This window comes from Triticum urartu, chromosome 2 (assembly GCF_003073215.2).
Source record: "Triticum urartu cultivar G1812 chromosome 2, Tu2.1, whole genome shotgun sequence".
In the NCBI taxonomy this organism is placed as follows: Eukaryota; Viridiplantae; Streptophyta; class Magnoliopsida; order Poales; family Poaceae; genus Triticum; species Triticum urartu.
The window spans coordinates 116,501,321-116,573,409 of NC_053023.1; positions in this window are offsets into that span (position 1 = coordinate 116,501,321).

Genomic DNA, 72,089 nt, shown 5'->3' on the forward strand with positions numbered 1-72,089 from the left:
CTTGACGGCGGCTCCATATCGTAAAACGCGATCAATCCTTCTCTTTGATTTTTTTCTCCCCAAACGTGAATATATAGAGTTGGAGTTGACGCCGGTCGAACATCAGGGGGGCCCACGAGGTAGGGGGTGCGCCCTGCACCCTCGTGGATAGGTTGTGGACCCCCTAGTGTTGATTCTTTCGCATGTATTTTTTATTATTTCCAAAACATGTCTCCGTAAATTTGTAGGTCATTCTGAGAACTTTTATTTCTGCACAAAAATAACACCATGGCAATTCTACTGAAAACAGCGTCAATCTGGATTAGTTCCATTCAAATCACGCAAGTTAGAGTCCAGAACAAGGGCAAAAGTGTTTGGAAAAGTACATACATTGGAGACATATCAACTCCCCCAAGCTTAAACCTTTGCTTGTCCTCAAGCAATTTAGATGACAAACTGAAAGTGATAAAGAAAAACTTCTACAAACTCTGTTTTCCCTTGTTGTTGCAAATATGTAATGCCAGCATTCAAGTTTTCAGCAAAGATTATGAACTAATCATATTCACAATAATATTTAGGTCTCATGTTTACTCATATCAATGACATAATCAACTAGCGAGCAATAATAATAAATCTTGGATGACAACACTTTCTCAAAACAATCATAATATGATATAACAAGATGGTATCTCGCTAGCCCTTTCTGAGACCGCAAAACATAAATGCAGAGCACCCCTGAAGATCAAGGACTGACTAGACATTGTAATTCATGGTAAAAGAGATCCAGTCATACTCAATATAAATTAATAACAATGCATGCAAATGACAGTGGCGCTCTCCAACTGGTGCCTTTTAATAAGAGGATGATGACTCAACATAAAAGTAAATAGGCATGCCCTTCGCAGAGGGAAGCAGGGATTTGTAGAGGTGCCAGAGCTCGAGTTTTGAAACAGAGATAAATAATATTTTGAGTGGCATACTTTCATTGTCAACATAACAACCAAGAGATCTTGATATCTTCCATGCTATACACATTATAGGCGGTTCCAAAACAGAATGGTAAAGTTTATACTCCCCCACCATCAACAAACATCAATCCATGGCTTGTCCGAAACAACAGGTGCCTCCAACTAACAACAATCCTGGGGGAGTTCCGTTTGCAATTATTTTGATTTGAGCTTCGGACTGGGCATCCCGATTACCAACCATTTTCTCGTGAATGATGTGCGAAGTCCACTCATGTTGAGAATAACCCACCTAGCATGGAAGATATAGACAACCCTAGGTTATATATGAACTATTCGAGCATACAAAACAGAATTTCATTTGAAGGTTTAGAGTTTAGCACATACAAATTTACTTGGACTCATATGGAATAACTTTGGGGTTTATGGAAGTGGATGCACAAGCAGTATTCCCTCTTAGTACAAGTGAAGGCTAGAAAGATACTGGGAAGCGACCAACTAGAGAGCGACAACAGTCATGAAAATGAATTAAAATTAATCAACATTGAGTGCAAGCATGAGTAGGATATAATTCGCCATGAACATAAAAATCGTGGAGGCTATGTTGATTTTGTTTCAACTACATGCGTGAACATGTGCCAAGTCAAGCCACTCGAATCATTCAAAGGAGGATACCACCCTATCATACCACATCACAACCATTTTAATAGCATGTTGGCACGCAAGGAAAACCATTATAAACTCCTAGCTAATTAAGCATGGCATGGGCAACTATAATCTCTAATTGTCATTGCAAACATGTTTCATTCATAATAGGTTGAATCATGAATGATGAACTAATCATATTTACAAAAACAAGGTAGATCGAGTTCATACCAGCTTCTCTCATCTCAATCAGTCCATCATATATCGTCATTATTGCCTTTCACTCGCACGACCGAACAGTGTGGATAATAATAATAGTGCACGTGCATTGGACTAAGCTAGAATCTGCAAGCATTTAATACAAGGAAGAAGACAAGGTAACATGGGCTCTTAGTTAAATCAACAATAATGCATATGAGAGCCACTCAACATTTTCATCATGGTCTTCTCCTCTCGGCCCCCAAAGAACAAGAAAAGAAATAAAACTATTTACACAGGAAAGCTCCCAACAAGCAAAAGAAGAACGAGAAATATTTTTGTGTTTTATTTTAATTACTACTACTACATGCATGGAAAATAAACTAGGTACAACTAATTTTTTTGGTTGTTCTCAAGGTTTTTCAAACACACAAGAAGAATGCTAGAAAAGAAAATGAACTAGCATGGATAGTACAATGGAAAAGTATGAGCACCGACAACTAGAATGAGTGTGTGAACATGAATGTAATGTCGGTGAGAGATACGTACTCCCCCAAGCTTAGGCTTTTGGCCTAAGTTGGTCTATGGCCACTGCTCGAAGCTACTCCCTCCGGTGTATTGAGGAGGGTCCTTAGGGTGCCACTAGTTGGCGATCTCCTCCGGATCCCACTAATAAACAGACTGACGATAAGGGTCAAGTGGTGGCTCAGGCTCAGGCTTTGGGACTTGTGTCAGCCTCCGGTACGCATAAATGGCCTCTGGTAAGATGAGGTACGTGCCTGAAAGTATGTTAAACAAAGAGGGTGCAGGCAAGGTAATAATCTCACAGTGAGTTTTATGAAATATCAAATTATACTTAAGCCTCTTCTTCTTATCTTTCGAACTTCGGCTCGAAGAGCCTCTCAACAATCTCTTCAACATTTTCTCCCTCTGAAAATTTCTGAAATTTTTAGTGACTCGAAATAAAATTGAACCAAACTCAACAAGATTGATAGCAACTACTCCTACAACTGCCTAGAGGCTATATCATGCATTAAAACTACTTTTGACCACATAATTTGACATGCAAACTCAAGAACAGGGTCACCTAAGCAGCAAAAAAATTCAATAAATAAAGCACTAGAACAAAAACTAATTGGACCATTGGAGGAGTCACATACCGAAGAACAATCCCCCAAAGTAGTTTTGTGAATGGAGCTTTGAGCAAGGAGATCGAAAATGGCAGCAAGATGAGCTAGAACATGGGTTTGAGCTATGGGATGATTTTTTATGGAGGAAGATGAAGTGTGTGGGTGCTGGAATAAGTGGAGGGGGTCCACATGGGGTCCACAAGGCAGGGGGATGCGCCCCAGGGGGTGGGCGCGCCCTGGACCTCGTGGCCAGATGGTGGGTCCCCCTGGTGTGTTCTTAGTGCCAGATATTCTTGAATATTCTACAAAAATTCATATTTCATTTTTAGGACGTTTGGAGAACTTTTATTTTTGGGGTATTTTTTTATTGCAAGGATAATTCAGAAAATAGACAGAAAATACTATTTTGCTTTATTTAATCTAAATAACAGAAAGTAAAAGGAGGGTACAGAGAGTTGTGCTTTCTAACTTCATCCATCTCATGCTCATCAAAAGGAATCCACTAACAAGGTTGATCAAGGCTTGTTAACAAACTCTTTTCGAATAACATGAAACCGAAGAATTTTCGAATAACACTAAGTTACCTCAACAAGGATATGCATGTCCCCAACAATAAGAATATCATATTTCTTTTTGATAGTAGGAAGAGGGAATTCAAAACCTCCAATAGTAATTGTTGAAATTTTTCCAATAGAATTGATACTGTGGACTTGAGGTTGTTTCCTCGGAAAGTGTACCATATGCTCATTACCATTAACATGAAAAGTCACATTGCCGTTGTTGCACTCAATAACAGCCCCTGCAGTATTCAAAAAGGGTCTACCAAGGATAATAGACATACTATCGTCCTCGAGAATATCAAGAATAACAAAGTCCGTTAAAATAGTAACGTTCGCAACCATAACAGGCACATCCTCACAAATGTCGACAGGTATAGCAGTTGATTTATCGGCCATTAGCAAAGATATTTCAGTAGGTGTCAACTTATTCAAATCATGTCTACGATATAAAGAGAGAGGCATAACACTAACACCAGCTCCAAGATCACATAAAGCAGTTTTAACATAGTTTCTTTTCATGGAGCATGGTATAGTTGGTACTCCTGGATCTCCTAGTTTCTTTGGTATTCCACCTTTAAAAGTATAATTAGCAAGCATGGTGGAAATTTCAGCTTCCGGTATCTTTCTTTTATTTGTAACAATAGCTTTCATATACTTAGCATAAGGATTCATTTTAAGCATGTCAGTCAAACGCATACGCAAAAAGATAGGTCTAATCATTTCAGCAAAGCGCTCGAAATCCTCATCATCCTTTTTCTTGGATGGTTTATGAGGAAAAGGCATGGGTTTCTGAACCCATGGTTCTCTTTCTTTACCGTGCTTCCTAGCAACGAAGTCTCTCTTATCATAACATTGATTCTTTGATTGTGGGTTATCAAGATCAACAGCAGGTTCAATCTCTACATCATTGCTATTGCTAGGTTCAGCATCAACATGAACATCATAATTAACATTATCACTAGGTTCATGTTCATTTCCAGATTGTGTTTCAGCATTAGAAATAGAAATATCATTGGGATTCTTAGATGTGTCAACAACAGGTTCACTACGAGCATGCAAAGTCCTATCATTTTTAATTTTCTTCTTCTTAGAACGACTAGGTGCATCAACATTAGTTTTCTGGGAATCTTGCTCAACTCTCTTAGGGTGGCCCTCAGGATACAAAAGTTCCTGAGTCATTTTACCCCCTCTAGTCACAACTCTAACAGCATTATCATTTTTCTAATTATTTAATTCGTTGAGAAAATCATTTTGAGCTTTAAGCACTTGTTCTACTTGAGTGGTAACCATAGAAGCAAGTTTACTAATAAGTTTAAGGTCACCTTTAAATCTAGACATATAATCACTCAAGTGTTCAATCATATCAGCATTACGTTTCAATTGTCTACCAACATAAGCATTGAAGTTTTCTTGTTTAACAATAAAATTATCAAACTCATCCAAGCATTGGCTAGCAGACTTATAACGAGGAATATCACCTTCATCAAATCTATAGAGAGAATTTACCTTTACTACCTGTGTCGGGTTATCAAGACCATGTATTTCTTCAATAGGTGGTAAATTCTTAACACCTTCAGCTTTAATACCCTTTTCTTTCATAGATTTCTTTGCCTCTTGCATATCTTCAGGATTTCAATAGGCAGGGGGCACGGCCTGCACCCTCGTGGACAGGGTGTGGGCCCCCTGGTGCTGATTCTTTCGCTAGTATTTTTTATTATTTCCAAAACGTGTCTCCGTAAATTTTTAGGTAATTCCGAGAACTTTTATTTCTACACAAAAATAACACCATGGCAATTCTGCTGAAAACAGCGTCAATCCGGGTTAGTTCCATTCAATTCATGCAAGTTAGAGTCCAAAACAAGGGCAAAAGTGTTTGGAAAAGTAGATACGTTGGAGATGTGTCATACCACACCCAGACGCGATTCCCACGATGCCACTCCAACCCACGACACGACCTCCCCCGACGTGCGCCTCATCCGTCTCGGCCCCACCGCTCCACTGCCTTTGTGTGCATGACATGCGGGCCAGCTAAAATGCAGCGACCATCAACTTTCTACCACAGCCACACCCGATTGGACGCGGTTTGCCTGCTCCGCTCCTGTGCTCCGATCCGTACTCCTGCACCATAGAATTTTAAGGTTCGCATGTCATTGACTCATAGGCTGGTGCACTAAGCCACTGAAGCTAGGTCCCGTGGGCACCGAGAGGGAAATGTAACTCCTGCGGCAGGCCTTGTGGTGCTGCCGCAGTATGAGCTCGTGCCAAACCCGGAATTTGTTTCTTACTACTACCAACTAGTAAGGTACACGTGCATTGCACGCATGAGATTTGGTAACCAAATTATGAATAAATAACACACTATAGCATGTAAGCTTTGAGTCATATATGCATGATGTAGATGTTCGTTTAATTCTTATAGTTCATCTAGTTCAAAATCAATTAGTTTTATAAAAAAATATTTTAAGATTCATGGAATTATGCATTGTAAAGCATAAAGTAAAAACAAATAGTGACAATTCATTTTGAAAAAAGAAGTTTGGGCAATTAAGATATGGAAGATTCTACAACAAAGGTGAAGTGCTTGTGTTTTGAGGTTTGTGCATTATGCTTAAGTTCAACCATGGAGTCTTCTAGATTCTTCATGTGGCAGAATCTGGTGGAATGTAGATGATATCCAACGGCCAGTAGTTCTCGGATTTTCCATCTTTGTACCGTCGGATTGGCCTCATCCAACGACCAACTTTCAAAGTTATTCACACACTATCTCTACTCTTATAAAAAACGAGTTGGTGATGATGGTCGGCCTGCCATCTTGTAATATAGACCGTCCGTTCTACATCTGACGGATAGAAAGAAAACTATGACAATTTTACAACAAAAAACCTGCACCTCCCTCCACATTTACAGATAAGGCCTTGCCTCGTTCATCCTTATCTCCCACAACCTCATTGTTGAGCAATTAAAAAAGGAAGTCTCTAGAACAATCTGGCATGGTGGCCACTGCCGGCGCCGTCCATCCCCATGCCTCCGCCCAGTCCGACCACCAGTCACCACCACGCCCCACTCCTCCTCACCTTATCTCTCATCTTTCTCGAGATATCATTTTTTCGATGAAATTCTCGAGATACCATTTTTTCGATAAAATTCTTGAGATATCATTAGTTTTTACACATGGGATTACTCCTACGTGGGTCAATCACAATAGGTGTTTTGTAAAAAAAATGCATCTTGATGTTCCGTGCAATGCACGGGCATCTTGCTAGTATCTCTACTCTTATAAGAAACAGAGTTGGTGATGATGGTGTGCCTGTCATCTTGCAATATAGGTCATCCGATTTATATCTGACGGACAGGAAGGAAACTATGGCAATTTTGTTAAAAATACCCACACCCCTCTCCACATTTGCAAATAAGGACTTCCCTCGTTCATCCTTTTCTCTCACAAGATAAACTACTCATATAAATGCATCTTGATGTTCCGTGCAACGCATGGGCATCTTGCTAGTAGGGATATAGATATGTCGGCCCGTGTGTTGCAATGGATCCAAAGTATGTCTATTTAGTGGAGTGCACTCAAAACACGTTATCTATTTATTTTTCTCTAACCTTTCGTTGTCATGCAACCAAGCCACATAAGCTTCATGGGTGCCCCCAACATAATATTATTCATACTATGTTGACTGAAAAAAAGATAAATCACACAAAACAAGATCTTCCCATTTTTTGTTCCTATGACGTTGTGCCGTGCACGTACCTAGTTGTATAGTGGTAGTACTAATTGTAGTACAAACTTCGTACTAGTATGAGTAGTAGTACGGAATGCTCCTACTCTATCAATGAGCCCTATCAGACACCAAATTTCTTGGCTTCCGTGCTACAGCTAGATCTTCCCCTCGTTTCCATTTTCCAACCCAGTGGCAGGCGGGGTGTGGTTTGCCAATAGTCGGTTTGCTCAGTTCAAAAAAAAGTCGGTTTGCTCAACGGCGGTCCCACATGAAAGTGAAAATGCTAGGCAACACGCCTTCCCTAGCTATGTGGCATGCCGGACGGGGCGTGGAGTACTCCCGATTCCCGGGCGTGTGGGGGTGCGACGCGAACGTGGCATGCCTTTTCCTTTTACTAGCAATGTGCCCGTGCGTTGCGACGGATCCAAAGTAGTAGAATAGTAGTACTTGTTCACAAACTTGAAAGAAATCACTCTTGTTTTGATATACTCCTAATATATTAATTTTCACTCAAAATATATTTCTCAGGCTGTTTTGATGAGGTGGGGGAGGGACGTCGTTGCTTTCAACATAATAAGGGGTTTTATGCAAATTGGAGCAAAGAAGTGGACTATTGTTGCAAAAATGCCACAACTTACCTCACAGCCGTTAGATGTAGATCTAATGGTCAGAAACGACGGATGGCAGACCCACCACCATCACCAACTGAGTCTTTTATAGGAGTAGGAGTAGAGAAACATGTATAAATCGTAACATTTCATTCTGCTCCTTGGCACGATCGATAGATAGAAATAACGATTGGAAACACTAGGGCGGGGCTATTTCCGCCAGATAAGCAGGGTACATAGTAGCTAGGTTGGTGCATGATCAGTTTGGTCACATGCGGTCCGACATGTTCTAGTGTTTCTAGCAAGATGCCCGTGCGTTGCACGAAGTTGTTGGAAAAGGTAAGCACAATTTATAAATTGATGGATGGAGTACTAGTTACAGTGATGCATATAATTAAGCAAAGGGATCGCACATGTCGGTATTGACTGGAACGAGACTGCAATAGCACAATAAGAATTAAGGCCACGATGATGTGATCATAGTGGTGGTTACAGGAGGCAAGAAGAAAGATGTATCCATCAACGTACGACCTCCTCCTCCTCAACTTAGTGCGTGGGCCACCGACCGGCGGCTAAGGAGCGGCGGCTTTTGTGGCAAGTTCAAGGTGCTTCTCAGCAAAGGCATACAAGGCTTCCAGCCGGTTGAGGAAGGCTAACGTTGTAGCATCCCCGATGGCCTTGTGGATACCTATGTACACGATTTGCTCATACATGTGGATGTGTAGGTCGACGAATTCTTGCAGGGCGAGGCACCTCGCGGCGAGCGTGGCCTCCAGGTGGACATTCTTCGTGGCGTCAGCGGGCAGTCCCAGGGCCACCAGTGCTTGAAAGAGGTTCCGTCCATGGAGGCCGATTAGGGTGGCAGGCAATGAGGAGCCCAGGCGCACGGGCTAGAGGAGTACGGCGATGTCGTCCGTGAGCTTCTTGAGGACGGTGAACTTGTTGGTGGTGGCAACGATCATCTGGTCCAACTGAGAGTCCTAGTTGGCGTCACGGCGGCCATCCACCAGCCGATCGCGAACACCGTCTGGAGACGATCCTCAGTGCCATGCCACAGGCCGGCATCGTGGACCATCTGGCACAGCCGCCGGCCGCTCGCGCGCATCGCTGCCATGGGTCTGGGTGAGCACTTTTGCACTTAGTGTAGGTGCTTAGGTAAATGCTTAGGTGCGTATGATGTGGTAGATGCATTGGAATGGAGGGGCGCCTTTATATGAGTGCAAACTGCATTGCATTCACATTGTGCAGCCTCTTTTCCCGGTCTTCCTCCCATTACTTCCCTCATGCATTCACGGTGCTAATTGAAGGAGGATGCATCATTGGCCGTTCAACATTTCGGGAACCGCTACCCCTCCCTCGTCTGCATTAAAGTCATATCGGGAACTGCGCCGCCCATTGCATGCCTGGATGAACACACCTCCTCGCCTCCATCAAACCCCTCCATTAAACCCGCATGCAAACCGAGAAACCTACTCCGGTCACACGTCCGTTCATGAGCGGGCCAGAATTAAACGCAACACCGGCCGAGCTCCTCCCATCCGCCCTCATTTTAAAGGAGGCCAGACACCGGCCAAGCTCCTACCGTCCTCTATTTAAACGAGGCCAGACAGATAGCGGTCAACAATCGCATCCCTCCCCCACTCCACCATCTCCTCCTTCACCATTTTCTCCACTCTTCCGATGGCTTCCGAGGAGACGTTCTCCGGCATACTACCCGGGTGGGTTGCCCGCCGAGCCATCCGGATAGGGGCGAGGCCGCTCGGTGCTTCACCAACCTCGCGTGGCCCGACGGAGCCAGTTGCCGCCCCAAGCCGGCGCGTGGTTCAGCAACTCGCCGCTCTAGTTCAGCTCGATGAGGAGTGGTGAGTTGCTCCACGTCGGCATGGCGACGAGCACGCCGGTATGGGCGTCATCGCTGTCGCGTCGTACCGCGCCACCAGTGTCTACGGTGGCCGCGCCTCCCGTGTCTATGGGCGTGCCTCCCGTGCCTGCGGCAACGCCATGCAGGCAGAGACAGAAGCCGGGTGCGTGGAGAGGGATGAGTCGATAGCCAGCTTCTCTGTGTCTGCCGCCATCATCGAGGATAAGTAGAGCATGGGAGGCTGCCGCCACTTGGGTCCCATGAAGCCCACTGCCGAGGCGACAACGGCGCATTCAGGTGGTTTCTTTGCTGCTTCATCTCTTCCGAGGACCTTCATCGACCCCGCAAGTGTCTACCGGACATGAGGAAGACAAAGGGATCCACGGGCGGCCATTTAGATTAGGTACTCCCTCTCCGGCTGGCGGGAAATATTTGTTCTAAGAATGGATAAATTGGATGTATCTATAACTAAAATAAGTCTAGATACATCCATTTCTAGGACAAGTATTTCCGGACTGAGGGAGTATTAATAATACCAAGAGAGTCGGATTAGCACCGCTTAGTTCATCTAAATGTAATGAAATCCATCATGTTTATATGAATATCCGTCTTTTTTATACGAAATCCTTCATGCTTATATGAAAACAGTCCGTGTTTGCACGAATTTCATCTGGTTGGTTAGAGTTGTGAAAATGTATGCCGCTGGCGTTTGATGTCGTCCTCCATGGAAGGAAGCGGGAGGAAATTTACCAGCTGCCATTGGAGATGCTCTTATGCTGGAAATAATAGAGTCACATCCAATCCATTTGAGTTAATTGCGTGTATGATTTTCCCTCTATAAAAAGTTAGTTGCATGTACAGTGTACACGTGACTTGCAGGGTGGCTACAGCTTCCTACAGAAAGTTAAAAAGAAACAAGTCCATCCTTAATCTTGTATTCTAAGTACTCTGTGGGTTCCACTGTTAGTACAATAGCGAAAGAAGTATATATTAAATAAGTAATATATAATACAAAAATCTAAAGTTAAAGACAGAATTCGAACTCAGGTCACCGCGTTGTGAGCATCCGGCGATAACCAATCCAGCACATTTTTGTTGTAGACCATGCTGGAGATATATCTCCATGTCTACTCTTATACTCCATTCGTTCCTACATATTTGTCTTTTTCACATTTCAAATGGACTACCACATACGGATGTGTATGTAGACATATTTTAGAGTGTAGATTCACTCATTTTGCTCCGTATGTAGTCACTTGTTGAAATATCTAAAAAGACAAATATTTAGGAATGGAGGGAGTAGAAAACAGAGTTGGTAATGATGGTGTGCGTGCCATCCTACAAAATAGGCCGTCGGATTTATATCTAACGAATAGGAAGGAAACTATGGAAATTTTGCAAAAAAGATACCCACACCCCTCACCACGTTTGCAAATAAGGCCTACCCTCATTCATCCTTTTCTCTATCTCTACTCTTATATAAAACAGAGTTGGTGTTGATGGTGTGCCTGCCATCCTGCAATATAGCCCATCCGATTTATATCTGATGGATAGGAAGGAAACTATGGAAATTTTGCAAAAAGATACCCACACCCCTCTCCACATTTGCAAATAAGGCCTTCCCTCGTTCATCCTTTTCTCTCACAAGATAAACTACTCATATAAATGCATCTCGATGTTCCGTGCAATGCATGGGCATCTTGCTAGTCTCTCACAAGATAAACTACTCATACAAATGCATCTTGATGTTCCATGCAACGCACGGGCCTCTAGCTAGTTTCTTTTAAAATAGTTATTGTGATAATTGGGTTGAAGTTCTATATTTCATGTCTGCCCCGAATGATTTCAGATTCAATAGTAGTAACAAAGAAATGATTGGCTTGTTAATTAACAGAAAACAGGGTGAAAACTATCACATGAGGCCGATAAAAACAAGGCACACTAGGTTCAGCGTCATCGTCACTATAGCTGTGCGCGCGCGAGAAGTCTACATATCAAGGGGGCTACGGAGAAAAATACATATCGAGTGTGTCTGAGCGAGGAACAGAGACACAATGTTTGAGAGAGAAACCAATTGATAGATTAAGATCAGATCGAGTTGTCACCCTTCTGCTGTCATTGTTGGGGTTGGGGGTGGGGAGGGGAGGGAGAGAAAGACTTATCGAGAGTGTGTGCGGTAGGCCTAGAGGTACAACTAGCGAGTGTGTGTGTGTGTGTGTGTTTGAAAGAGGAGTAGATAGATTACTATCAAGATCGAGGTGCCACCCTACTCCTTCGATGTCGGGTAGTGTGTGTTTGATACAGAAGCCAGTCAATAGATTAGTATCAAGATCGAGGTGTCACCCTACTCCTTCGGTGTCGGGAAGTATGTGTGTGGATGTGGGGGGGTGACACTTACATATCTCTACTCTTATAAAAACATAGTTGGTGATGATGGTGTTCCTACCATCCTGCAATATAGGCCATCCGATTTATATCTGACGGATAGGAAGGAAACTATGGCAATTTTGCAATATACCCACACCCCTCTCCACATTTGCATATAAGGCATTCCCTCGTTCATCCTTTTCTCCCACAAGATAAACTACTCATACAAATGCATCTTGATGTTCCCTGCAGTGCATGGGCATCCTGCTAGTAGGGAGAAAGAATTTGTGTGACACATATCTATATTAAGGGATAGGTAGATAGCAAGTGTGCGAGGCATACTTAAAGCATCACGGAGATAAACAAACGGTGTGCATGTGATAACCCACAAGTATAGGGGATCGCAACAGTTTTTGAGGGTAGAGTATTCAACCCAAATTTATTGATTCGACACGACGGGAGCCAAAGAATATTCTCAAGTATTAGCAGCTGAGTTGTCAATTCAACCACACCTGGAAACTTAATATTGGCAGCAAAGTATTTAGTACCAAAGTAATATTATAGTAGTGGTAACGGTTGTCGGATTTCGGGTTCCGGCAGACCCTTGAGGTTCGAACACTGGGGTGCGCGCGGAGATTTCGCCTTCTACCTACCTGCACCCCACCGCCTCGCTAAGATCTAAGCTATGGAAAGAACAGCACAAGAGACACAGGGTTTATACTAGTTCAGGCCACCATTGTGGTGTAATACCCTACTCTAGTTTGTGGTGTGGTGGATTGCCTCTTGGGCTGATGACGATGAGCAATACAAGGAAGAACAGCCTTGCGAGGGTCTATTCTTGGCTGGGGCGATGAACTGCTAGGAGGAGTTCAGTCACCCTTCTCTCTCTCTCTCTGATCTGATCTGACCCGATCCCAGCTTGTTTCTGGATTGGCCGATCCTCTCTACCCTGGGGGTGGCTAGTCCTATTTATAGGCAAAGGCCCTGGGCCTCTTCCCAAATATTGAGCGGGAAGGGCGCCAACAATTGGCCATTTTGAAGGGGGACATCTGGTACACTTATCCTGACTAAAGTTGGTCCTCGCCTGCCAAAGGCTCGGGTGGTGACGCTGGCTTGGGCTCCACAATGACTTCTTCCCTGCCGTTGGGCTGGTCTTGGTCTCGTTGCACCGAAACGGGCGCCTTTGTTTGATGCTCTCGCCTGTGCTTGCTCCCTTTGCACCAAAGAGGAAAGGAGGACACTGCGCCGGCTGGCGCCCGCCTGGCGCCCTTGGTCGTCATGGCTTGCGTCACGGGCACCTCGTGAGGTACCCCGCCTTGATCTCTCCGCCTCCTTGCGAGCCAGCCTGATGAGGCCGTGCCTGAGGAAGCTCTGTGTCGTCCTCCCCGCAAGGCTTGGCCCCTCGCGAGGGTCTTGGGTCTGTGTTGATGAAGATGGGCCGCGCTGGGGGCCCCTTTGAGCCACGCCGCAGGCCGCAGGCAGGCAAGTCTGGGGACCCCCGTTCCCAGAATGCTGACAGTAGCCCCCGGGCCCAAGGCGCGCCCGGACTTGGCCGTGCAGGGAGGCAAAAGGGCAAGGGCGAAGTGCCGCGGGCCCTAACAGCCAGTGGCCTCGGGCGCCGCGTGGCGGTTGGTTGGGCGTGGGCTGCACTGTTCCCCCACGACCCCCTTATTTTGCGCCATGCTAGGCGGACTCGTGGTCGTACACAGCCGGTCCCCTTTCTGTTGCTCGAGCGCCCTCTGTCCTTCCTCCTCTCGAACTCCAGCTTCTGTTTTCAACGCAATCTCGAACCTTCCCCCCCCTTCCCATCGCCATGGCTCCGACGAAGAAGGGAAGAGGGAAGAAACCCATGCCTCCGCCTCGCTCGCCGCCGTTGGCGGCCCCCACCATCGACCGGTTGATCATAATCAATCGAGAGGGCTTGGTCAAGGTCAGCTCGGCTCTGGCCACTATCTTCAAAGAATGCGGGAGGACGATGGCCTGGCCCGTGTCTCACTTCTCCATCGACAGGATAGTCACCGAGGTCCAGTATTTTGCCGACACCCTGTGGGGCGGGTCTGGTTCCCCCCTTTTCTGATTTCTTCAATGTCGTGCTTTCCCACTATCAGATCCACATGATGCATTTGGGTCCTGAATCCATCACCCTTCTTTCGGTCTTCTCCTTTGTTTGCGAGGCAATGATGGGCATCCTTCCTTCGGTTGCCTTGCTGCGCCACTTCTTCTCTCTGCGCCTTGTCGACCCTACCCAATGCTCGGCGTGCGTGAGCTTCGCTGCCGCGTCTAAGACAGCGGCCTCAGGGATTGACTTCAGGCTCCCTCTGCCTGCGGCTGGGTTCCGTGAGCGGTGGCTGTATGTGGATGCAGGGGTGCCCAGCCCCCTGCTATCGGAGCCAACTTCGCCTGCTGTCCCCAATTTGGGCTGGGGCCAGGAGACGCTCGAGAGCCCCTGGCTCGTCTTCGTCTAGCACCGCTTCGCGTTCTTGAGGTCGCTTGGCATGACGGCGCCCAAGGTGGTGAAGGAGTTCCTGCTACGCCGCATTGCTCCTCTCCAACGCCACTCATGCCGGATGTGGGCCTTCTGCGGGCGTGATGATCGCATGAGGCTCCAGGAAGAGGACCCGACGCCTGAAGTGCTGAGGATAGTGCTCTTGATCCTGACTGGGGACCCCAACCCTGGCAGCATCCAGCAAGGAGGGGCCTTGATGTACCTCTGCCAGAACAGGGGCGATTTTGTGAATCAGATGCCTATCTTTGATGAGTGGGGGCCACGCCCCGCCGGCCTCCAGGGGCTTCGCGAGAACCCAGGTACGGTGACTGCCCTTCCAGTCGGCCAAGGCGACTCTTCCTCAAGTGGTGGAGCAGGGAGGCATGAGGCGCCAGAGGCCGAGTGGGCTCCCGGCGGGGTGACGGCGCCGGGCGATGCTCATGAGGGAGCAGCTCTTGGGGCCCGTGCCGCCGAGGCTGAGGGCGGCAAGCAGCTGCCCTCAACGCTTGCGGCTGAGGCCCCTGAGGCTCCAGCCGCTTCTCTTGGCGAGGCGACTGGCAGTGCGCATCAGGCAGGCGCCCCTGACACGGATCGCCTTGACGCTTCGTCCTCGTCACAGGTTGATCCCTGCGCTCAACTCTTGGGCCGCTTCCACGTGGACTTTGAGGCCCTCTGGAAGAGAAGGGAGGCCCTGGGCGATGATTACCCTTGTCGCCTGCTGATGCATAGGAAGTACTTCGCCACTGATGAGTAAGCCTTCTCCTTTTCCAGCTCCCGATCCTTCTGTTGCTTTTACTGATCCTTGCTCCGCAGGCCCCTTCCAGCCAAGCTCGCGGAGATGGCTGAGGTGCCTCCCCCCTTGGCTTCGCCCCCCTACCGTCCTCAAGCGCTCCGAGCAGCAGAGCCCTTGTGGTGAGGGCGATCGGAGAGGCAAACTGTCCCGAGGCGCATCGAGGCCCTCTGCACCTCGCGATCCTCCCTCGCGGGCCTTCTCGTGGCATAGCCAGCCTGCCGTGGGCTTCTCGCCTGGTCGTGGACTGCAATTGGCTGAGGCGCTCCCTGCGCTCTTCATCTGGGGACAGGCTGGCTCCAGGCCGGGCTTCTGGCGTGGCGTGCCCGGCCGTCGCGAGGGTGCCAGCCCCCAGCCCCCTGCCCGGAGGGAGTGTGCTGATTCGTGGCCCCTGGCGCTTGCTTGGGGCAGCTGATGGTGTGGAAGACGTGGTCGAGCGCGCCCGGGAGCGTCGCGCTCTTCGCCAAGGATTCCTTTGAAGGGCGGCTGACGCGGTGAACGTGCTCGGTGAGGAGCTTGCTGATGAAGACGCGCGCCTTGAGGCCGAGGGCCTGCGCCTAGCTGCAGAGAGGCGTGAGCTGGAGGGTGCCATCGCCCTTGCGTGCCATCAGCGTGATCTTGACGACGAAGAGGACAAGGCATCGCTGGTGGCCTCTAGGGAGGCCCGATCTCTAGCCGCTGAGGAGGCCCGGGAAGCTGACCGGCGGTGAGAGGCAGCGGAGAAGCGGGCTCGGGAGCTCTTGGACCGGTGCCACTCACTGGAGGAGCAAGTGGAGCTGCGCGAGGCAGCCCTCGTGTTGATGAAGGTGGCCTCTGGCGACCCAGCGGAGCTCCAGAAGCATGAGGAGGCGCTGACGCTGGAAGCCGCCGAACGTGCACGCGAGTACGAGCATCTAGAGACGAGGAAGCGCTTGGTGACGCGGGCGGAGGATGATGTCGCTGCACGGGAAGCCCGTATCCTGGAGGAGGTCGGACGTCGGGTGGCGATGGCGCGGTTGAACCTCGAGCGCGAGTTCGAGGAGAGGCTGGGGTTGATCCGGGCCGAGGCTGAAGGTAGGACTGCTGCCTTGAGGGCCAAGCTGGAGGAAGCGACGCGGCGGGCCGATGCTTTTCGGGCCGCCCTTGAGGTAGCGCAAGGGGAGTCAACCACCTCCCAGGCCGAGGTGCTCCTTCTTTGCCATCGGGTGGAGGAGGCTGAGGCCTTCGCGCGCCAGAATACGGACGAGATGCGTCAGCGGTGGATCCTGGAGCATGAGCACAGCCCCATGCTCACCACGCTCCAGGAGAGAGCCAGCACAGCCTTGGGCAACATCTGCGAGGCGGCTGTTGGCGAACCGCACGCAGTCAACTACGCCGGCAACCTTCAGTTCTTCACCGACGTGGTGATGCAGCTGGAGGCGCGGTCGGTCAGGGCCAACAGGTTGGTGGAGGAGAGGAGCCGCGCCCTGCTCGGGCGCGCCTTTTCTCGCGTCTTCAGCCATCTCCGGAACATGGATCCCCACTTCGATTTCGACGCCGCCATCGCCCCAGTCCCCCAGGCCGTCCCAGACAACCTGGCGCACTGGGTGGAAGACAATGTGGATGCTCTTGTCAAGGCTTTCGCTTCGGATAACGACGGCGTGATCGTGGCCGCCGACGAGGGCGGCGTGGTGAATGGCCCTGACGCCGCTGGCGGCAACGCAGACAGCGATGGCGAGTCCAGCAACGCCAGCAACGGTTCGGGAGGTGCTCCTGAGGACGCATTGGGGGATTTATCCGACTGATTATGCATCGTTCCTGTTTCCTTACCCTGCATGAATAGAACTCAGGTCTTGGCCTGATGGCTGTGAGAGCATTTTGGGAGGGGGAGCCCCTCATGTAAAACTTGTGTTCATCGTATTAGTAGATGTTACATTACCCATGCGCCCGCGCCAAGTGGTTGGCTGAGCGACGTGCTAGTTGGCTAGTTTTACCTTCGTTCCGTGCAGGCCCTGAGGTGCCTGTGGGAGGCTGTGGTGTCCCGAGTGTTCCCTGATCGAATCCGTAGGATCTGCAGTAAAAAAACCCTCCTAAGAGGACGCGGCAGCGGCAGTCTGGGCTGCGCGCAAGCTAGGCCTGACCCGGCTCGCGAGGGGCTCACGAGGGGAGGCAGCTGAGGCGGAGTGGTAATCAAAACGCGAGAAATTTCTCAAACGAGACTAAGCACCCCTTCCCCGAACACACGCAAATCTCAAATTCGAATCCAACTTAAATCCAGCGGGGGGAAAGTGACAACCAAAGGGAAAAGCAATGAAAGCAGACAAAAGGCCGCGACCGGCACCTATTCTAGTCTTGGACGTCTTCTCACCAGCGCGGAGCTAAGTGCTACCACTGGGCGTGGGAGGGAGCCCCAGGGCCTGAAGCCGGCACCCCTGAGACACCGGGGCGTGTACAGCCCCACTCATTATTACGTGAGAGTGTCACGGGGCGGCAAGCTTCACAGGCACTGGGCCTTCTTCACAGGTACCGGCCTTGCTTCATATCGCCAGACGAGGGCCCCGCCTTGCGCCACACTCTAGTGCCATCAATGACGACCAGAAACCAGGACGCCGCCGATGGGGTAGAGCGGTCGCCATCGGTTCCCCCGACGACCACGGGTCCTCTGCCAGGGGCAGGCCCTGAGGCACCTCCCCAGCAGAGGGCCTACCTCCTAAGAACACCTTGCTCCGAACGCCGCGGTGGTGATGTCGGATCTCGGCCCCTCTCCTGCAGCCCCCTGCGCCCTCCTCCCGAGGGGTAGGAGACTGTGGGAGCGGGGCAGCTGCTCGCTGTGGCGACTTGCACCTCCTGCGATCCATGATTAGCGTATGCCAGCTCCTGGGTAGCGGTACCCGATAATTGTTGCCTCCAGCGTGGCCAGTGGGACCGTCCCGGGGCCCCTGGAAGAGCTCAGCTTCTGGCGCCTTGTCCCCCCAGCTTGGGTTGAGGAGCGAGCCTTGTTCATCCTCATGAGGGTGCCCTTGGTCCATCATGTGGGGCACGTATTCTTCTGGCGCCGTCATCCCGAAGGCCACGCTGTAGTGCTCCATGTGTCATGCGGCTTTGCTTGACACGCCAACCCTGGGGCGGTAGCGCGGCTGTCCACTGGGGCCGTGGGTCGCGTCGAGTCCTTCTTCTTCGTGGACTAGGAGCGTGGGCAGCACCGCCGCCGGTCCGGTGCCGACAGCTTCGCTGGCGTTGGAGTAGCCTTGGAGCCCGCGGGCGCGCGCGGAGCCCCCGTGCAGGCCGCCCTGGGCTTGAGATGGGAGCTGGGTGCAGAAGGGGTGAGCCCCCGAGGCGGCAAAGCCCAGGAGCTCTGCCACCCGCTCCAGCAGCACGTCGCGGCCGCCCTCCAGCAGCCTGCACTACAGCAGCTCTTGGGCCACCGTGAGCGCGGCCCTCGAGTTCGCCTGCTCCCGGTGGGTGTACGGTGTCGTGGTCGCGGCGTGATTAGAGGCCCTTGCTGCCAACCGCGCCTACCGCGGTGTGAGAGCTGTTGAAGCCTGTCCGTGTCACCCGCGGCCCGCAGCGCCCTGCGGACTGCGAGCTGCCTGGGGCACGGGGTCGCCCGAGGCGAGCGGCTCTGCGTGGGCGGGCCACGCCGCCCAAGGATCTGGGTTGCCCGCCTGGTCGCCGAACATGGTGATGACGACGTGACGGGACACGAAGCGGTAGAAGGTGGATTCCGGCACCCCAACCTGGCGCACCAAATGTCGGATTTCGGGTTCCGGCAGACCCTTGAGGTTCGAACACTGAGGTGCGCGCGGAGATTTTGCCTTCTACCTACCTGCACCCCACCGCCTCGCTAAGATCTAAGCTATGGAAAGAACAGCACAAGAGACACAAGGTTTATACTAGTTCGGGCCACCATTGTGGTGTAATACCCTACTCTAGTTTTTGGTGTGGTGGATTGCCTCTTGGGCTGATGACGATGAGCAATACAAGGAAGAACAGCCTCACGAGGGTCTGTTCTTGGCTGGGGCGATGAACTGCTAGGAGGAGTTCAGTCACCCTTCTCTCTCTCTTTGATCTGATCTGACCCGATCCTAGCTTGTTTCTGGATTGGCCGATCCTCTCTACCCTGGGGGTGGCTAGTCCTATTTATAGGCAAAGGCCCTGGGCCTCTTCCCAAATATTGAGCGGGAAGGGCGCCAACAATTGGCCATTTTGAAGGGGAACATCTGGTACACTTATCCTGACTAAAGTTGGTCCTCGCCTGCCAAAGGCTCAGGTGGTGACACTGGCTTGGGCTCCACAATGACTTCCTCCCTGCCGTTGGGCTGGTCTTGGTCTCGTTGCACCGAAACGGGTGCCTTTGCTTGATGCTCTCGCCTGCGCTTGCTCCCTTTGCACCAAAGAGGAAAGGAGGACACTGCGCCGGCTGGCGCCCGCCTGGCGCCCTTGGTCGTCATGGATTGCGTCACGGGCACCTCGTGAGGTACCCCCGCCTTGATCTCTCCGCCTCCTCGCGAGCCAGCCTGATGAGGCCGTGCCTGAGGAAGCTCTGTGTCGTCCGCCACGCGAGGCTTGGCCCCTCGCGAGGGTCTTGGGTCTGTGTTGATGAAGATGGGCCGTGCTGGGCCCCCCTTTGAGCCATGCTGCAGGCCGCAGGCAGGCAAGTCTGGGGACCCCCGTTCCCAGAACGCCGACAACGGTAGCAAAAGTAATATTTTTGGTTTTATAGTGATTGTAACTGTAGCAACGGAAAAGTAAATAAGCGAAGAACAATATATGAAAAGCTCGTAGGCATTGGATCGGTGATGGAGAATTATGTCAGATGCGATCGATCATGCAACAGTTATAACACAGGCTGACACTGAACTAGCTCCAGTTCGTCAATGTAATGTAGGCATGTATTCTGAATATAGTCATACGTGCTTATGGAAAAGAACTTGCATGACATCTTTTATCCTACCATCCCATGGCAACGGGGTCCTATTGAAAATTAAGGGATATTAAGGCCTCCTTTTAATAGAGTACCGGACCAAAGCATTAACACATAGTGAATACATGAACTCCTCAAACTACGTTCATCACCGGTAATGCTCCCGGTTATTGTCACTTCGGGGTTAATGGATCATAACGCATAATAGGTGACTATATACTTGCAAGATAGGATCAAGAACTCACATATATTCATGAAAACATAATAGGTTCAGATCTGAAATCATGGCACTCGGGCCCTAGTGACAAGCATTAAGCATAGCATAGTCATAGCAACATCAATCTCAGGACATAGTGGATAGGGATCAAACCCTAACAAAACTAACTCGATTACATGATAAATGACATCCAACCCATCACCGTCCAGCAAGCCTATGATGGAATTACTCACGCACGGTGATGAGCATCATCAAATTGGTGATGGAGGAAGGTTGACGATGACGATGGCGACGGATTCCCCTCTAAGGAGCCCTGAACAGACTCCAGATCAGCCCTCCCGAGAGAGTTTAGGGCTTGGCGGCGGCTCCGTATCGTAAAAACGATGAATCCTTCTCTCTGATTTTTCCCCGAACACGAATATATGGAGTTGGAGTTGAGGTCGGTGGAGCGTCAGGGGGCCCACGAGGCAGGGGGCGCGCCCCCACCCTCGTGGACAGGTTGTGAGCCCCCTGACGTGGATTCTTCTTCTAGTATTTTTTATATATTCCAAAAATAATCTCCATTGATATTCAGGTCATTCTGAGAACTTTTATTTCTGCACAAAAATAACACCATGGCAATTCTGCTGAAAACAGCGTCAGTCCGGGTTTGTTCCATTCAAATCATGCAAGTTACAGTCTGAAACAAGGGCAAAAGTGTTCGGAAAAGTAGATAGGACGGAGACGTATCAACTCTCCGAAGCATAAACCTTTGCTTGTCCTCAAGCAATTCAGTTGATAAACTGAAAGTGATAAAGAAAAACTTTTACAAACTCTGTTTGCTCTTGTTGTTGCAAATATGTAAAGCCAGCATTCAAGTTTTCAGCAAAGATTATGAACTAACCATATTCACAATAACACTTAGGTCTCATGTTTACTCATATCAATGGCATAATCAACTAGCGAGCAATAATAATAAATCTCGGATGACAACACTTCCTCAAAACAATCATAATATGATATAACAAGATGGTATCTCGCTAGCGCTTTCTGAGACCGCAAAACATAAATGGAGAGCACCTTTAAAGATCAGGGACTGACCAGAAATTGTAATTCATGGTAAAAGAGATCCAGTAAAGTCATAATCAATGTAAACTAACAGTAATGGATGCAAATGACAGCGGTGCTCTCCATCTGGTGCTTTTTAATAAGAGGATGATGACTCAACATAAAAGTAAATGGCTAGGCCCTTCGTAGAGGGAAGCAGGGATTTGTAGAGGTGCCAGAGCTCGATTTTGAAATAGATATGAATAATATTTTGAGCGGTATACTTTCATTGTCAACATAACAACCAAGAGATCTCGATATCTTCCATGCTACACACATTATAGGCGGTTCCCAAGCAGAATGGTAAAGTTTATACTCCCCCACCACCAACAAGCATCAATCCATGGCTTGCCTGAAACGACGGGTGCCTCCAACTAACAACAATCCTGGGGGAGTTTTGTTTGCGATTATTTTGATTTGATTTGAGCATGGGACTGGGCATCCCGGTGACCAGCCATTTTCTCGTGAATGAGGAGCGGAGTCCACTCCTCTTGAGAATAACCCGCCTAGCATGGAAGATACAGAGAGCCCTAGTTGATACATGAGCTATTCGAGCATAAAAAACAGAATGTTTATTTGAAGGTTTAGAGTTTGGCACATACAAATTTACTTGGAACGGCAGGTAGATACCGTAAATAGGTAGGTATGGTGGACTCATATGGAATAACTTTGGGGTTTATGGAATTGGATGCACAAGCAGTATTCCCGCTTAGTACAGGTGAAGGCTAGCAAGAGACTGGGAAGCGACTAGCGAGAGAGCGACAACAGTCATGAACATGCATTAAAATTAATCAACACCGAATGCAAGCATGAGTAGGATATAATGCACCATGAACATAAATATCATAGAGGCTATGTTGATTTTGTTTCAACTACATGCATGAACGTGTGCCAAGTCAAGCCACTCGAATCGTTCAAAAGAGGATACCACCCTATCATACCACATTACAACCATTTTAATAGCATGTTGGCACGCAAGGTAAACCATTATAAGCTCCTAGCTAATTAAGCATGGCATAAGCAACTACAATCTCCAATTGTCATTGCAAACATGTTTCATTCATAATAGGCTGAATAAGGAATGATGGACTAATCATATTTACAAAAACAAGAGAGGTCGAGTTCATACCAGCTTTTCTCATCTCAATCAGTTCATCATATATCATCATTGTTGCCTTTCACTTGCACGACCGAACAGTGTGGAAAATAATAATAGTGCACGTGCATTGGACTAAGCTAGAATCTGCAAGCATTCAATTCAAGAGAGAAGACAAGGCAAAATGGGCTCTTTGTTAGATCAACAATAATGCATATGAGAGCCACTCAACATTTTCATTAAGGCCTTCTCCTCTCGACCCCCAAAGGAAAGAAAAGAAATAAAACTATTTACATGGGAAAGCTCCCAACAAGCAAAAAGAAGAACGAGAAATCTTTTTGGGTTTTGTTTTAATTACTACTACTACAAGCATGGAAAGTAAAATAGCTAAAAGCTACAACTAATTATTTTTGGTTTTTCTTAAGGTTTTTCAAACACACAATAAGAAAGCTTTAAAAATAAATTAAACTAGCATGGATGATACAATGAAAAATTATGAGCACCGACAACTGGCATGAGTGTGTGAACATGAATGTAATGTCGGTGAGAGATACGTACTCCGCCAAGCTTAGGCTTTTGGCCTAAGTTGGTCTATGCCCGTGGATCAAAACTGTAGTTCGAGTCGTACTGAGAAGGGTCCTCAAATTGCCACTAGGTGGCGTTCTCCTCCGGATTCCACTGGTAAACAAACTGATAGTGAGGGTCAGATGGTGGTTCCGGCTCTGTAGCTGTCATCTGGTTCCGATAGGCAAGAATGTCCTCCAGCGGAACAAGGTATATGCCTAAAAATGTGTTAAACAAAGAGGGCGCACGCAAGTTAATAAGCTCACAATATTTTTTGTTAAATATCAATTTATATTTGAGTGTCTTATTTCTATCCTTAACAATAAACTCATGTGCTACCATACTCATATAACCTAGAGTAATAGGAGGCAGCAACTTTTCCTCTTTCTCATAATGCCCGATAGGTATGTTCAAGTGTTCAGCAAGGCGCGAGGCGAAGATGCCTCCTAAGACGGGGCCCTTAGTACGGTTCAGATTAAACATTTAGCAACAATAGCGCCTAAACTGAAAGTAGTATCCTGAAACAAGGCATGGCGCAAAATAACAATATCCGGGGCACTAAGGTTCACACAGTTCCCATGACCAATTAAGCATCTACTAGCAAATATTGCAAAGTAACGTAGAACAGGAAAATGTATGCTAGTGATTCTCGCATCGGAAACTTTCCTCGTTTCCCCTACAGCAATCATATCAATAAATCCCTCCACATCATTACGATGTGGTTCCTCTATGCTTCCCTCAAATGGTATCAAATAAAACCGGCAAAAATCATAAAGTGACATCTCCTTATGCACATCATACAAATAAAATTCCACCGCAGGTGGTGATCTCCTAGCATGGATATGAAAATTTTGCACAAAGATATTGGTGAGTAAGAGGTACTGTTCACGCTGGTCGTGGAGGAAGGCGGTGAGGCCTGCATTCTCAGCCAAATGATAAAAGTCTTCATGAATCCCAGCCTCTTTCAAGAACTCATCACAAGGCCATTCACATGGCCGAACCTCCACAGTACGAGGGAGATTATACTTGGGCTTCTTGTTCTCTTCACTTTGCTTCTCTTTCGAGCTTCGGCTCGATGAGCCCCTCAAAAATCTCTTCATCTTTTTCTGAAAATTTCTGAAATTTTTAGTAACTTAAAATAAAAGTAAGCCAAACTCAACAAAATTTATAGCAACTACTCCTATCATGCATTAAAACTACTTTTGACCATATAAATTTGACATGCAAGATCAAGAACATGGTCACCTAAGCATCAAAAAATTTCAATGAATAAAGCACTAGAACAAAAACTAATTGGACCATCGGAGGAGTCACATACCAAAGAACAATCCTCCAAAGCAGTTTTGTGAATGGAGCTTTGAGCAAGGAAATCGAAAATGGCAGCAAGATGAGCAAAAACTCGGGTTTGAGCTAGCTAGTGATTTTTTTGGGAGGAAGAAGGAGTGTGTGGTGGCTGGAATAAGTGGAGGGGACCCACGTGGGGTCCATGAGGCAGGGGCGTGCCTAGGGGTGGGCATGCCCTCCACCCTCGTGGGCACGTGGCTTCATCCCCTGCTGTGTTCTCAGTGCCAGACATTCTCAAATATTCTAGAAAAAATCATATTTAAATTTTAGGGCATTTGGAGAACTTTTATTTTCGGGGTATTTTTATTGCAAGGATAATTCAGAAAACAGACAGAAAATACTATTTTTTGCTTTATTTAATATAAATAATAGAAAGTAAAAAGGGGGTACAAAAGGTTGTGTTTTCTAAATTCATCCTTCTCATTCTCATCAAAAGGAATCCACTAACAAGGTAGATCAGGTCTTGTTAACGAACTCATTTCGAATAACATGAAACTGGAGAATTTTTGAATAACACTAGGTTACCTGAATGGGGATATGCACATCCCCAACAATAAGAATATCATATTTCTTCTTGACAGTAGGAAGAGGAAATTCAAAACCTCCAATAGTAATTGTTGAAATTTTTCCAATAGAATTGATACAGTGGAGTTGAGGTTGTTTTCTCGGAATGTGTACCGTATGCTCATTACCATTTACATGAAAAGTGACATTGCCTTTATTGCAATTAATAACAGCCCCTACAGTATTCAAAAAGGGTCTTCCAAGAATAATAGACATACTATCATCCTCGGGAATATCAAGAATAACAAAGTCCGTTAAAATAGTAACGTTTGCAACCACAACAGGCACATCCTCACAAATACCGACAGGTATAGCAGTTGATTTATCAGCCATTTGTAAACGTATTTCAGTAGGTGTCAACTTATTCAAATCAAGTCTACGATATAAAGAGAGAGGCATAACACTAACACCGACTCCAAGATCACATAAAGCAGTTTTAACATAGTTTCTTTTAATGGAGCATGGTATAGTTGGTACTCCGAGATCTCCAAGTTTCTTTGGTATTCTAGCATGGTGGAAATTTCAGCTTCCGGTATCTTTCTTTTATTACTAACAATTTCCTTCATGTATTTAGCATAAGGATTCATTTTAAGCATATCAATCAAACGCATACGCAAAAAGATAGGTCTAATCATTTCAGCAAAGCGCTCAAAATCCTCATCATCCTTTTTCTTGGATGGTTTAGGAGGAAAAGGCATGGGCTTCTGAGTCCATGGCTCTCTTTCCTTACCGTGCTTCCTAGCAACATAGTCTCTCTTATCATAACATTGATTCTTCGATTGTGGGTTATCAAGATCAACAGCAGGTTCAATCTCTACATCATTATCATTGCTAGGTTGAGCATAATTATGAACATCATCATTAATATTATCACTAGGTTCATGTTCATTACCAGATTGTGTTTCAGCATCAGAAATAGAAATATCATTGGGATTCTCAGGTGTGTCAACAATAGGTTCACTAGAAGCATGCGAAGTCCTATCATTCTTCTTTTTCTTCCTCTTAGAAGGACTAGGTGCATCAATATTAATTCTCTGAGAATCCTGCTCAATTCTCTTAGGATGGCCCTCAGGATACAGAGGTTTGAATCATATTGGCTTTTGCACCCTGGTTTCATGGAGGTGGTTAAAAGAGTTTGGGACAAACCTATTGCTGTGAACAATGCGGCGACCATTCTTTGTCGTAAATTCAACCATCTATGACAGGAGCTAAAAGCTTGGAGTAAAAGCATTTCACGGCTTTTGGTGGCCATTGAGAATACAAATAAAACCCTTGTAGACCTAGATGAGCTGGAAAATCAGCGGGCTCTCACACTTCCCAAAAACAACTTCCGCAAGATTATCAAAAATCATCCCCTTTGGCTATTGGATTATCAGAAACAGTATTCGAGGAAACGTTGCACCATTAGGTGGGTTAAGTTTGGTGATGAAAACACAAAGTTTTTCCAAGTTGTGGCCACTGACAGATATCGCAAAAACAACATTGCTAACCTGCAAACACCTGATGGCCTAGTGGTGGAAGATCACAACGGCAAAGAAGCCCTCCTTTTCCACGCTTATTCAGACAGATTAGGTACCTCTAGCCCCACTCAAATGCAATTTGATCTACCGTCTCTAATCAGGCCCCATGCAAACCTTGATCACCTCACTCTTCCCTTCACGCATGAGGAAATTGACTTGGTCATTAAAGAAATGCCAGGGGATAGGGCCCCTGGTCCGGATGGTTTTAGTGGTCTCTTCTTAAAGCGTGCTGGCCAATCATCAAGGAAGACTTCTACTCGTTGTGTGATCAATTCCATGCAGGAACACTTAATCTCCAGAGCATTAATGATGGATTGATTACTCTAATCCCGAAGAATGTGTCTCCATCCACAGTTAATGATTACAGGCCAATCACACTACTAAACTGCTGCCTTAAACTCATTACTAAGATCCTGGCCAACCGTCTGCAGAAGGTCATTCTGGAAATTATCCACCGTAACCAATATGGATTCATCTGTGGAAGATCTATACAAGATTTCCTTGTATGGACATTTCAGTACATCCACCAATGCCAAGCTTCCAAACGATCGATCATTCTGCTAAAGCTCGATTTCGCCAAAGATTTCGACACCATCGAGCATGACCCCATGATCAACATTATGAAACATATGGGCTTTAATGAGAAATGGTTGTCATGGATAAATTCAACTTTTTCTTTGGGCAGATCCTCAATCCTACTAAACGGTGTTCCGGGCAGACAATTTCACTACAGGCGTGGTGTCAGGCAGGGCGATCCGCTGTCTCCACTCATTTTTGTGCTGGCAGCTGACCTCCTTCAATCTGCCATTAATGAAGCATATAGGGAGGGTAGAATCCAGCTTCCCTTCCCATCTACCGGACAAATGGACTACCTCATTGTCCAATATGCCGATGATACGATTCTGCTCATGCCTTCTTGCCCTCATCAAGCCTCGATTATTAAAGACATCCTCACCAAATATGCACAGTCCATTGGCCTCAAAATCAACTTCCACAAGTCAACACTAATTCCCATAAACTTGGACACAGCTCTAGCCACACAACTTTCTGCTATCTTCGAATGTACAATCGGTACCATGCGGTTTACCTATCTTGACCTGCCTCTGGGCACGTCTCGGTCTACCATTCATGACTTTATGCCCCTAGTCAGCAAGGTTGAAAGAAGTTTGTCCTCAACACTCTCCCTTATGTCCCATGCTGGCAAGCTGGCGCTCCTGAACTCCACAGTTACCTCGCTTCTTATCTATGCAATGTGCACGTTACATCTCCCACCCAAACTCATTGAACTTCTGGACAAGATTAGGCGCAGATGCCTATGGATCCAGAAAACTAAACAAGGAGATAAATGTAACTCTCTTGCTTCCTGGGACATGGTTTGTAAACCTAAAAATAAAGGAGGACTTGGAGTTCTCAATCTTCGAATACATAATGAAGCATTTCTTTTGAAATTCCTACATAAATTCTACAACAATATGGACATCCCTTGGGTGCAACTCACATGGGAATTCATACTACGGCCAAAAAAATCCACATGCTCGTGAGCGGTTGGTTCATTCTGGTGGAAGGACGTGCTCAAGCCTCGTGCTTTCTCTCACTCATTGGACGAAGATGTTTCTGTCAAGGACTTATTGGGGATCACGTCGCTGGGGGAAATGTTTCACCTACCCTTGACTCCTTAAGCGCTTGCGGAGGTCAGAGACATGCAAATAATTGCGGCTGAACTACAGCCCTCCACGACGGCCTCGGACATTTGGCACTACACATGGGGCAAAACCATCTATAAATCCACTAATTACTATAGATTTTTCTTCAAGGACATCTAGGTTCACCAGGTATTCTGCTGGGTTTGGAAATCAATATGCATGATGTAGTTCAAGGTTTTTGCCTAGCTGCTCTTCCATGACAGGCTTAATACGAGGAACATGTTGAAAAGAAGGCACTATAACATAGGAGATGACCACAATTGCCTCTTATGTGGAAGGAATATCGAGGAAACGGTGGAACACATGATCTTCACCAGTTCTTTCAGTAAGCTTTGCTGGAATAAGCTTGGGATTAACTGGGAACCTTTCCATGATCGATTGCAAGCTGTTGAGGCTCAAAGAAACGGTCATCCCACTCCTATGTTCTTAGAGAAATTCATTGTGGCAGCCTGGAGCATTTGGAAGGAGAGAAATAACAAACATTTTAGAGCAATAACACCATCCATCAACTCCTGGCTGGACAGATTCAAAAAAGACTTCGAGCTTCTTCAACATAGAGTCAAAGAGGGCCGTAGGCCCTTTGTGGTGAACTTTGTACACTCCCTATAGTTGTTGATCTCTATTTATTTTTAGCTCTCTTATCACAAAGTTGACAAGTTGTACCATAACTCCCCCCCCCCCCGCATGTAAATACCCATTGTACAGTTTGATCATTATTTTAATATATTAATAAATTAGGAGCCTTTCCTACTGTTCACGGTCAAAAAAATAACTCTAACAGCATTATCATTCTTCTTATTATTTAATTCATTGAGAAAATCATTCTGAGCTTTAAGTACTTGTTCTACTTGAGTGGTAGCCATAGAAGCATGTTTACTAATAAGTTTAAGTTCACCTTTAACATTAGCCATATAATCACTCAAGTGTTCAAGCATATCAGCATTGTGTTTCAATTGTCTACCGACATAAGCATTGAAGTTTTCTTGTTTAACCATAACTCATCAAACTCATCCAAGCATTGGCTAGCAAACTTAGTAAATGTAATTTCACATTTATCAAATCTATAGAGACAATTTACCTTTACTACCTGTGTCGGGTTATCAAGACCATGGATTTCTTCAATAGGTGGTAAATTCTTAACATCTTCAGCTTTAATACCTTTTTCTTTCATAGATTTCTTTGCCTCTTGCATCTCTTCAGGACTGAGAAATAGAATACCCCTTTTCTTCAGAGTTGGCTTAGGAGTTGGTTCAGGAAGTGTCCAATTATTTTCATTAGTCAACATATTATTCAATAACAATTCAGCTTGATCAACAGTTCTTTCCCTGAAAACACAACCAGCACAACTATCCAGGTGGTCTCTGGAAGCATCGGTTAGTCCATTATAAAAGATATCAAGTATTTCATTTTTCTTAAGAGGATGATCAGGCAAAGCATTAAGTAATCGGAGAAGCCTCCCCCAAGCTTGTGGGAGACTCTCTTCTTCAATTTGGACAAAATTATATATTTCCATTAAGGCAGCTTGTTTCTTATGAGTGGGGAAATATTTAGTAGAGAAGTAATAAATCATATCCTGGGGACTACGCACACAACCAGGATTAAGAGAATTAAACCAAGTCTTAGCATCACCCTTTAATGAGAACAGAAACAACTTAAGGATAAAGTAATAGCGAGTTTTCTCATCATGTGTAAAGAGGGTGGCTATATCATTTAATTTAGTAAGATGTGCCACAACAGTTTCAAATTCAAAGCCATAAAAAGGATCAGATTCAACCAAAGTAATTAACTCGGGATCGACAAAGAAATCATAATCCTTATCATTAATAAAGATAGGTGAAGTAGCAAAAGCAGGGTCATATTTCAATCTAGCATTCAAAGACTTTTCTTTAAGCTTAGCTAATAATTTCTTAAGATCAGATCTATCATTGCAAGCTAAGAAGTCTCTAGCAGTTTCTTCATCCATAACATAACCTTCAGGAACAACAGGCAATTCATATCTAGGGGAGAATCTTCATCATCACTTTCATCAATATTATCAGGTTCAATAATTTCATTCTCTCTAGCCCTAGCAAGTTGTTCATCAAGAAATTTACCTAGTGGCACATCATTATCAAGCATAGAAGTAGTTTCATCATAAGTATCATGCAAAGCAGAAGTGGCATCATCAATAGCATGCGACCTATCAGAATCAATAGCATGTGTAGGTGTCACAAGTTTACTCAAAACAGAAGGTGAATCAAGTGCAGAGCTAGATGGCAGTTCCTTACTTCCCCTCGTAGTTGAGAGAAAAATCTTGGTTCTTTGATCTTTCAAGTTCTTCATAGTGATAAGCAGATATAAATCCCAAGTGACTCAAAGAATAGAGCTATGCTCCCCGGCAACGGCGCCAGAAATTAGTCTTGATAACCCACAAGTATAGGGGATCGCAACAGTTTTCGAGGGTAGAGTATTCAACCCAATTTTATTGATTCGACACAAGGGGAGCCAAAGAGTATTCTCAAGTATTAGCAACTGAGTTGTCAATTCAACCACCCCTGGAAACTTAATATCTGCAGCAAAGTATTTAGTAGCAAAGTAATATGATAGTAGTGGTAATGGTAGCAAAAGTAATATTTTTGGTTTTATAGTGATTGTAACAGTAGCAACAGAAAAGTAAATAAGCGAAGAACAATATATGAAAAGCTCGTAGGCATTGGATCAGTGATGGAGAATTATGTCGGATGCGATCAATCATGCAACAGTTATAACATAGGGTGACACAGAAGTAGCTCCAGTTTGTCAATGTAATGTAGGCATGTATTCCGGATATAGTCATACGTGCTTATGGAAAAGAACTTCCATGACATCTTTTATCCTACCCTCCCATGGCAGCGGGGTCCTATTGGAAACTAAGGGATATTAAGTCCTCCTTTTAATACAGAACCGAACGAAAGCATTAACACATAGTGAATACATGAACTCCTCAAACTACGGTCATCACCGGTAATGGTCCTGATTATTGTCACTTCGGGTTAACGGATCATAACACATAATAGGTGACTATAGACTTGCAAGATAGGATCAAGAACTCACATATAATCATGAAAACATAATAGGTTCAGATCTGAAATGATGGCACTCGGGCCCTAGTGACAAGCATTAAGCATAGCAAAGTCATAGCAACATCAATCTCAGAACATAGTGGATACTTAGGAATCAAACCCTAACAAAACTAACTTGATTACATGATAAATCTCATCCAACCCATCACCGTCCAGCAAGCCTACGATGGAATTACTCACGCACGGCGGTGAGCATCATAAAATTGGTGATCGAGGAAGGTTGATGATGACGATGGCGACGGATTCCCCTCCCCGAAGCCCCGAACGGACTCCAGATCAGCCCTTCCCCAAGAGTTTACGGCTTGGCGGTGGCTCCGTACCGTAAAACGCAATGGATCCTTCTCTCTGATTTTTTTTCACCCTGAAGACGAATATATTGAGTTGGAGTTGAAGTCGATGGAGCGTGAGGGGGCCCACGAGGCAGGGGCGCGCCCAGGGGGAGGCACGCCCCCCACCCTCGTGGACAGGGTGTGGGCCCCCTGACGTGGATTCTTCTTCCAATATTTTTTATATATTCCAAAAATAATCTCTGTTGATTTTAGAGTCATTCCGAGAACTCCTATTTCTGCACAAAAATAGCACCATGGCAATTCTGCTGAAAACAGCGTTAGTCCGGGTTAGTTCCATTCAAATCATGCAAGTTAGAGTCCAAAACAAGGGCAAAATTGTTTGGGAAAGTAGATACGATGGAGACGTACCAGCATGCAAGTGCCAGAAAAAATGAAGCGAGAAACAATGTCTACGTGTGTGTGAGAGAGAGAGAGAGAGAGCGAAATCTCAAAACAAAAGGTGCTCTGCTGGAATCTCATTGTATGTATTCATATGGTTCCGGAACTCGAGTTAACCTTAGGCATATGTGTGATAGACATAATTATACTTTGAGACATTAGTGGCTGTGGGTGGGCAGAATTAAAGGGGTGGGCGTGTTCGACAGAGAGAGCGTGTGTGTTTCTGTGTGAGAGACTTGTAGGACGGGGTAGAAAGACGAATTCTAACCTTGACGGAGGGAGAGAAATACACGAAGTGCATGTGTGTGATTCCGATGCCCATGGGGAATTGAGATATGTATGCGTGTGAGAGAGATTGCACAATTCATTCATGTATCACTATCTAGCGATCATGGATGTGCATCGCTTGAACATAAATCAATATCTACTTCGTATCATGGCCAAAGGTACAATATCGATTCAACGCTATCAAGATTGGACACTCACATATCACATTTTTTCTATCTAAATAAACCTTTTCAATTGTGCATGCCAACGTTACGGTGAGGTTCCTTCAAACAACCAATAATGTAGCTATCATGTACATGCACCATTGTTACTCTTGCATTCAAATTCATTAGTCTTGGATGATTTAAGGTTCTATTATGAAGTAATATATGTAATATTCATATATGAATTCGACGGGTACGCAAATTATGAAATGGAGGCTATGTAATCATATGAGGTAACACTTTTAAGTAGCGGACTACAATATCCATTTCTTTTGTGGGACTACAATATCCATTTCTTTTTGTGCGCCTCTACACTAACACGTCAATGCATTATGTTTAAAGTAAATAACCAAATGGCACTAAATTATCTATTTACACGAGAAATACATAGGCTGAGCGTTTGATCCCTTTTTTGTAAACACGCCCCTACACTCGTACAATTGGCCACGCCCGTGTGAACGTCCAAGTTATCGGTGCATCATCCTGAGTTATTTTCTTTTTCTGGGGTGGACTTCACACCATTTATTAACTGCTGACGCGTGCCCCATGTACACAGTCTCGCATGACCTTCCCGCTAGCACCGTCCAAAATTAGTTGAAACTGGATACGCACGATCCCGCGGGCGACAAAATCTCCCGCCTCCTTCTAAGATTTCCGCCACCTAGTCTTTAGCATGCAAAATTCCCCTTTTGTCCTTGGTGCACGGAGAACAACAGTTACAGTACCACCCTCATCTACATAATAGGTCAAGGCTTCTTTGGTAACTTCCGGTTCCCCCCACCACACGACACCCCCATTTCCTCTCCCCCTCCCGCAAAAACGACTAACTCCATAGCACCAGAGCATCTTACATCACGCCGTCCGTACTTCATCGGCCTTTCTACCCCTCCCCTCTTGAAACCCAAGAATGCTCATCCACTGGAGTACCAGAGCCCATTCACTGCCAGCGGCGTCCACCTCGCCGGATCTGCTTTTGCGGCCGCATCTACCCCTCCCACCTCCACTAGAAACAAGTAGACTGCTCATCCACCACTATACCACAGCCCATTCAGTGTCGGCCTTTTCCACGGTGTCAGATCTGCTTTGTCAGTACTCTCATCAACCACAACGCATCTACAGCGGCTCATTCATACTCCCCACCAGAGACGCTTCGTCCACACCCCCTGGAGATGCCCCACCAACGGCCCCGTCGACGGCCTCTGATCTCTTTGCCGACACCTTCCTCAACCCTACCTGAGCCGCTTCGCCGACACCATCGTCAACCCTACCAGAGTAGCTTTGCCTATACCATTCTCAACCCTACTGGGGCCGCTTTGCCAACTCACAAGTCCACAGCCTCAGATCCGCTTCATCGCACCCTCATCCAACCTACTGGAGTAGCTTCTGATGCCCCGTCCACGGTCGCAGATCCGCATCGTCGACACCATCCTTAACCCAACCACCGGAGCAGCTTCACCGACGCCCTCGTGCACGGCCACAGATCCGCTCGCCCATGTCGTAGTCCACCCTACCGCAGCTGCTCCACAAACACCCTACTCGATGGTTCTAGATCTCCTTATCGGACCCCGACAGCCAGCGCAGCGTCATCGCCCTTGATGTTTCTAACCTGATTCCCACTGTCTGGCAAGATGCCAAGCACCCGCCATGGCCTAGGTACTTGTCACCTTTAAACCCGTCCAGCATCACCTCCCCGATGTACTTCAAATATACTAACAGGTCGCTGTTACCTGTTATGCAGCTGGCAAAAACTAAAAGGATGATGTTTCTTCTGGATCTAACAGCTTGGCCAACCAAGATCCTGGACTGAGGCATTGTTGTGATCTTGTAAGTGTGTCTCTCTCTCTTGTATTGTTGTGTGCCTGCCAGCGTGCTTTGCTAGGATTTTCAACCAGTAATCCCTTTGTGCAGACAATGATTTCTACTACTGGCTGCTAAATTAGATATGTAGATGTCATACATGATACTACCTCGTACCTCCGTTCCTAAATATAAGTCTTTCTAGAGATTCCACTATAGGATACATGCAGAGCAAAATGAGTTAATCTACACTCGAAAATGCATCTGTATGTGGTCCATACCGGAATCTCTACAAAGACATATATTTAGGAACAGAGGTAGTACATTACACAAAATCGTAGGTGGCATGTAGGAATTCCAGTGCACTACATTAGGCTCCCTTAGAGTGCCTGCTAGTCCAGCACATAGAGACATGGCTAGTTTATGCTACGCACACAATCCTTAACTGGTGGTTTAAATATGCACAAGGGATATGCAATGTATTATCATGTAGAGATGTCTGAAATTAGCCGTGTCAACTTGCAGATAGGGTTACACAATGAAAAGGTACAAGATGTATGTGGCAATTTCATGGAACATCACAAAAAAAGGAGAGGCAACGGTGAGCCAATACGGTGTGCTATGGTAGGTCACTCCTCCATTGCAATCATCGTGACATGTTATTTGTATGTCAGTTCTATTGGCCAAGTTTCTTAGGGACATTTATTATGAGTTATCCTAAGAAAATACGCACTTGTGAATATAAGCTCCAGGTAATAAGCCAACCAGTTCTTTTCATTGCCTTCCTTTTCAACTTATCTTTGGTATGATCGGTGAAAAGTCTAGATTGCATTATATTTTGTCATTTTGCTGCCCATATGAAAATTAATTTGACTTGCAAATATCACAAATTGAACCCGGTGCAGTAATTAATATGATAGGAAAACAGACCATCACTATTTGTTCAAAATGCAAATACAAAGATACCATCTACTTTGCATAATCTACTTCGGTCAATGTCTTCCATAGAGATCCCATTGCCTAATTTAAACGAAGAATGCATGACCCACATTTAAATAAAGAACAATTATTTATTGAAATTCGATGGTCCAAGTGACTGGTTATTATCACATAGCAGCACGACCTGAAAGCATCATATAGCAGTAGCAGCAGCTCATAGCAACTCATCATACAGCAGCAGCAGTGTGCAATTCATCATATACCAGCAGCAACTCATAGCAATTCATCATATAGCAGTAGCAGGAGCAAATCATAGCAATTCATCATATAGCAGCAGCAGGAGCAGCTCGTAGCAATTCATCATATAGCAGCAGCAGGAGCAGCTTATAGCAACTCATCATATAGCAGTAGCAGCTCATAGCAATTCATGATATAGCAGCAGCAGCTCATAGCAATTCATCATATAGTAGCAGGAGCAGCTCATAGCAATGCATCATATAGCAGCAGCAGAAGCAGCTCAGAGCAATTCATCGTATAGTGGATTAGAATGAAAATTTGGCAAAAAATCATAGGAGATCCTCACCTTGTTGGATGAGCTCATCCTTTAGTAGCACCTCAAGGCCATGGCCTGGGAGGAGGGGAGGGGGAATAAGGTGCCTTCTGCCGTAGTGTGGCTTCAGCCGTAGTTGTGCGGCGCCCGCCAGAGTAGTGCGTTGGAAGGACCACAGTGCAGCAGCTGCTGGAGACCATGAGAATGAGGGGCGGCGCTAGAGGGAGGAGCATTCGGGGAGATTTGGCCCTACCCGTCGGCCATGTAGCCTAGCTGGATAGAGCATCGTCGAGGACCAGGCCAGATGGTACCAGTGGCGACGGCACGCTGGAGGAACCCTAGCACTGCAGGTAGGGGACCGAGGTAGAGGGAAAGGGGAGAGGAGATGCAAGCGGGCAGGGCAATGAACGCTTGCGTGTTTGTTTTTACTTGAGGGTCAGGTGTGACGCGGGCGTGAGCAGTTGCATTTTGAGTGTAATATAGGCAGACAACAGGGTCATTTCACTATTCCCCTTCTCTTCAATTTTTAGTGAGCTTCTACCCGAAACACCCCCCTCCAAAGCGAAATAAGTTAAGCCCAATCCCATAACTCAAAAATGACTTCTTTACATCTTTTATGATTTATTTTGATAATAAGCTCTGAAAAGGCGGAATAGAACTGGCCCTTAACCGGCAATTCAATTGTGTGTGCAATGATGAATCACTCCTGCCTGCTATAGTGTACATTTAGGCATCATCATACATGGCATAACCTAATACATGTGCATTCCATTGTAGAATCTGGAATATGCAATGTTTATGTTAGTTCATACGTTGCACATGATGTTTAAATGCCCCTTCAATCTGGTCAGTCAAGTGATGGTCTTTAAGCCTCCTTCTTTGCTTCTTTTCTTGATACTCCCTGCTTCCATCTATATAGGGCCTAATGTGTTTTTCAAAACCACATTTGACTATTTATAAGACTATGTCGGATTTTGGGTTCCGGCAAAACCCTTGAGGTTCGAACACTGGGTGTGCACAAAGATCTCTCCCCCTCTCTAGCTCGCACTCAACGCGATCTCACGGCCTAGCTCGACGAACCCAAAGAACGAGAGACACAAGATTTATACTGGTTTGGGCCACTGTCGTGGTGTAATACCCTACTCCAATGTGGTGTGGTGGATTGCCTATTGGGCTGAGGATGAACAGTTACAAGGTAAGAACAGCCTCCTGAGGAGAGGTGTTCTTGTGCTTGGTGAACTTGTGTGGTTGTGGATTCTCTCTCTCTCTAGATGAGCCGATCCTTTCTCTATTGCCTCCCTACGGTGGTGGCTAGTCCTATATATAGAGGCCCGGTCCTCTTCCCAAATATTGAGCGAGAAGGGATCCCACAACGGCCAATTTGAAGGGGGCAGCTAGTACAAGCTATCCTGACAAAAGTAGTCTTCGCCTGCCAAAGGATCTGGTGGTGACGCCGTCTTGGGCTCCACGGTGACCTCCTTCCTGCTGTCCTGCTAGTCTTGGTCTTGTTGCACCGATATGGAAACCTTTGCCTGATGCCTCGGGCCGGACTCCTCGCCTGCGCTTGCCTCTTTAGCGCCAAAGAGGAAACGAGGACACTGTGCATGCTGGTGCCCGCCTGGCGTCCGCCTGGCTCCATTCGTCATGGCTTGCGTCACGCAAACCTCGCGAGGTGTCCCTTGCCTTGATCTCTCTGCCCCTCGCGAGCCAGCCTGGTGAGGCCGCCCATGAGGAGGTCTTGCGTCGTCCGCCTCGCGAGGCTTGGCCCCTCGTGAGGGTCTTGAGTGTTTGCTAGTGAAGATGGGCCGTATAGGGTCACTGGTTGAGCCACGCCGCGGGCAGCAGGCAGGAAGTCTGGGGACCCCCGTTCCTAGAACACCGACAGTAGCCCCCGGGCACAAGGCGCTCTCGGGCTTGGCTTCGAGGCGAAGCCAAAAGGCAAGTGCGGAGTGCCGCGGGCCCCAATAGCATGCAGCTACTGTTGGTGTGTGGCGACTGATTGGACGTGGGCGTCTCCGCTTCCCCATGCCGCCTCGGTAACAGCCCGACTTGACGGGTCCTTGTTGCATGCAGAAAAAGATCATTTTTACCTTAGATTGTGGAGGCCAGCGGTTGGCATCCCCTTGGCTATAAATGGGAAGGGGGCGGAGCCCCCATCACCCATCTCTCCCTTTGCTTCTCCCGCTTCTTCTTCTTCCTTGCTTCACTGCCGGCAGCGACACCCATGGCACCTGCAAAGAGGCTCTCGGCTGTGGAGAAAGGGAAGGCTCACCGCCGCCCAAGAGGGGGTGCGGCCGTCCCCGCAAGCACGCCATGACCCCCGTCACGGCCCCTCGTGGTCGTGGTGGCGCCCCTCCGCGTGGTGGTGGTCGCCCGAGTCGTGGTAGCCCCGTCGATGAAGGGAGGCGCGTCATGGAGGCCGCGCTTCCACTCGGTGGAAGTGCTGTCGGAGTTCGTCGTGTGGTCGGAGAACCCGGCCGGCACTTGCTTCAGCTCTCGCGCTTCTTCGCCGGCGAGCTGCCGGCCACTTGACCAGATGGTCTCTCGCTGCAAGAGGACGGCTGCTGCAACAAGGCTTCCTGGGTCGCGGTCAAGGTCTCTGCCGCAGGCAACGCAGTCCTGGCCCGCGGTTGACAAACGTTCGCCCGCGCGCGCGGACTGGGCAGGTAGTGTGCCCTCCACTTCAAGTACGACGGCGACACGACCCTCTTCGTGAGGGTATTTGGGGAAGATGGTCGCCGTGTCGGGTGCTGCCCCGAGGACAACGACGATGAGGTGCTCGGCCTTGGCAATGGTCGTGACGAAAGTGACGGCGGGCCCGCCCTCAGCGCCGGCCATGTCTCGTCCAACTATGGTGACTCTTCTTCCAGTGACAGCTCCAGCAGTGGCGGCTACGACTAGCCGCCACGCCGCCGTGCCCGCTTCGAAGGCGGCAGCGGGTTGTCTCGTCGCCGCGCTCCAGTGAAGCGCGAGGAGGGGTCTGGCTGAGCTCAGGAGAGCGCCACGGGCCCGTCCTCGCGACCTACTGCGGGAGCACTTTCCGCTTTTGTTTCGTTTTTCCTTTCCTTCCTGTGTTAGGAGAGAGACAAGTATGAGGCCCCGCTGGGGCATGCAACAATTATGATTTCTAAGTGGTTGTGCTATGTTTATCATTCCTGTGTTGTGTTGCAGAGTCATGTTTTATGTATGCACGTAGGAATAACTTATCTTGATGCGCCTGAAGTAGATTCCGCCTCGTGAGACGCGCGTTCCCCAATGCCTAACGAGGCCTCCTGTGCTTGGAAGGCGCCTAAGAACTGCAAAAATTCGCTTGGAAATTCTTATCCTTCCAGATCCTGGTCGAAGGCACTGCCGGTCATGACCCAGTGCTTTGTATCGCGGTACCCAAGGGCATGGATTGAGAGGGGTGCGCCAGCTTGCGAGCTCGAGCGAGGGTGCCTTGAGAAAGGCAGGAAAACGAAAACGCTCACGAGGGCACCTGTACAGCCCCCTTGCGAGGCATGCGAGGGAGAGTACGGGCCAAAAACGAGGAACCGAGAGCAGAAAGGAGGCAAAAAGGCAATGGAACCAGGCCAGCAAGGAACACCAGAAAGCAAATTCTTACTAAAGAGGGGCGAACTAACTGCGGAAAGCAAATGAATAGCCACGTCCGGCACCTAGTCTAGTCTTCTTGTCTTCTCACCAGCGCGGAGCTAAGTGCTACCACTAGTCATAGGAGGGAGCCCCCGAGGCCCAAGGGCGACACTCCTGAGACTCCGGGACGTGTACAGCCCCAATCATTATTACGTGAGAGTGTCACGAGCGGAGATTCTTCACAGGCACCGGGCCTTGCTTCATGGGTAGAACTTCCGGAGGTGCTAGATGTTCCTAGTGTTCTGGATGGGGATCCCGACCTGTGTCTCCAGGCGCGTGGCGCCAGGCCTGGAGACATGGGCGACCCAAAACAGGCCCTCCCACAGGGGCGAGAGCTTGTGCAGCCCTTCCCTGGAGAGCACCTGCCTGAGGACAAGATCACCCACCTCGAGCGTCCTGGAGAGGACGCTGCAGCAGTGGTACTGTCGCAGCGCCTACTACTACCTCGCAGCTCAGAGCGAGGCTTCACGGCAGCATTCCTCCCCCAGCACGAGGTCCATCCCCCGCATGGCGTCCTGCTACATTTCATCAAACGCCAGGACCCGCGCAGAGCGATGCCTGACCTCGTGTGGGAGAACCGCTTCTGCTCCATAGACGAGGAAGAACGGGGTCTCTCCTGTGAGCGAGGTGGCGGTGGTGCGGATGGACCACAGCACGGACTGGAGCTCGTCGTGCAACCCCTGCCGCAGGCCTCAAGCTTCTTCTTGAAGGTCCCGGTCTTGAGACCCCTCAGGACCTCCGCATTGGCGCATTCGGCCTAGCCATTGCTCCTGGGGTGCGCCACGGAGGCGTAGCAGATCTGCGTTCCAAGGTTAGCACAATATGTTTTGAAGAGATTGCTAGTGAACTGTGAGCCATTGTCGGTGATGATACGATTAGGGACCCCAAATCGGCTTACGAGGCCCTTGATGAACTTGACTGCTGACCCAGCTGGGATGGTGCGGACAGCTTCCACTTCCGCCCACTTGGTGAATTTGTCGACGGCGACGTAGAGGTAGCGATAGCCTCTAGGCGCTCGAGGAAATGGGCCCAGGATATCCAGCCCCCAGACCGTGAATGGCCATGAGAGTGGGATAGTCTGGAGGTCCTGAGCAGGCTGGTGGATCTGCTTGGCGTGCAATTGGAAGGCCTCGGAGGATTTCACCAGCTCGGCCGCGTCGTTGAGTGTCGTGGGCCAATAGAACCCGCTACGGAAAGCCTTGCCGACTAGGGTGCGCGACGACGAGTGGTGCCTGCAGTCTCCGCCATGTATGTCAGCCAATAGCTCACTCCCCCGTTCCCTGGAAATGCATTGTAGAGAAACATCATTCGGTCGCTTCCTGTATAGCTCACCGTCCTGAATGCAGTACGCCGTAGCATGCCGGGCCACACGCTCCGTGTCTTCCTCCTTCTCCGGCAACGTGCCCTACGTCAGGTACGCCTTGAACTCCTCGATCCAGCACCCCTACTGAGGCTCGAGCGCTAAGAGGAGGCGCGCTCCTAAGGTCGGGCCGCAGGTGGGGGCTCCCGAGGCTTCTGACTGGGGGAGTTCCTCCTGAGTTGGCGTCGGCTCCGCAAGTGGAGGTGTTGCTGAAGGCTTGAAGAGCCACTCCTCGAAGACATCAGGCTCTTGGGGTAGCCGCTTGGATGCTCTTTTGGCGATGTCGTCGGCCTCCTTGTTGGTGCCATGAGGCACATGCTGCAGCTCCAGGCCCAGGAACTGCTTCTCCATTTTATGTACCTCCGCGAGGTATGCCTCCATGTGCTCATCCTTTGGCTCGTACACCTTGTTGGAGAAGTTGACGAGGATCTGTGAGTCTCCCTTAATGGTGAGGCGTTTCACCCCCAGGGCCACCGCAGCCTTGAGGCCTGCGATGAGGCCGTCGTACTCTGTGATGTTGTTGGAGACCTTCTCGCCCCGCTAGAAGCAGAGCTGCACGGCATAGTAAAGCTTGTCCTGAGTGGGCGAGATGAGCATGGCTCCAGCCCCCGCGCCCTGGCACGTGAACGCGCCATCGAAGTACATGACCCAGCCATCTAGCGCTTCACTCCCTGGCGAGAGGGATCAGTTCTCGCCTGCTTCGAGCTCTGGGGTATCGGTCCATTCTGCCACAAGCGAGCGCAGCCCCCTTGATGACCCTGGTTGTGCTGAACTCCAGGTCAAAAGCTTGCAGGTCGATGTTCCATTCGGCGACTCTTCCCGCGGCATTGGGGCTCCTGAGGACCCTCTCCAACGGGTAAGCTGAGACGACCTTGATGGGGTGACCCTAGAAGTACTGGCGCATTTTACGCGAGGCCACCAGGAGCGCGAGCAAGAGCTTCTGAGGCATGGGGTATCGCGCTCTCGCATCTCGTAGCACTATGCTGATGAAGTACACTGGGTGCTCGACAAGGGAAAGAGAGCTGACGGAGTTTTTGGCTTCCGGGGACTGAGGTGTTTCCTGTGGATCCCCAGCTCCTGGGGCTTGATGACTAGCTGGAGCAGCCGCTGTCTCAGTAACATCGTCTTGGTGTTGTGCAGCCTCATCCGGCTGGCGCCTTCATTTGGAGAGCCCTTGACTTGGAGCTCCTCTCTGAGGGCCACCAGCATCGCGCTGGCGGAGTGGGGTGTGGCAGACAGGTAGAGTACCAAGGGCTCATGAGGTCGAGGCGCCACCATCACTGGCGGGCTGGTTAAATATCTCTTGAGGTCTTGAAATGCCAGGTCGGCCTCGGGGATCCACTCGAACGGACCCTTCTTCTTCATCAGCTTGAAGAACGGCAAGGCGCGCTCCAACAACTTAGAGATGAAGCGCCCCAGCGAAGTCACACAGCCAGCAAGCTTCTGCATCTCCTTGAGGTTTTGTGGTGGGCTCATGTCTTCGATTGCCTTGACCTTCTCCGAGTTAGCCTCGATCCCTCTGTGGGACACGAGGATGCCCAGTAGCTTGCCGGAAGGAACACCAAACATGTGCTTCTCCGGGTTGAGCCGCAAGTCCACCTGGCGCAGGCTCGCGAAGGTCTCCTCCAGGTCTTGAATCAAAGTTGTTGCCTCCTGAGACTTCACCACAATGTCGTCGATGTAGGCCTCAGCATTTCTACCGAGCTGCTGCCCCAAGGCGATGTGCATCAGCCGTTGAAAGGTCGCTCCTGTGTTGCGCAGTCCGAATGGCATGCAAGTGTAGCAGTATAACCCGCGTGGGGTCAAGAAAGCCGTCTTCTCCACATCTTCCACCACCATCTTGATCTGGTGGTAGCCTGAGAACGCATCCAAGAAGCACGGTAGATCGCACTCCACAGTGGAGTCAACAATCTGGTCGATGCGCGGCAGCGGGAACTGGTCTTGAGGGCAAGCTTTGTTGAGGTTGGTGAAGTCGACACACATGCGTTCCTTCCCTCCTTTCTTTGGCATGACGACTGGGTTTGCCAGCCACTCTAGGTACCGGACCTCGCGAATGACACCTGCTGCCTCCAGCTTGCGGGTTTCCTGAACAATGAAAGACTACTTCTCCATGGATTGTCACCTCTACTTCATAGGGCGCACATTGGGGCACACCCTCAGATGATGCTCAACCACTCCTCTCAAGACCCCAACTAACTTCTTGGGCTCCTAGGTGAATACTTCCTTGTTCGCCCGCAAGAAGTCCACCAACTCCTTTTCTTGATCTGGGCGAGGTCGGCGCCTATGGTAAAGGTAGCGCCAGAGGCCCCGTCCGTATCGACCGGTATATGCTTCGTCTTGGCTTGACCTTGAGTGAATAGTTGATTATTCTTGGTCGGCACAGCCCCCTTGGTTCTGGACACGGCCTTGTCGGCCGGGCAAGCTACCACCGTGGCCCTAAAGGCTAGCTTGAGGGCCGCCACGACTTCCTTGGTGTCTCCAGCCATGGTGAGGACGCACTTGCTTCCTGGCATCTTCATGAGGTTGTAGGCAGGATGGGTAGCTGCCATGAACTGGGCCAGCGCTGGGTACCCGAGGATGGTGTTGTACGGCAAGCTGATGCGGGCGATGTCGAAGTAGATTAGCTCGGTGCCGTAGTTGTCGCGTGTGCCGATGGTCACGGGGAGACGGATCTGCCCCAGGGGGTTGGAGGAGCTGCCACCGACCCCGGAGAAAGGCTTGCTGGGGCGGAGCCGCTCGAGTGGTATGTGAAGGAGGCTGAAAGCCTCCTTGGAGAGCACGTTGAGGCCGGCGCCGCCGCTGATGAGGGTCTTGGTAACGGCTACGCTGTAGATGGTCGGTGTGCAAAGCATCGGAAGCACGCCCGAACCGACGGTGGTGATAGGGTGATCCCTTGAGTCGAAGGTCAGGTCGGCCTTGGGCGCCACCCAACCCGGGGGAGCCCCCTGCCGCGTGGAAGCGGCGCCGATCCAGCGAAAGAACGGCTTGACGTGACAGTACGATGGTGGCGCCTGTGAGCCACCGAGGAAAGTTGCGACGCCGGGGGGTGCTGGTCCCCCGAAACGCGCGATGAAGAGGTCATGCAACTCCTCCTAGGAGGCCACGGAAGATTCTGGCAGATGGAGGAGCCAGGCGCATGGCACGCCAGCGAGAGCCATCGGGAGCCAGTTGGCCATGACTTTACCGTTGCCCCGGCCTCCAGGACGGCCTCCTCGTACGCCAGCATAAAGGCCGCCGGATTCGCCGCACCATTGTAACGGGGCGGCATCTCCGTCTTGAACTTGTGCGGCCACCGCACCCGCCGCAAGGCGGGGGAGAAGGCCCGGAGCCCCCCCGCGCTGCGGAGGGTGCCGGTCGATCCAGTCGGAGAAGCGGCAGCGTCCATGGGAGCCGGTCGGGGAGGCGAAGCTTCGGCGCACCACTACCTGGCACGCCAAATGTCAGATTTCGGGTTTCGGCAAAACCCTTGAGGTTCAAACACTGGGGTGCGCACAAAGATCTCTCCCCCTCTCTAGCTCGCACTCGACGCGATCTCACGGCCTAGCTCGACGAACCCAAAGAACGGGAGACACAAGATTTATACTGGTTCGGGCCACCGGTGTGGTGTAATACCCTACTCCAGTGTGGTGTGGTGGATTTCCTCCTAGGCTGAGGATGAACAGTTACAAGGTAAGAACAGCCTCCTGAGGAGAGGTGTTCTTGTGCTTGGTGAACTTGTGTGGTTGTGGATTCTCTCTCTCTAGAAGAGCCGATCCTTTCTCCGTTGCCTCCCTACGGTGGTGGCTAGTCCTATATAGAGAGGCCCCGGTCCTCTTCCCAAATATTGAGAGGGAAGGGATCCCACAATGGCCAATTTGAAGGGGGCAGCTAGTACAAGCTATCCTGACAAAAGTAGTCTTCGCCTGCCAAAGGCTCTGGTGGTGGCGTCGTCTTGGGCTCCATAGTGACCTCCTTCCTGCTGTCCTGCTGGTCTTGGTCTTGTTGCACCGATATGGAAACCTTTGCCTGATGCCTCGGGACTCCTCGCCTACGCTTGCCTCTTTAGCACCAAAGAGGAAACAAGGACACTGCGCGTGCTGGCGCCCGCCTGGCGTCCGCCTGGCTCCAGTCATCATGGCTTGCGTCACACAAACCTCGTGAGGTGTCCCTTGCCTTGATCTCTCCACCCCTCGCGAGCCAGACTGGTGAGGCCGCCCATGAGGAGGTCTTGCATCGTCCTCCTCATGAGGCTTGGCCCCTCGCGAGGGTCTTAAGTGTTTGCTGGTGAAGATGGGTCATACAGGGCCGCTGGTTTAGCCATGCCGCGGGCCGCAGGCAGGCAAGTCTAGGGACCCCTGTTCTAATGGGCTGTGCTTGTAAATGGGTCTAACTCAAGTAGGCTACTAATGGGCCAGCCCACTTATTTTGACAGGCCAGGCCATTTCACCGGAATGGGCCTCTGTTGGGCTGTGCCACGTATCGACCTATCATAGGCGCCTCTTGTCCAATGAATGGTTGACATCTGCCCCAACGGTGAGCCAACACGTGTTTCCTCCGGCCAATGACAATTTTACACGTGGAAAATCCTCATTGGTCCGGGCTGTTAACGGGTTATCGGATCCAAAACCGAACCCGATTACTTAACGGCGACCCATTACGATGGATGCCATGTGTCGGTCACCCTTGACGAAAGCACTTCTATGACGCGTGATCTATCGTCATGGAAGTGGACACTTCCATGATGATAATTTTGGCAATGTCATGGAACACTTCTATGACAGCACAGTATGACTATCTTGATTCTGTCATAAAATCATCATGGATGTACATGCATGACAGAAAACGTGACCTACTATGACAAACACGTATCATCAGGGAAGTGTGTTTTTTTGTAGTGAGTAAACTATGGAGGGGGGCACCGCACACGGCTAAGAGAACAATTGATGTGTTATGGGGTGCCCCCTGCCCCCTTATATAAAGGAGGGGAGGAGGAGGCGGCTGGCCAGGAGGCGCGCGCCATGGGGGGAGTCCTACTAGGACTCCACTCCTAGTAGGATTTGTCCCCCCCCCCTTTTCCTTTCTTCACCGGAGGGGAAAAGGAAGGAGGAGGAGAGGGAGAGGGAAAGGGGGGTGCCGCCCCCTCCCCTAGTCCAATTCGGACTGCCATGGGGGGTGCGCGGCCACCCCTTGTGGCCCTCCTCTCTCTCCACTAAGGCCCATCTAGGCCCAATACTTCCCCGGGGGGTTCCGGTAAACCCCCGGTACTCCGATAAAATACCCGAACCACTTGGAACCATTTTGATGTCCGAATACTATCTTCCACTATATGAATCTTTACCTCTTGACCATTTCGAGACTCCTCATCATGTCCATGATCTCATCCGAGACTCCGAACAAACTTCGATCACCAAGAACACATAACTCATAATACAAATCGTCATCGAACGTTAAGCGTGCGGACCCTACGGGTTCGAGAACTATGTAGACATGACCAAGACACCTCTCCGGTCAATAACCAATAGCGGAACCTGGATGCTCATATTGGTTCCTACATATTCTATGAAGATCTTTATCGGTCAAACCGCAATAACAACATACGTTATTCCCTTTGTCATCGGTATGTTACTTGCTCGAGATTCGATCGTCGGTATCATCATACCTAGTTCAATCTCGTTACCGGCAAGTCTCTTTACTCGTTCTGTAATACATTATCCCGCAACTAACTCATTAGTCACATTGCTTGCAAGGCTTATAGTGATGTGCATTACCGAGAGGGCCCAGAGATACCTCTCCGATACTCGGAGTGACAAATCCTAATCTTGATCTATGCCAACTCAACAAACACCTTCGGAGACACCTGTAGAGCATATTTATAGTCACCCGGTTATGTTGTGACGTTTGATAGCACATAAGGTGTTCCTCCGGTATTTGGGAGTTGCATAATCTCATAGTCAGAGGAATATGTATAAGTCATGAAGAAAGCAATAGCAATAAAACTAAATGATCATTATGCTAAGCTATCGGATGGGTCTTGTCCATCACATCATTCTCTAATGATGTGATCCCGTTCATCAAATGACAACACATGTTTATGGTCAGGAAACTGAACCATCTTTGATTAACGAGCTAGTCAAGTAGAGGCATACTAGGGACACTCTGTTTTGTCTATGTATTCACCCATGTACTGAGTTTCTGGTTAATGCAATTCTAGCATGAATAAAACATTTACCATGATATAAGAAAATATAAATAACAACTTTATTATTGCCTCTAGGGCATATTTCCTTCAATCTCCCACTTGCACTAGAGTCAATAATATAGATTACATAGTAATGATTCTAACACCCATGGAGTCTTGGTGCTGATCATGTTTTGCTCGTGGAAGAGGCTTAGTCAATGGGTCTGCAACATTCAGATCAGTAGTTATCTTGCAAATCTCTATGTCTCCCTCCTTGACTTGATCGCGGATGGAATTGAAGCATCTCTTGATGTGTTTGGTCCTCTTGTGAAATCTGGATTCCTTCGCTAAGGCAATTTCTCCAGTATTGTCACAAAAGATTTTCATTGGACCTGATACACTGGGTATTACACCAAGATCTGATATGAACTCCTCCATCCAGACTCCTTCATTTGCTACTTCTGAAGCAGCTTTGTACTCCGCTTCACACGTAGATCCCGCCACGACGCTCTGCTTGGAACTGCACCAACTTACAGCTCCACCATTCAATATAAATACATATCCGGTTTGTGACTTAGAGTCATCCCGATCAGTGTCAAAACTTGCATCAACGTAACCATTTACGACAAGCTCTTTGTCACCTGATGTAGGGTGGAACCCTATACGGCCGATCTTTCACGGAAGGAGTGGATCCCGACTAAGAACACGAAGAACATGGGGAAGAATGGAGAGAAATCACAAGGGGAAACACTCAAGAACAAGTCCAATCACATATCCACTAGACAATCAAACACACAAGATCCACAAGGTACATGAATAACAAAGGGAAAGATACAAGGTAAGGTCCATCTCCATGAGGAGGTCTTGAATCCACGAGGGGATCTTCCCGTGAGGGGTCTTGAATCCAAGGTGGATCTTCTCCGTAGAGGCCGCGGTCTCTCTCGTGGAGTAAATCCATATGGATGAGCAAAGCTCTATCTCACATATGAGCTAAACCAATGCTAACCCTAATTCCAAGCTAGGGTTGAGTACTTATAGTCCAAGGAGTAAGTTGGGGATACATGGGGTCAAACCCCTTTCACTACACGCAGGCAGGGTAGTAGTATCGGTCATGGGGGCGGTAGTACCGGTTTTAGCGGTTGTACCGGTGCTGTACCGGCCTTGCACCACTCGAATACAGAAGGTTGACCGGTAGTTGGGCAGTTGTACCGGTCGACCGGTAGTTGGGTGGTTGTACCTGTATTTCTACGCAGGAAGATTCCTCTTCTTCCTTCTCTTCCATGCTTCTCTCGTGGATGGTGTAGTTGTACACTTGCGCTCGCACTCCTCCTCCTCGTCCATGGTGTTCCAACAATACCTATGTATGCACATGAGAGGAGTGCCAAGTAGTATACCATCCTTGAAGGGGTCAACTGGACATGCATAAAGGAGATGATTCACCTTTGTGTATGTGAAGTAGATGTCACACGTGTCACTTGGCGAACGGGCTCTTGACATGGTGATGTTCGTAGGATGCTCCGCATCATCCCCTCCCCCTTGGGAAAGATCCAACCTTGGATCGAAACCAAATCACCATGGGAAAGAGATGGTGTCTCCGTGTAGAAGTGGACGATCACCAAGTACTTATCAACTTGAAGCTCGAAATGGGCACTCTCCAATGTCGCACCGTCTTGGGGTACCTTCAAAAGGAGCAAGGACAACAAACACTTGGACAAACAAATGCAGTTAGCATTAGTGCAAAACCAAGCATTCAAGTGGTGATTCACCAAACAAGTGTCGTCATCATGCAAAGCATATGGTTTGACAAAGGATTGTGACATGGCATGTAAGCACATAAATTGAGCACAAGCAAAGGTGAAAGGATCGATATAGTTGACTAGAGGGGGTGAATAGGAAACTAACAATTTTTAGCTTTTCTTTACCAATTTAAACTTTGCATCAAAGTAGGTTGTCTAGATATGCAACTAGGTGAGCAACCTATATGATGCAACAACAACAAGCACACAAGCAAGCAAGGGATATAATACAAATAAGCTTGCACAAGTAAAGGCATGAGATAACCAAGAGTGGAGCCGGTGAAGACGAGGATGTGTTACCGAAGTACGTCTCCGTTGGAGTGGTGTGGAGGCACAATGCTCCCCAACAAGCCACTAGGGCTACCGTATTCTCCTCACGCCCTCACACAATGTGACATGCCGTGGTTCCACTATTGGTGCCCTTGAAGGCGGCAACCGAACCTTTACAAACAAGGTTGGGGCTCTCTCCACAACTTAATTGGAGGCTCCCAACGAAACCACGGAGCTTCACCACAATGGAATATGGCTCCGAGGTGACCTCAACCGTCTAGGGTGCTCAAACACCCAAGAGTAACAAGATACGCAAGGGATTAGTGGGGGGAATCAAATTTCTCTTGGCGGAAGTGTAGATCTGGGCCTTCTCAACCAATCCCTAGAAAATCAACAAGTTTGATTGGCTAGGGAGAGAGATCGGGCAAAAATAAGCTTGTGGAGCAACAATGGAGTTTTGGGAAGAAGAGGTAAGTCTTCTTGGAGAAGAAGGCCCCTTTATATAGTGGGGGGACACATCCAACCGTTATGCAGCCCGCAGCCCGCATCTGGGCAGTACTACCGTTGCTGGAGTGGTACTACCGCTGCCACAGCGGTACTACCACTGTGGCAAGCAGATATAGGGCAACCAAGGCTGAGGGAGAAGAAGTACACACACTAGGCCGGTACTACCGCCGATAAGCGGTACTGCCGCTCCCTACAGCCGCTGGAAAACAAAGGAGAGCAGCGAGCTGAGCAGCGGATGTAGGAGCGGTACTACTGCTAATATAAGCGGCACTACTGTCCCTACTACTGTCCCTACTACCGCTCCGCTGCGTGGTCCTTTACGGAAACCCGACATGAAAAATCGAGACCACAGTAGGGGCGGTAGTACCAGCGGCACTAACAAGCGGTACCACCGCCGATAGGCGGTACTATCGCTTAGCACTCAGCACCCCTTGTTTTGCACAGCACGGAAACTCCAAAGAAGCAGGAAGAAGGCGAGGGTGCAAGGAGAGTGTGTACGTGATGATTCCACCCATACTCTTCCGAAACGGATCCCCTCTTGATAGTACAGTTATCCCTACGACTCAATTCCACCAAAAAGAAACGAGGGAAAATAATCCGTCTAAAGTGAAGTCCTCGAGGGGAAACAATCGCATAGTGCCCTTATATTAGATAACCTGAAAAGCTTAATGCACACAATTAGTCCGCAAAAGTATTGTCATCAATCACCAAAACAAACCAGGGAAAATTATGCCCTAACAATCTCCCCCTTTTTGGTGGATTGATGACAACACAGGATTTGCACAAAATATAGTAACTGGAAATTATGCAAACCAACTCCCTACAAAATATAGACGGGCTCCCCCTAGAGGTTTGCACCAAGGAAATTAGCATGAAAGGCTATGTGCACATCTTTAGGACCAAACTCCCCCTATATGTTATAGACATGAAACATCCTTGCATATAAGAATAATAGCAAGTACAGCTAAGCAGGGACAAGCATGAGACCAATAATATAAGTGTCGGTAATGATGCATCTCATAAAATCACAGAGTACTTGAGACTAAAGTAGATAAGATAGGGTAGTTCACATATGTCTTACACCATGTGGTCTCACTCATAGCCGAACAGAGTTCAAAACAAGAAAGTGAACGAACAGGAGCACAACAAACATGCAAACACAAAACCCAAAGCAAATCCCTAACTATCCCCCTTTGGCAGCAAGACACCAAAGGGAAAGGGACGACACGAGACACGATGGTAGTAGATCTCCATGGCATCACTGATACGTCTCTGTCGTATCTACTTTCCAAACACTTTTTCCCTTGTTTTGGACTCTAACTTGCATGATTTGAATGGAACTAACCCGGACTGACGCTGTTTTCATCAGAATTGCCATGGTGTTATTTTTGTGCAGAAAAAAGTTCTCGGAATGACCTGAAAATCAACGGAGCATTGTTCTGGAACATATAATGAATATTGGAAGGAAGATCCACGTCAGGGGGTGTCCCACCTGTCCACGAGGGTGGGGGCGCGCCTGCCCCCCTGGGCGCACCCCCTACCTCATGGGCCCCCTGACGCTCCACCGACCTCAACCTGGACTCCATATATTCACTTTCGGGGAGAAAAAATCAGAGGAGCAGGATTCATCGTGTTTTACGATACGGAGCCGCCGCCAAGCCCTAAACTCTCTCGGGAGGGCTGATCTAGAGTCCGTTATGGGCTCCGGAGAGGGGAATCTGTCTCCATCTCACCAACCATCCTCCATCACCAATTTCATGATGCTCACCGCCATACATGAGTAATTCCATCGTAGGCTTGCTGGATGGTGATGGGGGCTTGCTGGACGGTGATGGGTTGGATGAAATTTATCATGTAATCAAGTTAGTTTTGTTAGGGTTCGATCCCTAGTATCCACTACGTTCTGAGATTGATGTTGCTATGACTTTGCTATGCTTAATGCTTGTCACTAGGGCCCGAGTGCCATGATTTCAGATCTGAACCTATTATGTTTTCATCAATATATGAGAGTTCTTGATCCTATCTTGCAAGTCTATAGTCACCTTACCTACTATGTGTTATGATCCGTTAACCCCGAAGTGACAATAATCAGGATACTTACCGGTGATGACCGTAGTTTGAGGAGTTCATGTATTCACTATGTGTTAATGCTTTGGTCCAGTACTCTATTAAAAGGAGGCCTTAATATCCCATAGTTTCCGCTAGGACCCCGCTGCCACGGGAGGGTAGGACAAAAGATGTCATGCAAGTTCTTTTCCATAAGCATGTATGACTATATTCGGAATACATGCCTACATTACATTGATGACTTGGAGCTAGTTATGTGTCACCCTAGGGTATGATTGTTGCATGATGAACCGCATCCGACATAACTCTCCATCACCGATCTATTGCCTACGAGCTTTCCATATATTGTTCTTCGCTTATTTACTTTTCCGTTGCTATTGTTATCATCGCTACAAAACACCAAAAATATTACTTTTGCTACCGTTACTTTTGCTATCGTTACCACTACTATCATATTACTTTGCTACTAAACACTTTGCTGCAGATATTAAGTTTCTAGGTTTGGTTGAATTGACAACTCAGCTGCTAATACTTGAGAATATTCTTTGGCTCCCCTTGTGACGAATCAATAAATTTGGGTTGAATACTCTACCCTCGAAAACTGTTGCGATCCCCTATACTTGTGGGTTATCAAGACTATTTTCTGGCGCCGTTGTCGGGGAGCATAGCTCTATTCTTTGAGTCACTTGGGATTTATATCTGCTTATCATTATGAAGAACTTGAAAGACGCTAAAACAAAAATTTATCCCTCAACTACGAGGGGAGGTAAGGAACTGCCATCTAGCTCTGCACTTGATTCACCTTCTGTTTTGAGTAAGCTTCCGACACGTATACCTGCTTCTGCTATTAATTCTGATATGTCGCGTGTTATTGGTGATGCCACTTCTACTATGCATGATACTTATGATTAAACTACTTCTATGCTTGATACTACTGTGCCACTTGGTGAATTTCTTGATGAACAACTTGCTAGGGCTAGAGAGAATGAAATTATTGAAACTGATAATATTGATGAAAGTGATGATGAAGACTCTCACCCTAGATATGAATTACATGTTGTGGCTGAGGGCTATGTTATGGATGAAGAAACTGCTAGAGATTTTCTTGCTTGCAATGATAGGAGTGATCTTAAGAAATTATTAGGTAAGCTGAAACAAAAAACTCTAAATGCTAGAATGAAATATGATCCTGCTTATGCTACTTCACCTATCTTTGTTACCAATAAGGATTATGATTTCTCTGTTGATCCTGAGATAATTACTTTAGTTGAATCTGATCCTTTCTATGGCTATGAATCTGAAATTGTTGTGGCACATCTTACTAAATTAAATGATATAGCCACCCTATTCACTAAGGATGAGAAAACTCGCTACTATTACATCCTTAAGATATTTCCATTCTCATTAAAGGGTGATGCTAAGATATGGTTTAATTCTCTTGATCCTGGTTGTGTGCGTAGTCCCCAGGACATGATTTATTACTTCTCTGCTAAATATTTCCCCACCCATAAGAAACAAGCTGCTTTAAGGGAAATATATAATTTTGTGCAAATTGAAGAAGAGAGTCTCCCACAAGCTTGGGGGAGGCTTCTCCAATTACTTAATGCTTTACCTGATCATCCTCTTAAGAAAAATGAAATACTTGATATCTGTTATAGTGGACTAACCGATGCTTCCAGAGACCACTTGGATAGTTGTGCTGGTTGGGTTTTCAGGGAAAGAACACCAGATGAAGCTGAAATTCTATTGAATAATATGTTGACTAATGAAAATAATTGGACACTTCCTCATCCAATTCCTGATCCAATTCCTGTACCAACTCCTAAGCCAACTCCGAAGAAGAGGGGTATTCTATTTCTCAGTCCTGAAGATATGCAAGAGGCAAAGAAATCTATGAAGGAAAAAGATATTAAAGCCGAAGATTTTAAGAATTTACCTCCTATTGAAGAAATACATGGTCTTAATTTACCTCCTGTTGAAGAAATACATGGTCTTGATAACCCGACACAGGTAGTAAAGGTAAATTCTCTCTATAGATATGATAAAGTTGAAATCCCATTTACTAAGTTTGCTGGCCCATGCTTGGATGAGTTTGATGACTTTATGGTTAAGCAAAAAAACTTCAATGCTTATTTTGGTAGAGAATTAAAACACAATGCTGATATGCTTGAACGCTTGGGTGATTATATGGCTAATGTTAAAGGTGAACTTAAACTTATTAGTAAACATGCTTCTATGGTTACCACTCAAGTAGAACAAGTACTTAAAGCTCAGAATGATTTGCTCAATGAATTAAATAGTGAGAAAAATGATAATGTTGTTAGAATTATGAGTAGAGGTGGTAAAATGACTTAGGAACCTTTCTATCCTAAAGGCCATCCTAAGAGAATTGAGCAAGATTCTCAGAGAAATATTATTGATGCACCTAGTCCTTCTAAAAGGAAGAAAAACAAAAATGATAGGACTTTGCATGCTTCTAGTGAACCTGTTATTGACACACCTGAAAATCCTAATGATATTTCTATTTCTGATGCTAAAACACAATCTCGTAATGAACATGAACCTAGTAATAACGTTAATGATGATGTTCATATTGATGCTCAACCTAGTAATGACAATGAAGTAGAGATTGAACCTGCTGTTGATCTTGATAACCCACAATCGAAGAATCAACGTTATGATAAGAGAGACCTTGTTGCTAGGAAGCACGGTAAGGAAAGAGAACCATGGGTTCAGAAACCCATGCCTTTTCGGAAAGTGTATGGATAAACCTGGGTACATATGAACCCGCTTTAAAAAACACATTTCTAAATGCTAAAAAATCCGAAAAAGGTGGCACGGGTACGTATTCATGTTCTATGTGCGTGCATAAAGTTTCATGGAAAAATAACTTGTTTGGTGGTCTGTACAAAAAAGACAAAAAATTGTGTCGTGAAACGCTATTTAGAAGCTGATACGTCTCCAACGTATCTATAATTTTTGATTGCTCCATGCTATATTATCTACTGTTTTGGACATTATTGGGCTTTATTGTCCACTTTTATATTATTTTTGGGACTAACCTATTAACCGGAGGCCCAGCCCAGAATTGTTGTTTTTTGCCTATTTTAGGGTTTCGAAGAAAAGGAATATCAAACGGAGTCCAAATGCAATGAAACCTTCGGGAACGTGATTTTCGGAGCGAACATGATCCAGGAGACTTGGACCCTACGTCAAGAAATAAAGGAGGGGGCCCCAAGGTGGGGGGCGCGCCCCCCCCCCCCCCCCCAGGTGCGCCCTCCACCCTCGTGGGCCCCCTGTTGCTCCACCAACGTACTCCTTCCTCCTATATATACCTACGTACCCCCAAATGATCTGATATGGAGCCAAAACCCTAATTCCACCGCCGCAACTTTCTGTATCCATGAGATCCCATCTTGGGGCCTGTTCCGGAGCTCCGCCGGAGGGGGCATCCATCACGGAGGGCTTCTACATCAACACCATAGCCTCTCCGATGAAGTGTGAGTAGTTTACCTTAGACCTTCGGGTCCATAGTTATTAGCAAGATGGCTTCTTCTCTCTTTTTGGATCTCAATAAATGTTCTCCCCCTCTCTTGTGGAGATCTATTCGATGTAATCTTCTTTTTGCGGTGTGTTTGTTGAGACCGATGAATTGTGGGTTTATGATCAAGATTATATATGATCAATATTTGAATCTTCTCTGAATTCTTTTATGTATGATTGGTTATCTTTGCAAGTCTCCTCGAATTATCAGTTTGGTTTGGCCTACTAGATTGATCTTCCTTGCAATGGGAGAAGTGCTTAGCTTTGGGTTCAATCTTGCGGTGTCCTTTCCCAGTGACAGTAGGGGCAGCAAGGCACGTATTGTATTGTTGCAATCGAGGATAACAAGACGGGGTTTTTATCATATTGCATGAATTTATCCCTGTACATCATGTCATCTTGCTTAAGGCGTTACTCTATTTTCATGAACTTAATACTCTAGATGCATGCTGGATAGCGGTCGATGAGTGGAGTAATAGTAGTAGATGCAGGCTGGAGTCGGTCTACTTGTCTCGGATGTGATGCCTATATACATGATCATACCTAGATATTCTCATAACTATGCTCAATTCTGTCAATTGCTCAACAGTAATCCGTTCACCCACCGTAAAATACTTATGCTCTTGAGAGAAGCCAGTAGTGAAACCTATGGCCCCCAAGTCTATCTTCATCATATTAATCTTCCAATACTTAGTTATTTCCTTTGCCTTTTACTTTTCTTTTATTTTACTTTGCATCTTTATCACAAAAATACCAAAAATATTATCTTATCATATCTATCAGATCTCACTCTCGTAAGTGACCGTGAAGGGATTGACAACCCCATATCGCGTTGGTTGCGAGGAGTATTTTGTTTTGTGCAGGTACGAGGGACTCACACGTAGCCTCCTACTGGATTGATACCTTGGTTCTCAAAAACTAAGGGAAATACTTACGCTACTTTGCTGCATCATCCTTTCCTCTTCAAGGAAATCCAACGTAGTGCTCAAGAGGTAGCAAGAAGAATTTCTGGCGCCGTTGCCGGGGAGGTTCGCGCAAGTAAAGATTTGACTACCGACAATGAGCCATTTCTTGCACCGTTGCCGGGGAGTCTACGCAAAAGTCAACATAGCAAGTACCCATCACAACCCTTATCTCCCGCATTACATTATTTGCCATTTGCCTCTCATTTTCCTCTCCCCCACTTCACCCTTGGCATTTTATTCGCCCTCTCTCTCTCTATCCTCCCTTTCTTCCTCTATTTGCCTCTTTTCGCTCGCTTTCCCCTTGCCATGTCAGAACCAAAAAGAGTTGGGGGTTCTCTCCCAAGTTCTAGTGCCCTAGACAATCCTGCTATCTTATCTAAACTCATAAATCGGAATGCTATGGAACAACTTATCGGAGTTATCAATGAGAACCTTAGTAATTTTGATGAAGATGATTCTGGAATTTTTCGTTATTTACTTGATGAATCTTTGAAAGATGCTTGCGATAGGCTGTTAAGGATCCGGGCTAGCTACGTACCCCAATATCAAATTGACGTTTACTTAAAAAGCTTTTATGTTGGGCTGCCCGCTTTGTTCAAACAAGTTTTAGATTCTATCTTCGAGGGGGGTTTTCTTGAAGGGGACCCTATAGATACCTATGAGAGGATGAAAACTATATTTGGGCACCCCATTAACGAGAAAGCTGAAATCACATCTCTTTTGCTTTCTTACCAAAACGAATCTATTAAAGAGATAAAAGCTAGCCTAGATGCCAATTTCCGCAACATTCTTAATCTTTCTTCTACCATTAATGGACATGTACTTTGTCAAAATAGAAAGATTAAACCCATAGATAACAAGTTTGCTCTCTTTTTCCCTAAAACCAAAGATGGCAATACCTAGATCTATCCTTGCTTTTTATGCCTAGCTAGGGGCGTTAAACGATAGCGCTTGTTGGGAGGCAACCCAATTCAGTTTTTATTCCTTGCTTTTTGCTCCTGTTTAGTAATAAATAATTTATCTAGCCTCTGTTTAGGTTGTGTTTTTTTGTGTTTAATTAGTGTTTGTGCCAAGTAGAACCATTGGGAAGACTTGGGGAAAGTCTTGATATCTTGCTGTAAAAAACAGAAACTTTAGCGCTCACGAGAACTGCTGCCGTTTTTACTTGGAAAGTGATATTTAGTTAATTATTTTTTAAGATGATTAATAGATAAATTCCTCACGTCCAGAAATTTATTTTAGAATTTTTGGGTTCCAGATCTTGCGCTAGCTACAGATTACTACAGACTGTTCTGTTTTTGATAGACTCTGTTTTTCGTGTGTTGTTTGCTTATTTTGATGAATCTATGGCTAGTAAAATAGTTTATAAACCATAGAGAAGTTTGAATACAGTAGGTTTAACACCAATATAAATAAATAATGAGTTCATTACAGTACCTTGAAGTGGTCTTTTGTTTTCTTTCGCTAACGGAGCTCACGAGATTTTCTACTTTAAGTTTGGTGTTGTGAAGTTTTCAAGTTTTGGGTAAAGATTTGATGGATTATGGAACAAGGAGTGGCAAGAGCCTAAGCTTGGGGATGCCCATGGCACCCCCAAGATAATATAAGGACACCTAAAAGCCAAAGCTTTGGGATGCCCCGGAAGGCATCCCCTCTTTCGTCTACTTCTATCGGTAACTTTACTTGAAGCTATATATTTATTCACCACATGATATGTGTTTTGCTTGGAGCGTCTTGTATGATTTGATTCTTTTCTTTTTAGTTTACCACAATCATCCTTGATGTACACACCCTTTGAGAGAGCCATACATGATTTGGAATTTGTTAGAATACTCTATGTGCTTCACTTATATCTTTTTGAGTTATATAGTTTTGCTCTAGTACTTCACTTATATCTTTTAGAGCACGGTGGTGGATTTGTTTTATAGAAACTATTGATCTCTCATGATTCACTTAGATTATTTTGAGAGTCTTAAATAGCATGGTAATTTTCTTAAATAATCCTAATATGCTAGGTATTCAATATTAGTAAAAAAATCTTATGAGTGTTTTGAATACTAAGAGAAGTTTGATGCTTGATGATTGTTTTGAGATATGAAGGTAATAATATCAAAGTCGTGCTAGTTGAGTGGTTGTGAATTTGAGAAATGCTTGTGTTGAAGTTTGAAATTCCCGTAGCATGCATGTATGGTAAACGTTATGTAACAAATTTGAAACATGAGGTGTTCTTTGATTGTCCTCCTTATAAGTGGCGGTCGGGGACGAGCGATGGTCTTTTCCTACCAATCTATCCCCCTAGGAGCATGCGCGTAGTGCTTGGTTTTTGATAACTTGTAGATTTTTGCAATAAGTATGTGAGTTCTTTATGACTAATGTTGAGTCCATAGATTATACGCACTCTCACCCTTCCATCATTGCTAGCCTCTTCGGTACCGTGTATTGCCCTTTCTCACATTGAGAGTTGGTGCAAACTTCGCCAGTGCATCCAAACCCCGTGATATGATACGCTCTTTCACACATAAACCTCCTTATATATTCCTCAAAACAGCCACCATACCTACCTATTATGGCATTTCCATAGCCATTCCGAGATATATTGCCATGCAACTTTCCACCATTAAATTTATCATGACACATTCATCATTGTCATATTGCTTAGCATGATCATGTAGTTGACATAGTATTTGTGGCAAAGCCACCGTTCATAATTCTTTCATACATGTCACTCTTGGTTCATTGCATATCTTGGTACACCGCCGGAGGCATTCATATAGAGTCATATCTTGTTCTAAGTATTGAGTTGTAATTCTTGAGTTGTAAGTAAATAGAAGTGTGATGACCATCATTCATGGAGCATTGTACCAAAAAGAAGAGGGAGGCCAAATAAAAAAAGAAAGGCCAAATAAAAAAAGGTACAATGCTACTATCCTTTGCCACACTTGTGCTTCAAAGTAGCACCATAATCTTCATGATAGAGAGTCTTTTGTTTTGTCACTTTCATATACTAGTGGGAATTTTTCATTATAGAACTTGGCTTGTATATTCCAACAATGGGCCTCCTCAAGTGCCCTAGGTCTTCGTGAGCAAGCAAGTTGGATGCACACCCACTTATTTTATTTTGTTGAGCTTTCATACATTTATAGCTCTAGTGCATCTGTTGCATGGCAATCCCTACTCCTTGCATTAACATCAATCGATGGGCATCTCCATAGCCCATTGATTAGCCTCATTGATGCGAGACTTTCTCCTTTTTGTCTTCTCCACATAACCCCCATCATATTCTATTCCACCCATAGTGCTATGTCCATGGCTTGCGCTCATATATTGCATGAAAGTTTATAGGTTTGAGATTACTAAAGTATGAAACAATTGCTTGGCTTGTCATCGGGGTTGTGCATAATGAGAGCATTCTTGTGTGACAAAAATGGAGCATGACTAAACTATATGAATTTGTAGGGATGAACTTTCTTTGGCCATGTTATTTTGAGAAGACATAATTGCTTAGTTAGTATGCTTGAAGTATTATTATTTTTATGTCAATATGAACTTTCTTGAATCTTTCGAATCTGAATATTCATACCAAAATTAAGAAGAATTACATTAAAATTATGCCAAGTAGCACTCCACATCAAAAATTATCTTTTTATCATTTACCTACTCGAGGACGAGCAGGAATTAAGCTTGGGGATGCTTGATACGTCTCCAACGTATCTACAATTTTTGATTGCTCCATGCTATATTATCTACTGTTTTGGACGTTATTGGGCTTTATTATCCACTTTTATATTATTTTTGGGACTAGCCTATTAACCGGAGGCCCAGCCCAGAATTGTTGTTTTTTGCCTATTTTAGGGTTTCGAAGAAAATGAATATCAAACGGAGTCCAAACGGAATGAAACCTTCGGGAACGTGATTTTCGGAGCGAAGATGATCCATGAGACTTGGACCCTACGTCGACAAATAAAGGAGGAGGCCATGAGGTAGGGGGCGTGCCTACCCCCCAAGCGCGCCCTCCACCCTCATGGGCCCCCTGTTGCTCCACCGACGTACTCCTTCCTCCTATATATACCTACGTACCCTCAAACGATCATATATGGAGCCAAAACCCTAATTCCACCACCGCAACTTTTTGTATCCACGAGATCCCATCTTGGGGCCTGTTCCGGAGCTCTGTCGGAGGGGGCATCCATCACGAAGGTCTTCTACATCAACACCATAGCCTCTCCGATGAAGTGTGAGTAGTTTACCTCAAACCTTCGGGTCCATAGTTATTAGCTAGATGGCTTCTTCTCTCTTTTTGGATCTCAATACAATGTTCTCCCCCTCTCTTGTGGAGATCTATTCGATGTAATCTTCTTTTTGCGGTGTGTTTGTTGTGACCGATGAATTGTGGGTTTATGATCAAGATTATCTATGGACAATATCTGAATCTTCTCTGAATTCTTTTATGTTTGATTGGTTATCTTTGCAAGTATCTTTGAATTATCAGTTTGGTTTGGCCTACTAGATTGATCTTTCTTGCAATGGGAGAAGTGCTTAGCTTTGGGTTCAATCTTGCGATGTCCTTTCCCAGTGACAATAGGGGCAGCGAGGCACGTATTGTATTGTTTCCATCGAGGATAACCAGATGGGGGTTTTATCATATTGCATGAATTTATCCCTCTACATCATGTCATCTTGCTTAAGGCATTACTCTGTTTTCATGAACTTAATACTCTAGATGCATGCTAGATAGCGGTCGATGAGTGGAGTAATAGTAGTAGATGCAGGCAGGAGTCGGTCTACTTGTCTCGGACGTGATGCCTATATACATGATCATACCTAGATATTCTCATAATTATGCTCAATTCTGTCAATTGCTCAACAGTAATTCGTTCACCCACCGTAAAATACTTATGCTCTTGAGAGAAGCCACTAGTGAAACCTATGGCCCCCAGGTCTATCTTCATCATATTAATCTTCCAATACTTAGTTATTTCCTTTGCTTTTTTACTTTGCTTTTATTTTACTTTGCATCTTTATCACAAAAATACCAAAAACATTATCTTATCATATCTATCAGATCTCACTCTCGTAAGTGACCGTGAAGGGATTGACAACCCCTTATCGCGTTGGTTGCGAGGAGTTATTTGTTTTTTGGAGGTACGAGGGACTCGCGCGTAGCCTCCTACTGGATTGATACCTTGGTTCTCAAAAACTGAGGGAAATACTTACGCTACTTTGCTGCATCATCCTTTCCTCTTCAAGGAAATCCAACGCAGTGCTCAAGAGGTAGCAAAAGCACTGAAATTTATCTTTTTTGTGGAGACAAAACAAACAGACATTTTTCACAAAACTTTGCGCTGCGCACACACATTTGTGAACATGTATGCATGGAACTTTCTTTTGATTTTTTTGAGATTTTAAAACATACTTAAAATGCATTTTTTGAAAAGTGGGTGCAGATGCCCCTGGGTTCAGATCGTGCCCACTCATGCCTTTTCCTCCCAAACCATCCAAGAAAAAGGATGATGAGGATTTTGAGCGCTTTGTTGAAATGATTAGACCTATCTTTTTACGTATGCGATTAACTGATATGCTCAAAAACAAATCCTTATGCTAAGTACATGAAAGATATTATTACAAATAAAAGAAAGATACCGGAAGCTGAAATTTCCACCATGCTTGCTAATTATACTTTTAAGGGTGGAATACCAAAGAAACTTGGAGATCCAAGAGTACCCACTATACCATGCTCTATTAAAAGAAACTATGTTAAAACTGCTTTATGTGATTTTGGAGCCGGTGTTAGTGTTATGCCTCTCTCTCTTTATATCGTATACTTGATTTAAATAAGTTAACACCTACTGAAATATCTTTGCAAATGGCTGATAAATCAACTGCTATACCTGTCGGTATTTGTGAGGATGTGCCTGTTGTAGTTGCAAACGTTACTATTTTAACGGACTTTGTTATTCTTGATATTCCCGAGGACGATAGTATGTCTATTATTCTTGGAAGACCCTTTTTGAATACTACAGGGGCTGTTATTGATTGCACTAAAGGCAATGTCACTTTTCACGTTAATGGTAATGAGCACACGGTACACTTTCTGAGCAAACAACCTCAAGTTCATAGTATCAACTCTATTGGAAAAATTCCATCGATTATATTTGGAGGTTTTGAATTTCCTCTTCCTACTATTAAGAAGAAATATGATATTCTTATTATTGGGGATGTGCATAACCCCGTTGAGGTAACATAGCGTTATTCAAAATTTCTCCGATTCCATGTTATTCGGAATGAGTTCGTTAACAAGACTTGATCAACCTTGTTAGTGGATTCCTTTTGATGATCATGAGATGGATGAAACTAGAAGGCACAACCTTCTGTACCCCACTTTTACTTTCTGTTACTTATATTAAATAAAATAAAATAAATATTTTTCCATCTGTCATCTGATTATCCGTGCAATATAAAAATACCTCAAAAATAAAAGTTCTCCAAATGCCTTGAAATTTAAATATGATTTTTGCTGAATATTTGAGAATATTTGGCACAAAGAACACATCAGGGGGGTCAACCACCTGCCCACGAGGGTGGAGGGCGCGCCCTACCCCCTGGGTGCGCCCCCCTACCTCGTGGGCCCACGGTGGCCCTCCTCCACTTATCCTTTCACCCATACACTCCTTCTTCCTCCCCCAAACACGAATATCCAGCTCAAGCACGATTTCAAGCTCGTTTTGCTGCCATTTTCGATCTCCTTGCTCAAAGCACCTCTCACAAAACTGCTTGGGGAGATTGTTCCTTGGTATGTGACTCCTCCATTGGTCCAATTAGTTTTTGTTCTAGTGCTTTCTTCATTGCAAATTTTTGCTGCTTAGGTGACCCTCTTCTTGAGCTTGCATGTCAAATTTATATGATCAAAAGTAGTTTTGATGCATGATATTGGCCCTAGGCACTTGTAGGAGTAGTTGCTATCAATATTATTGAGTTTGGTTACTTTTATTTTGAAGTTACTAAAAATTTCAGAATTTTTCAGAAAATGATGAGGAGACTTTTGAGGGGCTCATCGAGCCAAAGCTCGAAGGAAAAGGCACCAAAGCCTAAGTATAATCTGCCTCGCACCGCGGAGATTCGGGCGTGTGAATGGCCTTCCGATGATTTCTTGAGAGCAGCCGGGATTTATGAAGATTTTCATGAATTGGCTAAAAATGTAGGCCTCACCGCTTTTCTCCACGACCAATGCGATCAGTATCTCTTACTCACAAATACCTTTGTGCAAAACTTTCATTTCCATTCTAGGAGCTCACCACCTACGGTAGAATTCCATTTATATGATGAGCATAAGGAGATGTCACTTTTATGATTTTTGTCAGGTTTGTTTAGTCCCTTTTGAGGGCAAGACAGAAGAACCACATCGCGACGATGTGGAGGGATTTATTGATACTATCACTATAGGGGAAACAAGGAAGGTTTCCAATGCACGAATCAGTAGCATACATTTTCCTGTTTTACGTTACTTTGCATTATTTGCTAGTCATTGCTTAATTGGTCGCGGAAACTGTGGAAACCTTAGTATCCCTGATATTATTATTTTGCTCCAAGGTTTATACAGTGATAATACTTTTAGTATGGGCGGCATTATTGCTAAACGGTTAAGTCTGAGCCGTACAAAGGGCCCCATCTTTGGAGGCATCTATGCTTCACGCCTAGCTGCACATTTTAACATACCTATTAGGCATGCTGAGAAGGAAGAAAAAGTGCTGCCTCATGTTTATCTAGATTATAAAAGTAGGGTGGCACATGATTTTATTGTTTAGAATAGGGAAGGAGAGCTTAAATATCAATTGTTCTTTAATAAACATCATCCTGAGACTATTACCCTGCCTGCTCCTTCTTTGTTTGATTTATCTGTAGGCACGTACCTTGTTCCGTTGAAGGCTATTCACGCCTACCGGAACCCTGCACCAGCTGAGGAGCCGGAGCCGGAACCACAAATTGATCCTTCACAACAGTCTAATTATCAGTGGGATCCGGAGATGATTGTCAGCCTGTGGCAAGCGGAGTCTTCCACTTCTTCTTCTCAGTACGACCCCAACTATTATTATGGATATCTACCAGGCCAGCCGTGGCCATAGACCAACTTAGGCCAAAAGCCTAATCTTGGGGGACTATGTATTTCCCACTGACATTACATTTATGTTCACACACTCATTGCTAGATGTCGGCGCTCATACTTTTTCATTGTATCATCCATGTTAGTTTATTTCCCTTTTTATGTTTTCTTCTTGTGTGTTTAATAAACCTTCAGAAAAACAAAAAAAATTAGTTGTAGCTTTTTAACCAGTTTAATTTCCATGCTTGTAGTAGTAATTAAAAAGAAAACCCAAAAAGATTTCCTGTTCTTCTTTTGCTTGTTGGGAGCTTTCCCATGTAAATAGTTTTATTTCTTTCCTTTTCTTTGGGGGTCGATAGGAGAAGCCATAATTAAATTGTCGAAGTGGCTCGTATATGCATTATTGTTTATCTGATAAAAGAGCCCATATTGCCTTGTCTTCTCCTGTTTATTGAATGCCTGCAGATTCCAGCTTAGTCCAATGCACGTGCACTATTATTATTATTATTATTATTCACATCGTTCGGTCGTGCAAGTGAAAGGCAATTATGATGATATATGATGGACTGGCTGAGATGAGAAAAGTTGGCATGAACTCGACCTCTTTTGTTTTTGTAAATATGATTAGTCCATCGTTCCCGATTCAGCCTATTATGAATAAACATGTTTGCAATGAAAATTAGAGATCACAGTTTCTTGTGTCATGCTTGATTAGCTATGAGTTATAATGGTTTACCTTGCGTGCCAACATGCTATTAAAATGGTTATGATGTGGTATGATAGGGTGGTATCCTCCTCTGAATGATTTAAGTGACTTGACTTGGCGCATGTTCACACATGTAGTTGAAACAAAATCAACACAGCCTTCACGATATTTATGTTCATGGTGGATGATATCCTACTCATGCTTGCATTCGGTGTTGATTAATTTTAATGCATGTTCATGACTGTTGTCGCTCTCTAGCTGGTCGCTTCCCAGTATTTTGCTAGCCTTCACCAGTACTAAGTGGGAATACTGCTTGTGCATCCAATCCCTTAAAATCCAAAGTTATTCCACATGAGTCCACTATACCTACCTATATATGGTATCTACCTGCCGTTCCAAGTAAATTTGTATGTGCCAAACTCTAAACCTTCAAATTGTTTTGTATGCTCAAATAGCTCATGTGTCAACTAGGGTTTTCTGTATCTTCCATGTTAGGTGGGTTATTCTCAAGAGGAGTGGACTCCGCTCCTCACTCACGAGATAAATGGCTGGTCACCGGGATGCCCAGTCCCATGCTTTATGCAAACTAAATCAAAATAATTGCAAACAAAACTCCCCCTGGGACTCTTGTTAGTTGGAGGCACTCGTTGTTTCGAGCAAGCCATGGATTGATGCTTGTTGGTGGAAGGGGGAGTATAAACTTTACCATTATGTTTGGGAACCGCCTATAATGTGTGTAGCATGGAAGATATCGCCATCTCTTGGTTGTTATGTTGACAACGAAAGTATACCGCTCAAAATATTATTGACCTCTGTTTCAAAACCGAGCTCTGGCACCTGTACAAATCCTTGCTTCCCTCTACGAAGGGCCTATCTATTTACTTTTATGCTGAGTCAACATCCTCTTATTAAAAAGCACCAGTTGGAGAGCACCGCTGTCATTTGCATTCATTACTGTTAATTTACATTGAGTATGACTTGACTGGATCTCTTTTACCATGAATTACAATGTCTAGTCAGTCCTTGGTCTTTAAAGGTGCTCTGCATTTATGTTTTGCGGTCTCAGAAAGGGCTAGCGAGATACCACCTTGTTATATCATATTATGATTGTTTTGATAAAGTGTTGTCATCCGAGATTTATTATTATTGCTCGCTAGTTGATTATGCTATTGATATGAGTAAACTTGAGACCTATGCGTTATTGCAAATGTGGTTAGTTATAATCTTTGCTGAAAACTTGAATGCTGGCTTTACATATTTACAACAACAAGAGCAAACATAGTTTGTAAAAGTTTTTCTTTATCACTTTCAGTTTGTCAACTGAATTGCTTGAGGACAAGCAAAGGTTTAAGCTTGGGGGAGTTGATACGTATCCAACGTATCTACTTTTCCAAACACTTTTGCCCTTGTTTTGGACTCTAACTTGCATGATTTGAATGGAACTAACCTGGACTGACGTTGTTTTCAGCAGAATTACCATGGTGTTATTTATGTGCAGGAGCAAACGTTCTCGGAATGACCTGAAACTTCACGGAGCCACTTTTCAGAAAATAAGAACAATACCTGCAAAAGATGAAGGCTGGGGGCCCACCACCTCTCCATGAGGGTGGGGGGCGCGCCCCTACCTCGTGGGCCCCCTGTTGCCTCTCCGACTCCAACTCCACCTCCATATATTGAGTTTCGGGGACAAAAAAATCAGAGAGAAGATATCATCGCGTTTTACGATACGGAGCCGCCGCCAAGCCCTAAAACCTCTCGGGAGGGCTGATCTGGAGTCTGTTCGGGGCTCCGGAGAGGGGAATCCGTCGCCATCGTCATCATCAACCATCCTGCATCACCAATTTCATGATGCTCGCCGCCGTGCGTGAGTAATTTCATCGTAGGCTTGCTGGATGGTGATGGGTTGGATGGGATCTATCATGTAATCGAGTTAGTTTTGTTAGGGTTTGATCCCTAGAATCCACTATGTTCTGAGATTGATGAAGCTATGACTTTGCTATGCTTAATGCTTGTCACTAGGGCCCGAGTGCCATGATTTCAGATCTGAACCTATTATGTTTTCATCAATATATGAGTGTTCTTGATCCTATCTTGCAAGTCTATAGTCACCTATTATGTGTTATGATCCGTTAACCCCGAAGTGACAATAATCGGGATACTTATCGGTGATGACCATAGTTTGAGGAGTTCATGTATTCACTATGTGTTAATGCTTTGTTCCGGTTATCTATTAAAAGGATGCCTTAATATCACTTAGTTTCCGTAATGACCCCGCTGCCACAGGAGGGTAGGACAAAAGATGTCATGCAAGTTCTTTTCCATAAGCACGTATGACTATAATCGGAATACATGCCTACATTATATCAATGAACTGGAGCTAGTTCTGTGTCAGCCTAGGTTATGACTATTACATGATGAACCGTATCCGACATAATTCTCCATCACCTATCCATTGCCTACGAGTTTTCCATATATTGTTCTTCGCTTATTTACTTTCCCGTTGCTATTGCTATCATCACTAAAAAATACCAAAAACATTACTTTTACTACTGTTACCTTTTTCTACCGTTACCACTACTATCATATTACTTTGCTACTAAATACTTTGCTGCAGATATTTAGTTTCCAGGTATGGTTGAATTGACAACTCAGCTGCTAATACTTGAGAGTATTCTTTGGCTCCCCTTGTGTTGAATCAATAAATTTGGGTTGAATACTTTACCCTCGAAAACTGTTGCGATCCCCTATACTTGTGGGTTATCAAATCACCAGTCATGCTCCTCCTCCTCCTCAGAGTCCTCTACAGCACGGGGGAAAGTGTGAACTCCGGTGTCCTCCTCAGTGTCAGACCACGGCAGTGCAGTATGTCCAATACTCTCATTCAGTGATCCGCTCCTCAGAGCCACTAGCAACCTCAAGGACAACACCTGTTCTCATAATGGCCTGTCAACGACTTACGAGCCATCTTGGCCTCCTTGTGAGCCTTGTAACTGGCCCTTGGCCTGAAGGCAAAATAGACGCTTCATCTTCCTCCTTGAGTTTCTTCGCCCAAGAGGGCTCCCCAGATGGGGGCACATACTCCTGCCCATCATCATCCTCATCATCCGCATCAAGATAAGACAGTCTCTGCACTGAGTGCCGAAGTAAGACGTACTCACTTTCTCCTTATGACGTCAGCTTGATAGTATCATATGAAGAAACCATATTGTTGTGACAAGATCTCATCTAAACTTGGCTGCCCAAGTGTCTCGATATCTTCATAAGATAGGGTCCATAAATGATGCACTTGCGCTCCATGATAGCCAGAGTGAAGTTCAGACCACGTCACATGTGACAATCAGCACCTGCTTGAGAGCCCTACTCTTCTTGAGAGAATAGAAAGCAAGTCAACAAGGTAAGAGCACTGATCCAAGTTGCCCGACCTGAGAAAACAGGGTGTTCGGAAGATCCGATGCATGATGTCTAGAAGGGCCAGAGCTTATAAGAAACCTTCCAGTCTCAGACCACCTTTCCTGGTAGAATAGGCCAAGCTTTTCCTTATGACTAGAGGCAATCTCCTTATGAGGCGAAACCCAAGTGGGTCTGGCACCCTCATCATTGTACAAATAAGCTGACCATGAAGTCTTCCATGGTGCGGACAGAAGACGACCATGGTCATCCAAGACAGAGTGCAGGCCGGATTCATGCCCAAAGTGAACTGTGGCAAAGAATTGGGCCACGAGCTCGCATCAAAGTCCTTGTGGAAAGTAATGGATCCTCTTGATATCCACTCCTCACACCTCTGCAGAGCATCCCCAAAGTATAAAAGTTCTCCATGTGCGAGAATCGACAGACTTGCCTTCACAAACAAGTTCTTCTTTTGGCTCAAGACAATCGTGATAGATTGGACTGCTGAAACCCTGTCCAAGAACGACGGACAATGCTGGAAGAGCAGGCTCCCTGGTCCACATGGTAGGGATTGTGCTCTCCTTGGTACAGAACCTCTATTGCAGACATCTGATTAGCACACTTGCGCCAGCGGAGGTCTTTCGACGTTGGGACCTTGGCCTTGCGTTTGGCGCTTAGTCAACCACCCTCAGCACAGTAGCGTGGACTCTGGTACAATCCAAGAGCGATAAAACTTGGAACCTATTGCACGGTCTGGATTCTTGCGGCGAGCCTGATGCCCGGAGGCTACTACCACCTGAAACACCACACACACACACACACAAGAACCACAAGAGCAAGAGAGCATAAGCAAGGAAAGACAAACACCAAAAGAATGAAAATTAGGTAGAAGACACATGGGCATTGGCATCTCAGAGCGGTAGTACCGCGCACCAGAGCTGTAGTACCACTTATAAGCGGTAGTACCGCTAGGGTGCAGCGGTAGTTACCGCCGGAGCGTTGTCAGCGGTTGACACTACCACGGCAAGATCTGGTATACCGGAGATGCAAAAGTCCATATTTCTATGCTAATCATTCAATCTACCTAGTCTAGTAGTCTCTCAGTCCTTCTAAGCCTCGATTCAACAAAAACAAATCGAGAATGCAAACGAATATTAGCCCAAAACCTAGATTTCAAGAAGAACCAAGGAGAGAAGAACAGGGGCAATACCCGGCATCCATGGCAAGAGGAGAGGTGGGAATGATCCCACCGGTTGACGAGGGAGACGGCCCTGGATCCGGCGGCTCGGTGGCAAACCTCCGATGCTTGGGGAGTCGCCTGAGAGAGGAGAGGACCGAGAAGATGGGGCAAACTGAAATGGGTATGGTGGAGTGGAAAACTCCCCCTGCTCGATACAATCCCACACACCCACCCTAAGCGGTAGTACGAGGGCGGGTAGTACCGCTTTGGTGCAGATCTGAAGCACAACGCCCCAGGCTGTACCGCTCCAGGTAAGTACGGTGTCGACAGGGTGAGTCACTTATTGTAAGCGGTAGTACCGCTGCTGCTGTAGTATACCTGCTCGGGGCCCCAAAGGCAGGAACAAGGGGAAAAAGATGGCTTACGCACGACTAGCAAAAAACACAAAGAACACACAAGACACAAGACCAAGCAAGACAAACCCGAACACGACCACACTAGAGCACAACCACTCAAAAGAGAGAAGCACAAGCAAAGGAAACAACACACAGACAAACTCTCTATAGAGAGGGCGGTTTGTCGAGACCACCTATGTTGAGCTATATGGTAATGGCGCCGCGAAGATTTTATCCTTGGGCCCCATGACCAACAGTCAGCTTTGAAGCACAAGTACCATAAAAAATGGTAATTGTGAAAGACTTGATAATTTATGCATAATGGGGGGAGGAAGTTCATTGAGAGAAACACCACTCCTATTCCATGCCTACATCTAAACAAGAACAACAAGTTGAGTATGGTGGGTGTGCAAGGGTTCAAGCCACATTGCTCGAGTCAATGATATTAGCTCAATGCCTTAACTCTTGAAATCTTTCATCCAAGGCTTCGTGAAAATATCTGCAAGTTATCATTGAGTGTTGACATAGTTGAGCTCGATCTCCCTCGCCTAATGTGATCCCCGATTAAGTGATACCGATCTCAATATGCTTTTGTCTTCAAGTGTTGAACGAGTTGAGAGAAATCTGATGGCACTTTCATTATCACACCAAAAGAGGTACTTTGTCACAAATGGCACTGTAATCCTTTAAAGTTTGCCTCATCCATAGAAGGTTGTGCACAACAACTACTGGCAGCACATACTCCGCTTTCCGTGGACGAGAGAAACACACAACTTTTCTTCTTGAAGACAGCTCACCAAAGAGCACCAAGAAATTGCACCCTCCCAGTAAGTAGACTTCCTATTCCACCTTTGTCTCCCGCCCAATTGGAGTCCGAATTAGCCACAAGGTTGAAGTTAGATCTCTTTGGATACCATAAAGCCACAGTTGGGGTTATGAGCCAAATATCAAAAAGATTCGCTTGACGCCACATAGTGGCTTTCTTAGGTGCGGCTCGAAACCGATGCACAAATTCACAACTCAACCATGATATCGATCTAGATGCACAAAGGTAAAGGCAAGGAGCCAATCATGGAGCCTATAATACCTTTTGATCCACCGCTTTAACCATTGGGATCTATGGTCAAGTTTAGCATTTGACGGGCATTGAGTGGAATCCGGCTTGACATCACTTAGCTGAATCTCTTGAGCATGTCTTGAGTGTATTGGCTTGGTTGATGAAGGTTCCTTCTCTTGTTGCTGCGACTTTTGAAACCGGAGAAAGAACTTCAACTCTCCATCAATGGACATCTGAACTTTGGAGGTAATGAGTGCGGCAATTCCTCATTGAAAGCTTTGTTAGGGGAACCAAGATAATATATCAGCATATAGTTGGCACACAAACAACTCCCCTTTGACCTCTTAAGTAAAAAGAGTGGGGTCGATTTTCCCAATTTCAAACCACGATCTGCAAACAACTCGGTAAGGTGGTCATACAACGCACATGGGGCTTGCCTTAAGGCCATAAAGTGCCTTATGAGTTGTACACATGATCGGGAAAATAGGGCCTCAAACCCGGGGGGTTTCTTGACATATACAACTCATTAATAAGGGCCATTAAGAAAAGCACTCTCACATCCATTGTTGAACTTAAAGTTAGGATGAGAAGCATAAGCAATCAACATGCGAATGGATTTCAAGGAGAGCAACGGGAGCAAATTTCACGTAGTCGATACCCTCGACTTGGGAGTAGCCTGTGCCTTAACCAAACGAGCCTTTGTTGCGAATGATAATTCCATGAGCATCTTGTTTGTTCTTGATATACACTTGGTTCCAATGACATTATGGTCCCCGTTGGCCTTGGCACAATCAGGCCTTGTTTGTGCTCGTTGTTGATTTCTTCATGCCTGGCATTAAGCCAATCCGGATTCCTTGAGCCCTCATAGACCTTTTGGGGGTTCAACACAAGAGAAAACGCGTGATGTTTCACAATAGTTTGCCAATTGTCTACGAGTGCTTACCCCCCTTTCGAATGCTTCAAGCACATTGTCATGGGATGACCTTGGTTGTGACTTGGATGCAATCTTGGCAGCGCGACGCTCCAATTCCTCCTCGGGAGAGAGATGAGGGGAGCGGTCACTGATCATCTTG